This window comes from Perca fluviatilis, chromosome 4 (genome assembly GCF_010015445.1).
Source record: "Perca fluviatilis chromosome 4, GENO_Pfluv_1.0, whole genome shotgun sequence".
In the NCBI taxonomy this organism is placed as follows: domain Eukaryota; kingdom Metazoa; phylum Chordata; class Actinopteri; order Perciformes; family Percidae; genus Perca; species Perca fluviatilis.
Window position 1 is genome coordinate 30,341,466 of NC_053115.1, and position 72,089 is coordinate 30,413,554.

At 40.8% G+C, this 72,089-nt stretch overlaps 2 protein-coding genes and 1 long non-coding RNA gene across 3 annotated transcripts; all 3 read left to right on the forward strand.

Annotated features, from left to right (window-relative positions):
* The first annotated feature begins 13,500 nt into the window (after positions 1–13,500).
* Positions 13,501–36,431, forward strand: LOC120557912 (protein-glutamine gamma-glutamyltransferase 5-like). Its single transcript, XM_039798610.1, has 15 exons — positions 13,501–13,624; positions 21,056–21,226; positions 21,829–22,083; positions 22,819–22,937; positions 23,830–23,958; positions 25,375–25,552; positions 25,872–26,007; positions 26,521–26,630; positions 27,447–27,562; positions 27,731–27,857; positions 27,947–28,185; positions 31,883–32,057; positions 32,267–32,430; positions 33,036–33,169; positions 34,862–36,431. Exons 1-15 carry the CDS (start codon positions 13,588–13,590, stop codon positions 35,007–35,009), a joined length of 2,238 nt encoding a protein of 745 aa, XP_039654544.1. The 5' UTR covers positions 13,501–13,587; the 3' UTR covers positions 35,010–36,431.
* An 11,113-nt stretch (positions 36,432–47,544) lies between these two features.
* LOC120557913 (protein-glutamine gamma-glutamyltransferase 5-like) lies at positions 47,545–66,380 on the forward strand. The gene is made up of 15 exons (XM_039798611.1): positions 47,545–47,635; positions 49,415–49,585; positions 51,026–51,280; positions 52,028–52,146; positions 52,544–52,672; positions 53,649–53,826; positions 54,181–54,316; positions 58,038–58,147; positions 58,663–58,778; positions 58,936–59,062; positions 59,152–59,309; positions 61,939–62,113; positions 62,337–62,500; positions 64,341–64,474; positions 65,568–66,380. Exons 1-15 carry the CDS (start codon positions 47,611–47,613, stop codon positions 65,713–65,715), a joined length of 2,145 nt encoding a protein of 714 aa, XP_039654545.1. The 5' UTR covers positions 47,545–47,610; the 3' UTR covers positions 65,716–66,380.
* A 2,434-nt stretch (positions 66,381–68,814) lies between these two features.
* Positions 68,815–70,935, forward strand: LOC120557914. Its single transcript, XR_005639035.1, has 2 exons — positions 68,815–69,165; positions 70,785–70,935. It is a non-coding gene; the product is annotated as an uncharacterized LOC120557914 (long non-coding RNA).
* Positions 70,936–72,089: the final 1,154 nt, after the last annotated feature.

A 72,089-nucleotide genomic window follows, 5' to 3' on the forward strand; every position in this document is an offset into this window, starting at 1 on the left:
TTGGATCTAGACCTGGTCCAATGTGGTCTACATATGAAAAAAAAACGGTGAAACCTACTTTTATTGTGTTCTCATTAAGACAATAAAGCTTTCACAAATCTAAAATTGTGTTTGAGAGATAATTAATCATTTATCGTAATGACTAACACTCATTCAATACAGTAATAGGTTAAAAAAACGGAGGATCATCAATGTAAATCGTGTTTCCCTGCTGAATCGGACAGTTTTAAGTTTCCCTTAAATTTCCCCTTAACTGCCGAATCGGAAGCTGCGAATCGGATGCCAACTGCAGCGTCGTGTTCTCCTGTCACTGTGTGTTTATCTTTGGCGCCGTGCACCGTTATGGACTAGTCCATTTCAATGTGAAAGTAGGGGGTGTATGGAAAAAAATAGTCTATGTGATATTTTTGACTAAAGTGTTTTTTGGCCAGCCCAGAGTCAATTGAAAAAACAATGGGCCGCCGATCTAGGCCTAACACTTAAATGGCCGGACAAAAAAAATAAAAAGTAATAATAATAATAATAAATTGTCTGGACAATCTGGGGCCCCTGCACACGTGGGGCCCCTAGGCTGCAGCCTAGTAAGCCTGTGCATTAATCCGAGCCTGGCTGTAAGCCTGACGTGCACCTCTCGAAAAATGTATCTACATGCCGTGGCTTGGTAGCATTGCACCCCACCCTGACTCATTTCCTGGTTCTCCTTCCGCATAAACAACATGAAATCAAGGAGAGGGTTAACTTTTCCTGCTAAAGATTTACCACCTTGGTCAGAAAACACATGGGAGACACTTTGTTTCTCTCACTATGACTCTAGAGTAGGTACTCGCTCCGGAGCTAATCGCCGTCACTCTCTCACTTCTCCCTCGCTCTACACACATGCCGGCTCGACACACACACCAGCGCACAAACATAATAGAGTCCGGATCGGGCCGAATTTTTCTGTCCGAGCCCGGCCCGCGTCCGACAGAGCCGTGACCGAACCCGGCCCGAGCCCGACAGGCATTAAGATATTTGTGTCCGAGCCCGACACAAATCTAATTTTTTTCTCATACTAATGACACATGTATGTTTCTTTGTGTGGAAAGCCCGCTTTTATTAAGCAACTGTAGGAAGGCATTCGGAAATGTCAACAGATGAGTGCATCAGCGCACACGGGGCAACAAGCGCACGTTAATAAGCTGTTAACATGGTCAATGTGTTAACCTTTACTGCTTGCTTCGTTTCCGACCGTGGTCAGAAAACCAGGGGAGACTCGTTACCTCCAGGGCCGACGTTATAACATGAATAACGTGGGGGGTAAAATCCCGTTTCTGGTGAGCAAATGAATGAGCTTGGCTTTCAGTCTGGGGTGTATCTCAGACACCACACACACTGTGTACAACACTTAAACTTATTCCACCAACTCTGCTCCGATTGCAGCTACACGTCTGCTTCCTCTTTCTCTATCTCAATGGTGTTCTACTATATATTTTGGCTTATAAAGGTATCCTTTTGTTTCCACAGTGAATGGTATTTCCTAAACTGCTGAAAATCTGCCCCAATCTGCGGCGTAATACAGTGCGCTTATGCATAGGAATACTTTAAGAAAATGTATTGCCAAACGATAAGCTGTCTGACGGACATCGTTCGACAAAGTCAAAATCAAGGTCACACATGAACATGCTCATTAAAACCTCTAAAGCACAACTGAGAAAGCTCTGCTAGAAAAATCAATGCAATATACAGTTGATTCTTCATTTCATTCTTTATTGTTTTACAGATGAGGATAAAAACAATCACTTTTCCTTAAGAAATACAGCCTTTTCCGAACTTTCCTGTTTATCAGCGTTAAGATGTGTAATGACCATAGACTGTAAAAATAATGGACAAAGCATTCGGGCCTGAAAAGTGAAACCAATGCGAAAGAGCCTCAATCCTGCATTCTATCTGATTTTCAGAATTGTTTTTCTATGGAAGTCTCCTGGAAAATGACCGTACTTCTTAACAAGTTTATGGTCTCAATCACTACTTTCAAGTCTCCTTCCATACAGCATGATGTTCATTTTGTTAATTATCATCTCATTTATTTTAAAATCGACGATGAAGCAGTGGATGCTTTAGGGGCGTGGCTACACAATGACCTGTCAATCAGGACAGAGGTTTAGCATGCAAATCGTGGCCCTGTGGACATTGAAATAGAAACTAAACTTGTCCATGCTTTCATGTTAAACTCTCACTGTGTGTTTTCACTTCATCAAAGTAAGGGTTTGGGGTTAGAAAGTTGGAACATTTTTGATCGCCTAATAATGTCAAGTTCATGTTCTGTTCTGTTTTTTGTTCTGCTTAGCACTGCGCTATTGTATCAAAAAACACTGGCTTGGCTGTGTCATCCTCCCCAATTCACAGGCAAAACATTATTCAAACAAATGTACATTTTTTAAATCTCCTGCTTTTGAAGCACAATCAATTCTATCACAGTCTATTTTCAATGAAATGAAACAAAGAGAAGCTTCTCATATCTAAGAAACAAAAGTTATCAGCTCTATAAGGTTCAAAGAGGTGATCTCATTGCCATCTACTGTTGCCAAGAGTCATCATTACGCAAGCATACACAGTATGTTTGTAGTGCTTCACTAAATGCTGCTTACATATTGATGCATCAATATTATGTATATATTATATATTCAATCTAATAATTGTCAGTAGACATTTGCAGCTTTGTTGTCATTGCACCACTGTCTGACAGTATTACATAAAATTACGTTGGTACTCCCTGAGTATTACAAAACACACAACAACACATTACAGTTAACAGATAACAGATAAGGTATTGCACATTACCGATAAGTTAGCAGCCTCAGTAATAAATAGATAAATAACTAAGTTATTGGTTTGATGAAGTGTGATATGAGACTAGGAATGGTAGGAGCCTGAAGAGGTGGTGAGCAGGGTGGGTCGGGTCACAGGCGATGTTAGTGGCCCTGCTTTGGCATCGGGCCTCAGAGATGGCACTGACTGCTGTTAGTTGAACTCCGATGATCTTCTAGGCTGCCTTAATGACCCTCTGCAGTGGCCCCGGGAAACCTCATATAACCTCACTTAAAAAAATCCAAACTATCCCTCTAATTTAACACAGCTCACTCATGGTGCAGCAGTTTGAACAAAATCAATCTCGCACATGCTCAGTAAAATCTCTTCAGCACAACTAAGACAGCACTGCTAGAATTAATACAATATACACTTAATTCTTCATTTCATTCTGTATTGTTTTAGATCAAAACAATCACCTTTTCTTAAGAAATACAGCCATTTCTGAACTTTATTTACCAGCGTTGAGATGTGTGATGACCATGGACTTTAAAAATACCTGAAAAGTGAAGCCAATGCGGAAGTGCCTTAAACCTGCATTCTATCTAATTTCCAACAGGGGGCGACTCCTCTGGTTACAAAAAGAAGTCCGTTTCTATGGGAAAATGACCCTACTCCTCATTTGATTCATTACCTCAAACATTTTAATAATGAGTTTATGGCCTCAATTGCTAGTTTCAAGTCTTCAATACAGCATGATGTTCATTTTGTAAATTATGGTCCCATTTATTTTAAAATAGACGATAAAGCAGGGGATGTTTTAGCGGCTTTGCTAAACACTCAGGCTTAGCAATGCTAACCATGGCACAGTGGATATTACAATAGCTGTGAACTTGTTTTGGGTGTTGTCCGTGTTTTCATCTTAAACTTTGACCCTCTCACTGTGTGTTTTCACTTCTTTAAAGTTAGGGTTAGGAGTTTAAAAGTTGGAACATTGTTGGTCGCTTAAAAATGTCTTGTTCAGCGTTCTGCCAACCATGCTAGCTAGCTACTGCTGGCGTTAGCTGGTTTGCTTTAGGGAAAATTTGCTGATTTTCTCTTCTGCCATATATGCAGATGAATAGCGGCAGTACCCTGAGGTCCGCATTTATTGTCATTACACCACTGTATTAAATGTTGTACTGTATTACAATGAAACTACGTTGGTACTCCCTGAGTATTAAAAAACACACAACAATCAACAAATTTGCTGATTTTCTGTACTGCCGTATATATGCAGATGAATGGTGGCAGTAGCCGGAGGTCCACGTTTACCCACTGGAAAATCTCCACTGGATGACTTGCTTCAGAAGGGTTAAAAATCAGCCAATTTACAGAGACGCGCAGTGCCATTGCAACCATAAACAGCAGTGGCTCATCCTACCCAGTTTCAACCTCTTGTTAAAAATCTGGTTTCAAAAAACCATGATGGTGTCAGCTAAATTGCCAAACTCGAGGCTTGATAACGGTAGTCCAAACACCGATATACATCGGCCAATATATGATTATCTGGTTTTTGTAACTACGGTGGCCGGGAAGTGCAATGCAACATTACAAAGAATGAAACACTTTTACAAAGCTTGAGACAAATTTACATTTTGGAAAACAAATTTACATTTTGGAAAACAAATTTACATTTTAGAAAACAAATTTACATTTTGGAAAACAAATTTACATTTTAGAAAACAAATTTACATTTTGGAAAACAAATTTACATTTTGGAAAACAAATTTACATTTTAGAAAACAAATTTACATTTTGGAAAACAAATTTACATTTTAGAAAACAAATTTACATTTTGGAAAACAAATTTACATTTTGGAAAACAAATTTACATTTTAGAAAACAAATTTACATTTTGGAAAACAAATTTACATTTTAGAAAACAAATTTACATTTTGGAAAACAAATTTACATTTTGGAAAACAAATTTACATTTTGGAAAACAAATTTACATTTTAGAAAACAAATTAACAAGATGCAAAACACTTTTACCAGTCCTGAAACAAATTTACAAATGACAGATTCTTCACGGAAGGGAATGTACCACATACCGGAAGTGATGAGGTGTTGTATACATTCGCCTTGACTAGTATGCATCGGTTAGTCGTCAATAGAGCCGCCATCTTGGAACAGGGGAGGCACTCCCTTATATACTGTCTATGGGCCGTCTTTAATGCATCAAGCGTACAAAGGTCTAACGGAAATAAAATCACTATAAATCGCGCAAAATCTCATGCGATGTTGTAATTTTTAAAAAAAAACAAAATATTTAAGGTGTTAATACAAAGAATATTTATTATAATCAGTTCACAGATATGAGTACAAACGGAAACTTCACCCTTCTGAACTAAGAGGTTCTGCTTCAAAGGGAAGTGTAAACAGACTGAAATGTCGCTCACTCCCCCACTAATGATTCATTTATTTCTGCATGTAGTTATTCATTTAACGAGACTTAAAGTCATGTTCGTCATCCACAGTCCGAGTCCCGCCAGACTCCCTTTAGGAAACCTGTGATTTAAACTTCAGCAGGTTGTGACAGTCCGCTCCGCTCAGTCCTGGATCTGATTCTGCCGGGCTTCCCTTCCCTCCAGCGGGCCCAGCAATACGGCCTGGGTCTCCAGCTGCGTGGTGTCGTTTTGGCTCCCAGGAATGGGCAGTGAGCTCCAGGTCCTGCAGCTGCAGACGGACTCAGCTGCCCCCGCGCAGCTTCCGATCCGGCCGGCTGTCGTCGTCGTCCCCGTTTTTCCAATGTTTCTGTCAGGTCGGCGTCATATAAAAACTCCAAACACCGACCACACGTAAAGTCACCACAAACTTCATTCACGCCATATACTCAACAACACAAATTGACTGCGCTCACCAGCAACACCCGCAACACCTCATCACTTCCGGTATGTGGTACATTCCCTTTCCGTGAAGAATCTGTCATTTGTAAATTTGTTTCGAAGACTGTAAAAGTGTTTTGCATCTTGTTAATTTGTTTTCTAAAATGTAAATTTGTTTTCAAAAATGTTATTTTGTTTTCCAAAATGTAAATTTGTTTTCTAAAATGTAAATTTGTTTTCTAAAATGTAAATTTGTTTTCTAAAATTAATTTTGTTTTCCGAAATGTAAATTTGTTTTCTAAAATGTTATTTTGTTTTCCAAAATGTAAATTTGTTTTCTAAAAATTTAAATTTGTATTTCTAAAATAAATTTTCTAAAATGTAATTTTGTTTTCCGAAATGTAAAATTGTTTTCTAAAATGTTATTTTGTTTTCCAAAATGTAAATTTGTTTTAAAATCTAAATTATTTTTTTTCTAAAATGTAAATTTGTTTTCTAAAATGTAATTTTGTTTTCCGAAATGTAAATTTGGTTTTCTAAAATGTAAATTTGTTTTCTAAAATGTAAATTTTGTTTTCCGAAATGTAAATTTGTTTTCTAAAATGTTATTTTGTTTTCCAAAATGTAAATTTGTTTTCTAAAATGTTATTTTGTTTTCCAAAATGTTAATTTGTTTTCTAAAATGTAAATTTGTTTTCCAAAATGTAAATTTGTCTTGAGCTTTGTAAAAGTGTTTCATTCTTTGTAATGTTGCATTGCACTTCCGGCCACCGTAGGTCTGGGATCCCTAGCTGCTCCTCAGAGTCAATGCAGGGAGGCCTCCAAATTATTGTTATTTTTTGAAAAGTCTTAACATCAATCCAACATATTATTAGCAAACATCAATCCCCACTGCTATAGGCCTATAGGTAAGATAGATGTTTCCATGTAGGGGTAAACATTCTGGTGGTAAAGCCACCTCAGCTATAGTCTGCTGTGGTCTGAGGTGCCCTCTGGTGGTGCAGAGTGGAAGTGCAGCTGGTGCAACACTGCTGCAACACACCTGACACACACACAGATTTGTGCCGAGTCACTTTGGCATTGAGTCATTGAACAGCTGCCACGGAGAGAGAGAGAAAGTTTATCCTTCAGTATCTGGTCTGGGTCATTCTGACTCACCGCAGGGACTGTGTGTGTGTGCGCGTGTGTGTGTGTGTGTGTGTGTGTGTGTTTCCAGTCCCTCACTATCCACCTGTTGCCTGTGAGCATCAGATGACACACACACACACACTGTGAGGAAAAGAAAAGAAAGAGAGGCAGAATATGAAAAAGTCTGAATCGTTGTGGAGGTGATCAAAGAGATAGAGATGGAGAGAGAGATGGTTCATTCATTAAGTCCCTCGCCTGTTGTTGATATTAGATATCTTCAACTTTGACCTCAATCCTGGAGAAAAAATGCACACAATGCATTTACTACTTATAATTATTATTGTGATTTCTGTTCTTATTAATATTATAAGCATGAAAGTCCAGTTCTCAGGATAAATCACAATCATGAGATCATGAATCAAATGTTTTTATTTTCATCACGCATACATTTTTGTTTGTTCTAGTTTGACTTTTCCTGGTAGAAATACATGAAGCAAGGCAAGTTCATTTTTATGGCACCTTCTCATACATAGTGCTTTACTAAAAAGACAGACAAATAAAATACCCAAAACGGATTAAAAGCTGTGGAAAAGTAGAAAAGTCTTTAGTTTTAAAAATGGCTACAGTATGCGCATAACTTAATTCCAGCAGTGGGCAGCATAATGGCTAAAAGCCGTTTAGCCACATTTGAATTAAACTCTGTGCACCACTAACTGAGCAGTCCCTGCAGATCTGAGAGACCTGCATGTATTAGCGGTTTGCAATGTACCCATGGATATACAGACAACTGTCACTGGATCACTTAGATACTGATGAAAACTTTAAAATGGGATGATTTTCAGACAATTCTAAAGTGTTTTAGTTTGATGATTTCAAATCGGATTCATGGGTGTTTATTTGTGGTGGTCAGACATAATGACATCCTCAGGAAGAGTACAGTAAGTCACACTGAATGATGTACATGTGTGTTTGATGTCTCTGTGTTAAGAAACAACCGAGTTATGACTCTGAGAATTATCAGAAGAATTATAACTAATGAATTTAACTAAATCGCTGGCGGTTAGTCTGGTAAAATATAAACGCTGGGTAGGCCGGAGAAGGTGAGAGCTTTTGTCAGAATCACATCAGTGAGTGCAAGGCTGTGGCTATTTCCTGGAAGCAGTAGTCTACATACTGAACTCGAAGATGTATCTGCAGACTGTTTGTTCAGTTTTTGTTAGCACTAACTGTGACGCCTGAGTGTGTGATTTAACACAGCATTTTCAGCAGCATGTGTGTCTCAGATGTGAAATAACTCACTGAGATTATTCATAGGGGACAACACATGACAACAGAGGGAACAAATCACTGCTGCTAACACACACACAAGGTTAAATGCATTCACAAAATAATCCCTGGAGAGTGTGTGTATGTGTGTGTGTGTGTGTGTGTGTGTGTGTATGTGTGTGTGTGTATGTGCGTGCGTTTTGCCCCGCCCTATAACCTACACCCTGAGGGTCATGGGTAATCATAGAGGATGTATGTTAGTCACAGGAGCTGGGTTGGGTAAATGTCATGGGTGGAGCTTTGGCGCACTAAATCAAGGAATTTAAGTCAAGTCAACTTTATGTGTAAAGCTCAATACTGCAAATGTGCCTCAGATGGGTTTACAGTGTGTACAGCATACAACACTTGTGTGTAATGTGTGTAACTAACAATAGGGTGAAACTAATTATTTTCCCCTTGGGGGGGGGGGATCAATAAAGTATGTCTTAATCTTAATCCTCACTCAGACCCTCGATAAGGATAGGAAGAAATGAAAAATGCCCTCCTTAAAAACTTTAATTTAGAGAAAGAACTTGAGGCTATAATCAGTATTTTTAACAATAACAAAAAGATAACCATTTGAAAACAGTGTGTGGTCGCTTGTAGTGATGAACCTACAGAAAATGATCACCTGAATCTGAAGCTCATCTCAGCTTTACAGGTCTTTGTAATGAGTTGTAGGTCAGTGTTAATTTGTCCGTCCACAACTTTACTGTTTGGGTTCCCTCTCACCTCGCCCATAGCATCGTTTATGGTCTCCACAGGCAGTTGTTTTAAGAGTAAAAGCTCTAAAGATCCACAGTACACTACCAGCTCAGCACCAAGACACTAGCTGGTGAACACAGCGGTGCATTTAGCAGCTAAAGAGATATTTTCCTCTGGAGTTGGTGGAGACCAAAAACAGTTCACTAGGCTCCTCCCCCGATACTGCAAGTCACCACAAATCTTTAGAAAATGTTGGCTGTAATTTTCCATAACTTTTGTACAGATTACTCACTTTACAGTTTACAAATGACATATTGTTCTCACACCTGGGTTGAGCTGAATGTGCTCCTGCAGTTGCGTAAAAATGTGGTGGCGTCATATGGAGTCATATACTTACACAGAAAAGGTTCTGGCATGTCAGTTAATATTTATTGTCCCACATGAGGAAAGAGTTTTTGCAAGGCAGCGTAAAAACACAATAAAACACTTTGGAATGTTACACTCACAATACAATAAAAAGTACATTTCTTTTATTCATCAAAAATAAACATTAGCTTTGCCATATATACAAGTTCCTTGTAAAATAGTCAACATTTTATTAATCCTCAAAATGCAATATTTAAATGATGAACAAGGGCAGAACAACACAAGGAAATTAGTTACTTTTATCATTAAAACAATTGAGTTATTTAAAATTGAATTAAACAAAACAATCATTTAGTGTGTCTTTGAGAAGAAAAATAGATTACCATCTCCTGCAAAAGACTAAAGTTTTGTCTCTGTGGTCAGGGCTAAGTTCTCTGTGTGTAGCGTTAGCTGTAACTTCTTGTGTTACATTTAGGTGAAGTCAAAACTAGGGATGCACCGAATCCAGATTTTTGGGGTTCGGCCGAATACTTATCCACTGGTTAAGATTCTGCCGAATCCGAAACCGAATACCGAATCCTACTCCCATTCTCAGTCCATTAACACAGTAAACACATTAATGAAGTAAATAAATGTTAACACAAGTTTTTAGCTGTGACTGTCTTTCCTTAGCCGTACCTGAAGTTGCTGCATTTTGGCTGCTGTCTGTAGATTCCTTCATGCACAACTCGTTGGATGTTTCATACAGAAATGTTTTAGCAGTGGCGATGTTGTGTATTGTTAAAGGAACACGCCAACTTATTGGGAATTTAGCTTATTCACCGTAACCTCTAATATTAACAAGTTTCGATACACCTCTCTTCTTGCGTTGCATAAAGCGACTGACGGCTCCAGCGGCATCAGCCCATCACAGAACAGGCAGGTGAATGGTTCCAGTAATCCTACTGCTCCAAATAAGTGACAAATAACGCTAACATGTGCCTTATTTATTATGTTAGATATCATATTAGCGTTGTACAAAAAATAACGTAACATGAACACTGATCTTCTAACCGGTAACAACGTGGAACTATATTCTTGTAGGGGATATGCTCGCAGCAAGCCTGTCTGAGAATATAGTTCCCGGTTTGTTTACGGATAGAAGATGGCTGTGTCTCATGTTACGTTGTTTTGTACACGCCGTGACTCTACAAATCACAACATGTAAAAAGGAATATGTTGGCGATTTTGTCACCTTTGTCACAATTGGGAGCGGTAAGCTAGTTGGAACCAGTTACCTGCAGGATCTGTGCTGGGCTAAGCTAATGCTGGAGCCGTCAGACAGCGTTACAGCACGCATGGAGATGAGAAGGGTATGTATCGACTTGTCTTACTCTGGGGGTTACGGTGAATAAGTTAAATTCCCAATAAGTCGGCGTGTTCCTTTAAGGGTCCTTGCCACAACAAGACAAATCGGCATTGCAAATTGAACATGTAGCTCGACTTAAATCCCCTTTTTTTGACTGAAAGTACTGCCAAACAACACTTTTTCTGTTCCACTTTCACTTTCTCACAGCCTACTGCATTGAACGGTCCACCAACGTAAACACCTTCCCGTTATCAACGGCGGCGTCATTACGTCGACCAGTGTAGCGCAACCATACGGTTCGGTGGACAAAAATTCTAAGGTTCGGTAGAAACCAAACCCCGTCAAAAAGCCCAATATTCGGCGGATCCGAAGCCGAATCCTGGATTCAGCGCGTAGCCAAAACTCAATCAGGTCACCAAGGTGAGTAAATTCCTTCGGCAGGCTGTTCCTGTCTTATAGAGAACCACTTGGCTCTGATCAAGGCTGTTCACAGTTTTGCTAGTTATGCCAATAGATAGAAAAGTTTTTAATTTTTCAACTGAATATCTTTGTGTTTTGGAATGTTGGTCCGACGAAACGAGCAATCTGAAGCCGTCACCTTCAGAAATTGTGATGAGCAGTGGCGATTCTAGGATCAGACCTAATGAGAATGTGTCCTAATCTGTCAGAGGGAGAGCAGAAGTGCGGTTGTGAAGTTTACCGTTGGTAGTCACCAGAAAAGAAGAAGTTGGTAATTTTATGGCGCAGATTAGAACCCTGCGTAGAAACCTAAACAACTAAAATTGCTGAATGTTACAACATTCAGTTCAATTGGTTGACTTTTCAATACTGTGACTTATAAAGTGTCAGGTTTAGATCCATCATAGTGTTAGTAAGTTTCAAAAAGCGGTAGCTGACGTTGTTGTTCAGTAGCTAGCTCAGAGATTATCGGCTAATGAAATTACTGATTAGGATTAGGGGGGGGGGGCACGGACTTTATCCATGTCAAATTCTCATTAGGTCTGATCCTAGAATTCCCACTGCTCATCACAATTTCTGAAGGTGACGGCTTCAGATTGCTCGTTTCGTCGGACCAACATTCCAAAACACAAAGATATTCATTTGAAAAATTACAAACTTTTTGTACCTCTGACACAACCTCCTCCGATTGGCCAACTCTATGTTTCTGTTAATGGTAATTGTTTGACCTCTGTCACAAGTTCACAAAACGTTTTTTACTATTATAATTTTTAGGGGGGCTCAAGTCTAAAATCGCCTATGGTGATGAGCATTTTTACTTTTTTATTTCAAGTATGCAACTTTGGGGATAGGCCGCTTAAAAGGCACTGAAATTCTTGAGATACATTGAACAACAGCACAACAATGTTTTTCATATTCTCTTAGGTCTCCCACATATGAAACAGATTGTTGTATACAAATATTTTAACAATGCAGAATCATTGTGAGAAATATGTTTATACATAGCTAATTTTAACTACTTTGCATGCTGCTTGGTGGTTTAATCTGTAACAATGCATCATATTTAAGATTTTTGTGTCTTCATGTAAAAAGTAATCAGTTCCTCTCCAGGCAGAGGAGGCTCATCATGGACTCAGGATACCTCAAAACAATTGCTAGGTACAGAAGAGTACTACATTCTACTGCTATAAATACAGGATTACTGTGTGTTACAGTAAGTCCCAAAGACCCTGCAGAATACTTTAGAAAGACCAGAGCGGTGTACCACAGCGTAGAACTACTCTGTTACAAGTTAAAGTCATGCATTCGACAATTTATTTAAATGGAAGCACAAACGTATGAGCATCAAAATATTCTTAAAGCAGGGCCGCCGTGTGTCTTGCTCGTGCACAGGACAAGAGGGTCTCCAGAGGGCCCTTTTGGACCGTCCCTTCATTCAAGGTCTTACTTAAAGTGCAATCAATCACAAAGGGATCGCAGTGCTAAATAAAGGTGGATCGATGAAAACAAAGAGTAAAATTCCTTGGAATCATTAGTGAAAGTGTGTAAAGCTGGATGTCATCAGAGAAAGTTGTTGAGTGTAAGAGGACGTGTAAGAAACATGTGGGTGTTGTGTCTGTAAATCTGACAGGTTGTCATATCAGTTCATCTTCAGTTTGTGTGTGTGTGTGTGTGTGTGTGTGTGTGTGTGTGTGTGTGTGTGTGTGTGTGTGTGTGTGTGTGTGTGTGTGTGTGTGTGTGTGTGTGTGTGTGTGTGTGTTTGTGTGTGTGCCCGCAGAACATGTACAAGTAATGTGGGTTTTTTAGAAGAGTGTCTATGCACGTACAACATAGAAGAATACATAGGAAGGACTTGTGTTTTACATGAACTATTTGTGTGTCAATGGCTTATCTTCACAGTTAATCTACATGTTGACTGCTGGCTAAATACTCGCACAACCTGTTCCTGGAACAGTTGTATTCAATTTGCCAATTTATTTTTTCTCATCATCTTGAGTCGTTGGTCCAGGAAAACAAGCTGAACAGGAAGAAAACAGAAAAGACACAGTTTGCAACTTTGTATATCATACTTTAAGATTTCCCACACAGAGAGTTCAGGGAGAGGTCGCTCGTAGTGATGAACCTACAGAGAATGATCACCAATCTGCCACTCCCCTCGGCTTTACTGAGCTTTATCATGAGTTTCAGCTCATTCTTTAGCTGTCATACAGCAACCTTATTGTTTTATTTCACTTTCACCACTCTCATAGTGAACGATCGAGTGGGTACACATTTGTTATTAACCCCTAGGTTTGTTTTGCGCCAGAATTGTCCTTTAATAATAAGTTTTACACATATGCTTGGAACATTGGTCAACAAACCTCATTCATGTAGGCAGCAGGCAGCATTCAGCAGGCAGCTTATTTCGAAAAGCTGGACAAATGTAACCTTCAGTCTGATCGCAGATACAGCGTTTAAACCTCCAGGAAGAGGTTAAAAATCCAGGATGCAAGACGTAATGCATGTAAATTTGAGATGGGGTTGGGCTTCCCAGGTGTTTTGAAATCAGTCACCTGTCAGAGAGAGAGAGCATGCCAGTGTGTGTTTGACTGTCATTACATCTCCTATTCTAAGAGGCAAACCATGTCTGGAACAATGACAGAGAAAACTAAAGAATCTAGTAAGTACATCTGAATCTTTAACAAAGCTGTCTGGTTTAAGTTTAAGTTTAGTTTAGCTTGCATGCGTTGTATTAATGAAGTCCATAATGTTGTGGGTTGCTTTGTCTATATCCTTGAAGTTCCACTTTCGGGATTGCTCCGGTGCCGCAGGAAATTCCGCCGGATGCATGTATTTTCCGTTTCCTTCCGCTTTCGTTGTGTTGTAATTTTAAAGGTCCGATGACATGGTGCTCTTTGGATGCTTTTATATAGACCTTAGTGGTCCCCTAATACTGTATCTGAAGTCTCTTTTATATAGACCTTAGTGGTCCCCTAATACTGTATCTGAAGTCTCTTTTATATAGACCTTAGTGGTCCCCTAATACTGTATCTGAAGTCTCTTTTATAGAGACCTTAGTGGTCCCCTAATACTGTATCTGAAGTCTCTTTTATAGAGACCTTAGTGGTCCCCTAATACTGTATCTGAAGTCTCTTTTATATAGACCTTAGTGGTCCCCTAATACTGTATCTGAAGTCTCTTTTATATAGACCTTAGTGGTCCCCTAATACTGTATCTGAAGTCTCTTTTATAGAGACCTTAGTGGTCCCCTAATACTGTATCTGAAGTCTCTTTTATATAGACCTTAGTGGTCCCCTAATACTGTATCTGAAGTCTCTTTTATAAAGACCTTAGTGGTCCCCTAATACTGTATCTGAAGTCTCTTTTATAGAGACCTTGAGTGGTCCCCTAATACTGTATCTGAAGTCTCTTTTATATAGACTTTAGTGGTCCCTAATACTGTATCTGAAGTCTCTTTTATATAGACCTTAGTGGTCCCCTAATACTGTATCTGAAGTCTCTTTTATAGAGACCTTAGTGGTCCCCTAATACTGTATCTGAAGTCTCTTTTATATAGACCTTAGTGGTCCCCTAAAACTGTATCTGAAGTCTCTTTTATAAAGACCTTAGTGGTCCCCTAATACTGTATCTGAAGTCTCTTTCCCGAAATTCAGCCTTGGTGCAGAATTACAGCCACTAGAGCCAGTCCCACAATGAGCTTTCCTTAGTATGTGCCATTTCTGTGTCTGTAGCTATTGAGGAGGAGAGAGGGGGGGGGGGCAAGGTGGAGGGTGGGGTGTGGCCTTGACCAACTGCCACTTTGCTCGTTTGAAAGCCATGATGTCTCTCTCTCATGGGTGGGCCAAATTCTCTGGGCGGGCAAAGCAGAGAAAGGGGAGGTAACCTTGCTCCTTATGACCTCATAAGGAGAAGATTCCAGATCGGCCCATCTGAGCTTTCATTTTCTCAAAGGCAGAGCAGGATACCCAGGGCTCGGTTTACACCTATCACCATTTAAAGCCAATTGGGGACCATGTTAAAAAACCTCATAAAGTGAAATTTTCATGCCATGGGACCTTAAACTCTGGTGGATTTATGAGGACTATGGTTAACTTCTCCTCAGATCTCGTGGTAAATTGAGACAGCTAGCTAGACTGTCTGTCTGTTATATTAAAATCATACCTGCAAACTCAGAAGGGCTGAAAAAGGTGGCACATCTCTTCTGTGTTTTTCAGACAATGGTAGCTACAGTGTTACAGTTCTCTCCAGTGAAATACAGACACACTTTAACACTGTTTAGCTGTCAGCATTTTAACTGTATTTACTCTAGCTTCTAGCTAACAGTAGGCTAACGTTACCTGCTGTCGAGTGTAGTGTTGACTAGCGTCCCGTGCGGCGATGTTTCAGTTCCCTCTAACGCCCGTTTTCGGAGCATCTGAAAGAAGCGCAGTCATAAGTGGCACCTAAATAAGGCACCAAAATCAGCGTTGTTATCTACGGTCCGGTAGATAACGGTAGTTAAGGCACCGGTGGCGTATTAGCACCGGGTCAGTGCAGGTGTAATGGATCGCCTATAAACCAATAGGGTGTCGGAATAGCTATGTTTATACTTCTCATCCAACCACAATCAAATTCACTCTATCCGGATGGAGCGATTTGGATAGTTTTTTTTCCGTGTGTGTGTGTTTTTGAACGATGATGAGCCGGAATGAAAACAAGCCGAACTGAAATGGGAGTAACGAGGCTATTTTTAAAATGTAAGGAGTAGAAAGTACAGATAATTGCGTGAAAATGTAAGGAGTAGAGGTAAAAGTCTGCTGTAAAATAATTACTCCAGTAAAGTACAGATACCCAAAATTTCTACTTAAAGGACAATTCCAGCGCAAAACGAACCTAGGGGTTATTAACTGATGTGTACCTACTCTGTCGCTCTCTGGGACATGTTTTCATGCTAATCAAATGAGTTTGGAGCTTTGACGAGGCTACCGCGGACCGCTGGTTAGCTTACAATGCTAGTTATATGGGGCATAGGGACACTCAAATTAAGTCGTTATCTAAGACCACTAAAAAGGCTCGAAATATCACCACACGTTAACGTTAGCATATTTAGGGTCCCTAAATGTGAACCGAAGCATTGACAACATTGTAAGTGTACAGATAGTTTATTAAAAAGATAGATTATAAAGACAGTCGCGTTCATGTTTACTTGCGGGAGCCATCTTGGAAACCAGTCATGACTAGTCGAAAAACGAGCGCCATGTAAATTCCCATACTGTCTATGGAGATTCCACGTTGCACAGCGTTCGACTAGTCATGTTTAATAAACTATCTGTACACTTACAGTGTTGTCAATGCTTCGGTTCACATTTAGGGACCCTCATTATGCTAATGTTAACGTGTGGTGATATTTCGAGCCTTTTTAGTGGTATTAGATAACGACTTAATTTGAGTGTCGCTATGCCCCATATAACTAGCATTGTAAGCTAACCAGCGGTCCGCGGTAGCCTCGTCAAAGCTCCAAACTCATTCGATTAGCATGAAAACATGTGGGTACACATCAGTTAATAACCCCTAGGTTCGTTTTGCGCCGGAATTGTCCTTTAAGTAAGGTAACGAAGTATTTGTACTTTGTTACTTGACACCTCTGATTCAGAGGGCTTAAGGTGGAGGCAGGTTTTTTTTCTTCTCTCATCCTGTCCTGTTGTGTCTTGCCCCATTTGCCCACATGTTTTTGTCACCACATTTATTCCATTTAAGTGACATTTACACTCTGACAAGCATAATGTTTCGTAACCACCCGTCTTGCCGGCCCTGCCCTAGTTTCAGTCACTATTTCATCACAGTCACCTGTAACATGCTGAGCCAGTTTGTGGACCTGGACTCACTGAGCCATCTCAGTCTTTACAGTAAACCATCCCATTGATAATTTTTTTCTATTTTACATTTAAAGGAGCATCATTTGCAGGTCAAAAAAATCTGAGCATCCTGGTTAACCCTTGTGTTGCCTTTGGGTCAAATTGACCCGTTTTCAAAATGGGACGTAGAAATAAGCGCTGAAAATGTGTAGAAGAAAAATTTAACAATTTAAAATGTTGGAAAAAGCAAAAACAAACTGTGAAAAAAAGGTGTCAAAAACGTCGAAAAAAAGACAACACAGGGGTTAAAACTGGAATACATTTGGTCAAAAAGCAAATTGTTTTTCTTCTAAGATAGATATAATAATAGAATATGACTTCATTGTCCACCAGAGAGAAAAATTGTCCTTAGCTCACCAAAACCACGAAAAAAAAGCACAAGTACAAGTAACATATCCACACACAAAAAAAAGAAAAGAAAACACAAGTCTAGAGTACACAATACACCCTCAATAATTACAGATAAATACCTAAAACAAAGCACAACAAACAAAACACAAAATACCGGGCAATATCTGTTGCACAGTTTTGAGTTTAAAATGCTGATTTGAATAAAAGATATCTTAAAGATGCTTTTTGTTGCCACAGCACTCTATATTCTTATCAATGGTGATCTCCTGTGTGTGTGTGTGTGTGTGTGTGTGTGTGTGTGTGTGTGTGTGTGTGTGTGTGTGTGTGTGTGTGTGTGTGTGTGTGTGTGTGTGTGTGTGTGTGTGTGTGTTAAGGCCAAATATTCAGGTTCACTTAAAGTAATGGATATCTGAAGCAGGCCAACTAAGGGCATGTTATCCACACACTTAAACAGACTAACCATGCTCTCTGAGCTCAAATCAATTTGTGTACACATCCTTGAGGAGCTACATTCTCCAATATTTATCTATTTATGCTATTTATATTATTTTATTTTTCTTGGCTTTTATTTTGATATATCTACTTTAACTTTCGGTTCACCTGTCTTGGTTTTCTCTGTGTCCAACCTCAAATGTTTGTAAAAAAAAAAAAAAGACAGGCCTTTTATTAATAACTAGTGTGTTCATTCATTTTTAGTGTCTTCCAGACTCTGACATTGTAACTTTGTTCCCTTGCTGTGTGCGACTTGCAGCTTTTCTTTCTTTGCTTATGTTTTCTGTATCGCCATGGTAGCAGGCTGCTACGCCCTGCTACTACTATAATTATTAGTCGTAGTTCTATTATCTTTATTGTTACTATCATTGCCACTGTTCATGATGTCATTCTATTATTCATGATGTCATTTTCATTATAAGAAGTTATATTTCTTCAACCTGCTGGGTGTGGTCAGAGGCGTGCTCTGTTGCACCTTTAGCCACACCCAGCAGTGATGTCATGGCGTACTGGAGTACCTCAGTGCATCCCTGGAGCAAGTGTAATTTTCTGCCAAATAAATTGCCAATTAAATTATAAAAATTCCATCAGCAAGCCCTTGGAAGCTAGCCTTTGTCTACAATTTTTCACCGCACAAGACCGCTGGAACAATTGTAAGATAGTCATTAGGAACAAATCCTTATTTTTTCCGAATTGGTTTGAAAGAGATTTAAATCACATTCTTAATCTTTTCGATGGTGATATGCTATCCTATGAGCAGTTTATGAATGTACACAGTTTTCCAATTCCTTTCAGAGAATTTAATTCTTTAACTCGTGCAATCCCAAATGCTTTAATTCTACTTATAAAAAATTAATTAACCTATGATGCACACGTTATATCACAGCCTTTACTATCATTGGATGGAATTGAAGTAACGCGCATAAAGTGTAACGATAGCATATTCGCCAAATTTTTCAGAGAAAGAATGCAGTTGTGCCAAGGGGCAAGTTTGTGTGGAGATCCAAAATTGAGAACATAAATTGAAGAAAGGCTTGGCTTCTACCGTATAAGTACTGTGTTTTTAACAAGGCTAAGGAAGTACACCTCAAAATTGTCCATAGCCTATACCCTACTAATCACCTTGTTGCTAGATTTACCGACACTGACTCTTCCTGTACATTTTTTAAACAACATCTCACCTTTTTTTTTATTGTGAAATTTCCAAAAGATTTTGGACAGTTTTGGAGTCTTACTTTTTTGAACCCCCCAACTTTATCTACTCCTTTAACCTTAAAGATATCATCTGTTTTTTACGATAATTCAGGTAATGGTGCTCTTGAGTATCTAATTAATTTTGTTATTCTGTATGAAAAATTATATATTCACAAGCAGAAATTTTCTAACTCATCTCCTGATTTTGTACCTTTTCTCATAGAATTTAAATCTCTACTGAAGTCACTTAGAAAGTGCACTGTAACAAATTTCATGTTAGTTTAACTTGGAAATGCAAGTTCCCTTGCTGCCTTGAAAATCGAAGTTCACTCAACTTAAAGACTGCCTTTGTTTTAACTTAGAAATTAAAGTTAATGAGGTTGATGTAACTACAGTGTTGTTAAAGTTGTTCTTTTAGTTGATTTAACATTGTATTACTTGGTTTAACTTCATACTTTAAGTTCAAACAAATCATTTATTTTCTTTAATAATGCAAGAAACCTTCCTTGCCTAGTATAACAGACATACCTTTCTTCTTTATTTCAACTCAAACTTTCAAGTTAAAACAACATAACCACATTTATAGCGGAGATGCGTGAGTGGGGCCACCCCAGGGCCCTGTGCAAAATAGCGGCCTCTCTGCTGATCTTGTGTCACTTGACATAAAATGGCCGCTAGTGAAGTGACACACCCAGATTAATGGCTGAAGAAAGCCAATTACTGCTCAACATCTAACACCGTTATACTCCAGCTCTTCTTAACAAACGTAACAGTCACTTAACTCATGGTTAGAAATTTAAACCAGCACAACAATGACAATTACCAGGAAACAAAACACTACATTCTAAACACCGTTTAATAAACGTAATTCATAAAGTTACATTTGTATTTCGAACAAACTGCAAACTTTTCAGCCAATTTTAACAAAACTCTATTTACGCATCGCTCATGGGAATTGGCCAGCCAGTTGCAGTCCTGACTGCAATTGGTTGATAACTTAACTTACATACCTAAGTTGAATCAACACATACAGTTTTTTAAATAGTCAACCCAACGAATAAATGCAAGTTTAACTTTCAAAACTCATAAAGTTGAGTTCAAAATCGACAACTTGTATAAGCTCGTTCAGTTAAAAATAAGAAGTAAGTGGACATAACTAAATGGGTCTGTAATATTTTACAGTGTGGATACAAAAAAAGTATTAAAATTATGGAAACTGTAGAGCGTTGTTTTCCTGAAACCTCTGACTACCTGTTGATGTCTTCTTGTACTTTTTTTGATGTTGTTTGTAATGTCTATGTTATTTCTATTTTTTATTTATTGTTATTTCTCGTTTGTATTCGCTCTTACGTTTCTATATATATTTTTTTCCATAAGTTTGTGCACTTGTTGTTCACGTGCTATCATTGCTTACCTGATTTTTTGTAAACTGCATTTTGTCAATAAAAAATAAAACATCACTGCAGCAAGGCCAGATGGTATACCACCAAATATCAGCAAAAACAAGCTTCTCACGTGGTGTTATATTACTGTTTAACTTGCTGTCGTTGTATTTATTTGAAGAATAAAAGAAAACATTTTTTACACAATGCGACGCATGTGCTGTCAGTGGTTTGTGATGTCTTAAGTTGCAGTATGTTGCGATCTCCCACTTTAATTACTGTGTATACTGTAATAAAAAAATGTAATGAAAACTCGGAGTGTAATAACCTAAGTGCCTATAATGTAAGTATAACAATCTTAAGCAACACAACTGTGTTAGGCTAATAACAGTCAAAACTCTAAAGCTTGAGGGCATTATAACACTTACACTAACATCATTATTTTACAGTTCTTTATGACTACTATGGGCAACCATAAAAACTGTACGAATTTGATTTGATACGTTTCCTATGCACCAAAGTTTTGAACATGAAAGAGGTGTTCATGTAAATAAAAAACAAAAATGTATTTGATCAATGCAAATTAATGAAATGAAGTCTTTCGGTTTGTCACGGATGAACGAGATCTGTGCTTTTCCTACTTTTTGCTCTTTTACAAAAAAGTGGATAATAAAGTTAAATATTACCATGGTCATATAAATAAAAGTTGCTGTTATCTTTTTCGGTAGCCTGATGTAGAGAACTTTCTCATGTTTGTATGTTGTTCATTTCTTTCAGTCTTCAAGGGAGTGGATGTCCACCCACAGGCCAACAACGTTAACCACCGCACCAGAGAAATCTCCCTGACTCAGCTGATAGTGAGGCGGGGCCAGCCCTTCAAACTGACCCTTAATCTGAGGCAACCTTTCAACCCTTCTGTTCAGCCGCTCTGCATCTCTGCAGCGACAGGTCGGTCCTTCATTAAAGTATTTGTTTTCAGTAGTTGTTGAAGGTCTATACTTCCCGTAGTAACTAAATATTTAGTCACAATTCAGTTTTGACAGAAACCTTAACTAAAGTTAAATTTACTCACTTTTTATCCCTGTATTTCAAAAAAAAAAACATTTTGATGAACTGACAAATCAGTTTGTTATTCCACATAACTAAATGAGGCATCCAGTCTTGCTAAACTCCCGCTAAAGGCAACTTAATTTAACTTTAGTTAGTTTAGTTTACCCTATTCTGCTTCCTGTTAACATATAACGTTTTGTACAGTTTCCCCTAAAGGTTGTCCAAAGGCAGACATTTTTAGGTCTTCATTATGCTAGCCTGAAAACGTTGCACTATTTCATTCTCAATTTCACTACAAGTATTTTTAGTTTTTGGTCTTTTCAAGGGATTACAGGGTGAAATATCACATCACTGCTTTAACTGGATGGTTAAGTTAGGGAAAACCGATGGACGGATGGATGGATGGATGGGTGGATGGATGGTTGGATGGATGGATGGATGGATGGAGAGTATTAGTACAACAATAAATGGTTGACTCCCTCAGTGGCTCCTCTTTACAGGAAAACTTCCGACTGAGAAACAGGGGACGTTATCATTCTTCGGTGTCCCAGATGTCGTCAAACGATCACCTTCAGCAAAGGCGGTGTGGAAGGTAGAGCTTGACAAGGGTTCCTCCACAACAACAGGCAACCTGATCCTCACCGTCACCCCCCCGGCTGACACCCCCATAGGGGAGTACACCATGACTGTGAAGCACAGAGATCAGGAAATGGTTCTGGCAAAGCCTGTGGTACTCTTCAACCCCTGGTGTCCCAGTAGGTTGTCTGTCTGTCTGTCTGTCTAAAAGTCTTGCATTCAAAATGTTACTTAAGTAAAAGGATGTACTGTAAGTATAATCAGGAAAATGTACTTCAAGTATGAAAGTAAAAGTAATTCATGCAGAAAAATGCCCTCTGTGACCGTTATATTATTATGTATTATATCATTAGATTATTATTACTCTTGCATTAATGTAAAATCCGGATTTTACTGTTGTAGTTGGTTGAGGTAGAGCTACATTTGAACTATTTACTAATTATTATTTAAATTATGGATTTAAACATAAGTTCCATAAGCTTGTATTATCTTTTGTTTGCAAAAATCTGATTTGTAATGTAATTAAAGCTGTTAGAAAAATGTAGTGAAGTAAAAAGTACTAGTAATATTGATTTCCCTCTAAATTGTAGAAGTAGCAAAGTGGCATGAAAAGAAAACACTCAAGTAAAGTACAAGTACCTCAGATTTGTTCTTAAGTACAGTACTTGAGTAAATGTACTTACTGTAGTTACCACTGCAAATCCTTGCTACTACCTTTGATGGGTTAAGTACATCTTGCTGATACTGCTTACTTTTTCTTACTAAGATTTTGAACGCAGGAATTTTACTTTTACTAAAGTTTAGTATTTGAACACTTGCTGGAAACTATCATGTGTCTGTCTGCATGAATTCTCTCTTCTCTCTCTCTCTCTCTCTCTCTCTCTCTCTCTCTCTCTCTCTCTCTCTCTCCGTAGATGACTGGGTGTATCTGAAGGATGAGAACGAGATAAACGAGTATGTGATGAATGAACAAGGAATTATCTACAAAGGAAGTAACAACTACATTGACTCTTGTAACTGGGACTTTGGACAGGTACACACACACACACACACATACACACACACAGAGTCAGGTTTTATGTGGGTGCTCGAGGTTGTGACAATGACAGCCAATTACATTTGCTACTTTCCACTGAAACACAGTCCTCTCCACATCATGACGCACTGACAGCTTGGTGATCATGTGAAGCGTTTCATGGAAGCAAATTTTGGCAATAAAGATTTTAGTCTTAAAAGCAACTGAATGGCATGAAACTTTCACTTTATGAGGTTTTTTAACATTAATATGTGTACCGAGCCCTGGGTATCCTGCTCTGCCTTTGAGAAAATGAAAGCTCAGATGGGCCGATCTGGAATCTTGGTTACCTCCCCTTTCTCTGCTTTGCCCACCCAGAGAATTTGGCCCACCCATGAGAGAGAGAGACATCATGGCTTTCAAACGAGCAAAGTGGCAGTTGGTCAAGGCCACACCCCCACCCTCCACCTTGCCCCCCCTCTCTCCTCCTCAATAGCTACAGACACAGAAATGGCACATCTTAAGGAAAGCTCATTGTGGGACTGGCTCTAGTGGCTGTAATTCTCCACCAAGGCTGAATTTCGGTAAAGAGATTTTAGAGACAGTATTAGGGGACCACTTAGGTTTATATAAAAGCATCCAAAGAGCACCATGTAATGGGACCTTTAACATCCAGGCTTATCCCTAGTATCCTGCATATTCAGTTTTGAATTTCATATTTGGAATTTTAGTGTATGAATTTGACTAGGAGCAAGAAGAATTTGAATACATTCTACTCTGCTGCTTAGAGCATATGATGTATCTTTTAAAGTTTAAATTATATTCCCATCCTCAGTTAAGTAACACTGTATTGGCATGAATAAATTACAATGTAAGAGCAGCTCCTCTCTTTCTGTTTCCTTCTGTACAGTTTGAAGACGACATGGTTGACATTTGTTTGAGGATGTTGGACCTCAACCCCAAATACTTGAAAGACCCCGGTGACGATGTCTCTGCTCGCTGTAACCCCATCTATGTCAGCCGCGTGGTCAGCGCCATGGTAGGACATGCTCTCTGTGTTTTTTTTTGTCTCCAAGCTGTCGACAGCCATGGCCGGAGGGACTATGTTTTCATCCCTTGTCCCTCAGCACTTAGGTTGTCCATCTGTCCCATTCTTCTGAACGCGATATCTCAGAAACCCCTGGAAGGAATCTCATCAGATTTGGGACAAACATCCACTTGGACTCAATGATGAACGGATTAAATTTAAATTTTTGGCCATAACTCAAGAATTTCTACGCTAATTATAAAATTTCACACAAATGTCAAATAGAATAAAATGATGAAGTGATGACATTTAATATCCAAAATCAAAGGTGAACTTCACTGTGAGATCATAATATTCTGGCCGTCATTCAACGCCTTCGACTAAAATTTAGGAACAGTAGTGGTACATGTCTAAACTACATCAATGTCTAAACTGCAGCCACTCCACTGGTTGGCGGATGCATACAACCGCAATGTGATAATTCTAGTTTAAAGATAACTTCACAAAGCTTTCATGGCAGCAAAGCATTTATGGGCTGACATTTTGAATGTTATGTACCAAAATCCAGCAATGATGGGATGCAGAGTGATACCATTTTGTGCTGGGGACGGAGTGTTAAATATTATTTTATGATTGATGCTTTATTGCGTAGGCATCTCTAATGTTGGAGCTGGTAAAAATGGAGCTAATTGTAACTACTTTATGTACTGCCGGCTGGTTTCACCTGTTAAAACACATCATAATCTATTAGTTAATTTATATTTTGTATTAATAATCTGACTCTGCAACGTGACTAAAGTTGTCAAAATAAACGTAGAGGAGTAAAAAGTGTAATGTTTCCCTCTGAAATGTAGTGGAGTAGTAGAAAGTAACATAAAATGGAAAGATTCAAGTAAAGTACAGGTACCTCAACATTGCATTTAAGTACAGTTTTTTGTGAACATGGGAAACCTTTTCTTTGGCCTATTATAAAGGTAGAAACTTTACACAGACTTGCAGACACGCAGAATGGCTTTTTAGAAAGTGCAAAAATTGTTAATAAAGGGTTTCTCACTTTATAATTAACCATCAGACCTACACTTATACATGTTTTTAAAGAATTCATACCTTTTTTCAATAAGCTTGAAGTTTAACTTTGAAATCAAATAGTCAGTCAAACGTTTTCTGTTTGGAGTAGAAAACTCTATGACATCTTTCAATTTCATGCAGTTCCACATATTGGCAGTTGGGTTAACTCACTGTAATAGTTCTGTAAACATTAGTGAAAATAAAGAGCTAAACAAGAAGACAGCAGATGTAGCGGAAATATACTGTATAAAGACTTGGGAATTGTGTCTTATGTGACAAAGTCTTTAATAAAGTTGTAATTTTGAAAAACAAAAACACACGTCACATTAAAATAATGAGAATGTCCTTGTTTTCTTCCAGATCAACGCTGATGATGACCGTGGTATCCTGGAGGGGCGCTGGGGATGTTCATTTATAGGTGGGGTCTTACCCTCTCGCTGGACCGGCAGTTACGCCATCCTTAAGCGCTGGTTCGTCATCGGCTCCTACCCGGTCAAGTATGGCCAGTGCTGGGTGTTCGCCGGTGTGATGTGTTCAGGTAACGTCTGAGGCTACATTTGCACTACTAGAGTATGTTTTGTTTTGAAAACTAATATCTTTTAATACGTTTACGCCACACGTACACACTACTCTGAGCCCTTTAAACATTTGAAAGACATTTGGAAACACTGGTGCTCCCTGTTTTGGTTTGAAAACTTCAGGGTTGCGTTGTAGTCTGGACGGGCACAAACGGAGACCTGGAAACAACGATGGTTTTACTTTTCACCATTGTTGTTCTTTCTCCAAAGTATTTTCTGTATTTTCAAGTTAACGTTTAGCTGCTAATTCTAAATCAGATCTTTTATGTTCGGTTCCAGTGTTGCGCCTGCTGGGCATCCCCTGCCGCGTGGTCACTAACTACGAATCAGCCCACGACAACGACAGGAGTCTGACCATCGACGTGTACTACGCCGACTACGGAGTCAGAGAGAAACCAACCCAAGACAGTGTTTGGTGAGATACAGAGGCTACCATATCTTACACACAGGACTTCAACGCATGTCCATCAAAATTAAAATCTGTAGCACAGCTTTTATCAAGTTCACCATGCTTTATTCACCAAATGTTTTTGTCCATATTGCCTTCATCCGGGGGGTGTCTGAGGTCACTTCCGGTATATACATATATACAAAACATTACAATCATCCTTTTCTTCAAAAATACGTGACAGTCCTACAGTCCTCATTCTGAAGCTAATACAAAACTTTACAGTCTCTATGGAGAAGAAAAGCAATTACATTGTACATGTGACATGTGTATTGCATTAAGATATTACTACAAAAAAATCAAAAACTTTTAATATCACAGTTCATATGTAAGAATCTTTGACTTTATATGTGTCTTTTTTGGACACCGGTTAGCAAAAACAAACTAACCCTAAAATATTATTGTTGAATATAATTATCCAGTGTTGTATTTCTGATCTACTGCACTGTTGCATAATCTGAATGTTGTTTTGTGTTTTAGGAACTACCACGTGTGGGTGGAGGCGTGGATGAGGCGGCCAGACCTGGCAAAAGACGGCAAATATGACGGTTGGCAAGTTCTGGATCCAACACCACAGGAGAAGAGCGAAGGTAGAGACTCTCTTTTTTAGCTCCATAACTTTAGCAGAGATACACTTTCTTCCCTTCTCTGATGACCTTGTTTCTTGAACTCTTTTACAGTTCATGCTGACCCGCTGCTACGAGATTTTATTATGCAACATAAAAAAAAGTTCATCTTCTGGGGTTTATAATTGTTTCATATTTCTTGTACTCGAGCGGAAATTTTGACCTGAAGGTTCTATTAAGATCAAGGATCATAAAAAAACATTAAGAAGAATCCTCTGTGGGCCATGAAATCACTTGTACTGTATATCTGCCTTCTGTGGTATGAGGGGCCGTTTAGGCCATATTTCAAGAAAGCATGCACATACTCCACTTTTACCTCACACAAAGTTGTCTGTGTGCAGGCTAAAGTTGTCTGTGTGCAAGCTATAAAGTTGTCTGTGTGCAAACTAAAATGTTATCTGTGTGCAAGCTATTAAGTTGTCTGTGTGCAAACTTTAAAGTTGTCTGTGTGCAAGCTAAAAAGTTGTCTGTGTGCAAGCTATAAAGGTGTTTCGAGGTGTCCTGGCAGCAGTTTTACAGACGTATCTTTTCCAATGGTGGCCTATGAGGAAAATCTTTTCTGGGTCGCCGGGGGATTTTCCGTTGTAATACCACGAGTGGCCACCAGATAAAATTGGCTATAAGGCTGAGCACTTTTCCTAGGGGCCTGGTTCAGGCACAAACCCATTACTTGAAGCCTTACAAGATAGATTTTTATGTGATATGTGATCCTGAAACTTAGTTGTCAGTTGCAAAGGCTGTTACTTTATTTCCTGATTTGTCCTGTCTCTCCTCCTGTAGGTGTTTACTGCTGCGGTCCAGCCCCCGTCGTAGCCATCCTGAACGGAGAAACAGACCTCAAATATGACACCCCATTTGTATATGCTGAGGTCAATGCCGACTGCATCGACTGGCTGGTCAGTGAGCAGAGCTTGAGCCTAATCTCATCAATGCCACATTTAGTGAATCTAGTGTAGAACAAAGAAAGAAAGAATAAGAGACAGCCATTAAGAGTGCCAGTCACAATCAAATGCAACTTTGGTATTTTTGTTGTTTCTATAGTTTGTGTTTGTGTGTCCTGTCAGGTGAAAGCTGACGGTTCAAAAGTGAATATCTTCTCTGACACGGCGAAAGTCGGTCAGAATATCTCTACCAAGTCTGTCGGCTCCAATAAGAGGATGAACATCACCGACAGCTACAAATACAGAGAGGGTGGGTTCACCTGACAAACAGGTCACACAAGCAGCTGCACATGATTACAATAGTGGCTCTGAATATTGACTGAATCACTACATTTACAGGAACAGAGAAGGAGAGGTCTGTCTTTCACTACGCCACCACCAGAGACCTCTCCAAAGTTGATGAGGTTGAGGAGAGAGAGGAGGAGAAGGAGGAGAGGGAAAAGACAGAGGAGGCGGTCCAGAATGGAGAGATGAAAGGAAACAAGGCAGGAAATGAGACCACAGGAAGTACGGATGTAGTAACCCCTGTCATCGCCCCTCAACCTCCGTCACCACCAATGTCCATGCAATTTGAAGAGGTGCGTCACAGAAACTTTTTTTTGTGTGGCTATTATAAATTTCATTTTGAAACAAACTTATGGGGCGTCCTGATGGGGTTTAGGATTGAGCACAAATCGCAACGACCACAGTTCAAATCCCATTGGCGGGCCTTTGTTGCCGTTTCCAATTCTAATGAAAGCAAAAATGTCCAACAAACCTTCGAAATATCAACTTATTTCTGCTTTACTGTAAATATTTCACAACTCATCTTTCACATGTCAAGAGTCACAAAATGAAAGAAGATCGCAGCATCTACACGATAATCAAAACTTATATTAATTTACCACTGGCACACTGAATCTTGGTTTCTATCAAACCAGATCCAACAATTGGCTCACTCTTAGGGTTCCTTGCGCGCGCTCGGATCTTGGTAAAACGGCCTTTTTCTTCGATGCCCCTAGCACATGGAACGCTCTGCAACAAACTCTGAGGTTAGAGGCACTCCCATCTGCTACTGTTTTTAAACATTTGGTGTTTAAGCTCTGCTCTTTAAATTGCAACTATTTTAGATTTGGTTATGTTTATTTGTCATTGCAAGTTTTTTGTGTATGACTCTTGATGTAAACTCGTCATCATTGAATAATGAGGGAAACCTCAATGCCGTTCGAGTATAAATAAAGGTTCAATAAAATAAAATAAAAACATACAATTGCATTTTAAACAAGGCAGCGCCATTTCTCAAGTTTGAGACATAAAGAGGCCAACAGACATACTACATAGTCTAGCAACAAACATATTTTTATCTTTCAAGATCTTATGCATCCTCACTTGAGTAATATAAAATTAATGAATAGATTTAAAAATTAGATGAGATAAATTTATCCAGAGTGAAGTTACTGTGCTGCAGTTGCAATTTCAAGTAGGAAGAGTGCAAATATATTAGCCTCATGAGACCGTCCTGATCTCGCGAGCTCCAGTTTTCTACTCGCAGATCAGTCTGGCATCTTGAGATGGAGAAAATTTGGAGCCGTTTGCTAAACGACCGACCAATCAGCGTTGGTTTTTGAGGCGGGTATAGGTGTGACACAACGAGAAGCGACTGTTAAGTCTAAACAACATGGCAGCTTCCACTGATGAGATGAGCGTAGCTATCGCGCAAGTTTTATCCGATATTAGAGAGTATTCCTTCATTGAAAGAAGAGCAGAAAACGGCACTGGAGGCTTTTCTGAAAAAGATGTTTTTGCTCTTCTTCCAACTGGTTTCGGCAAGAGTTTAATCTGATTGGTTGAGTTGGCCCGTCTATCACCAACATAGGTGGTGATAGACAGATGGTTTATCCAATCAGCTAACCAGGATTTTCACCCCTTCCCAAAAGTTCTCCAACGGAAAGTTCCCAGATGGATATGCAGAGCAAATGCGAAGCAATCCATCTGTCGGAGTCAGGTTACAAATATAATGGTCTAAGATAACAATAAGGTGAAATACATCAAGTTGCACATCCAATATAATAATACAATATATACAATATATATATATATATATATATATATATATATATATATATATATATATACAGTATATTAAAGTGCTCATATTATGGTTTTTGGCTTTTTCCCTTTCCTTTATTGTGTTATATATCTTTTTTCTGCACGTTATAGGTTTACAAAGTGAAAAAGCCAAAACTCCACACCAAAGGGACTTACCATCTCCAACAGGAAACACACAAACTTTCACAAACTGCTCCAAACAGCTCTATTGTAGTCCAGCCTTTACTTCCGTGACAAACGTGCGTCACTTAGTAACACATGTTATAATGCTCGCCTAGCTGCTATAATGGCACGCCCTCATACTCTGCTTCTGACTGGCTAGTTGTCCTTACCAAGCTACTGCATATGTGTGACTCCCAACAAAGATGGAACAGAAGTGAGATGTCTCACTCAGTAGCTAAAACAGAGAGCTCAACACACAGGGGGAAAAGAGGAGCTGCAGCAATGTGCAGTACAACAAAAATACGAAAATTAAACCATGTAAACCTATTCTGGTACAACCTTTAAATACAATTATGAACCTGAAAATGAGCATAATATGGGCACTTTAAACTACAAAAATACCACATTTTAAAATATTGAATATCTGTACATAAAAACAACAACATTAGTAATGACCAGGGTATCCTTCAACAACCCAGTCAAGTCAATTTTATTTATACAGCCTAGTATCATGCAGTTCCAGGGTACCGAAGGGCCAGAAGGGCTGCAGCATCTGTCATGAAAGAGGGAAACAGGGATCTATCCAAGCTGTGTACAGTAAGGATGGAACACTGTTGACCTCAACTGAGGAGGTAATTGGGCGGTGGAAGGAGCACTTTGAGGAACTCCTGAATCCAACTAACACGCCCTCTATGTTAGAGGCAGAGCTGGAGGATAATGGGGGATTGTTGTCATTTTCCCTGGTGTTAGTCACTGAAGTAGTCAAACAACTCCACAGTGGCAAAGCCCTGGGGATTGATGAGATCCGTTCCGAAATTCTGAAAGCTCCGGGTGTGGAGGGGCTGTGTTGGATGACACATTGCGTGGAAGTTTGGGACAGTGCCTAAGGAGTGGCAGACCGGGGTAGTTGTTCCACCGTTCAAAAAGGTACAACCAAAGCGAGAGCTGTGTTCGGGTTCTCGGCAGTATGTTGGACTCGTTCCAGGTTAGGATTGGCCTCCGCCAGGGCTGCATTTTATCACCAATCCTGTTTGTGATATTCATGGACAGGTTATCGAGGCGTAGTCAAGGTGGGAGAGGTTGCAGTTCGGTGGGCTGGGGATCATATTGCTGCTTTTTGCAGATGACGTGGTCCTGATGGCATCATCGGTCCGTGACCTTCGGCACTCGGTGGATCGGTTCACAGCCGAGTGTGAAGTGGCTGGGAGGATCAGCACCTCTAAATCTGAGGCCATGGTTCTCAGCAGGAACAGATGGAGTGCCTACTCTGGGGGGGGGGGGGAATGAGTCCTTACCCCAAGGGAAGGAGTTCAAGTACTTTGGGGTCTTGTTTGCGAGTGAGGGGACAGTGGAGCGGGAGATTGGCTGCAGAATCGGTGCAGAGGGGGCGGTATTACATTCACTTTACCGCACCGTTACATAGAACTGTGCCAGAAGGCAAAGCTCTAGATCTACTGGTTAATTTTCGTTCCTACCCTCATCTATGGTCATGAAGGCTGGGTCATGACCGAAAGAACGAGATCCAGGGTAGAAGCGGCCAAAATGGGTTTCCTCAGGAGGGTGGCTGGCTTAGAGATAGGGTGAGAAGCTCAGTCATCCGTGAGGAACTCGGAGTAGAGTCTCTCCTCCTTTGCGTCGAAAGGAGTAAGTTGAGGTGGTTTGGGCATCTGGTAAGGATGCCCCCTGGGCGCCTCCCTTGGGAGGTGTTCCAGTCAACAAATTTGCACCTTCAGTAGCTCATCTTCCCAGATCTTTTAAACCAAAACAAACACATTTTGTAACAGCTGTTACCTGTAACCATGGATAGGGGATTGGTGCTTATGTAGTAGCAGCAACGTATCCAAGATGTTTATGTTACCAGGGTAACGCATTGAGGAAGTAATATCTGCATTGATGAATCTGGTCAGGGGAAGTTTCCTAAACTGACATTCCCTGAACAGGGAGCATGGAGCAGGGAGTAGTGTTTGTGTACACTGGAACAGAACAAGGCTAATGTCTCGATCCTCTCACTGTGTGCTGTTGCAGGTGACCCCACCAAAGTACTGTAAGGATGTGAGATTGATGCTGGTGCTACAGAGTAAGAGCAGTGCTGCCATGCGACTGTCCATCAACATCAGCGTCCAAGCCATGACGTACAACGGCTCACCAGCTGGGACCATCCAGACCGAGGTGAAGGAGGAGACACTGCAGCCTGGGAAAGGTGAATCTTCTTCTGTGGTGCTTTTCTGGACAGAGATGTTGCTGTTGAATTTTGAAGGCAGATATCTCAAAGACAGATATCTCAAAGGGTGGGCAAATAAAACCAACACTATCTGTGTGTCTAGATACCAGAAGGGTTAGGTGAGGAAACACTGTATACTTCTTGGAATTTTACTTTAAATCTCTCTTCTCTTTCTTTGTCTCTTGAAGATCTCTCTGTCCCTATCCAGGTCCCGTTCGCAGCCTACCACAAACTCATGATAGAGTGTGACAACATGAAGGTTTCAGCCATGGTCACGGACAAAGAGAAGCCAGATAACACATACTTGGCTGTGCATGACGTCGTGCTGCTTGATCCTCCTATCACCATCACGGTCAGTAAAAAACCTCTGCCTCTAAAATCAAGTTATCTAGCTTTGTAACAAAATAATAATATCAGTTCAGTGTCCATAACAAGACTATATCTACAGCTACGCTTTCGCCATACTCATAATGAGTTCAATGCTAACCTCAGAATGCTAAGATGCTCACAAGTAATGTCAATTTTAACATGCTGATGTTAAGCAGGTAAAATATTTACCATGTTCACCATCTCTGTCCAGTGTCTTAGCATGCTAACATTTCCTAATTAGCACTAATATACAAATAATGCTGATAGCATTGTCATTCATTTTGCAGGTATTTGGTAATAATATGAAGTATTGGACTAATTGAAATGAAACAGATGTGGTGCTTCAGTTATTGAATATCACAGAGTGGTATTATTAGTACTTTTACTTACATAAAGGATAATACTTCCACCGCTGCCTATATGTGGGATATTATTATGTTAGCCATTATCATGCCATTACATGGTTATAGTTTGGGCTGTTTTTCTCTCTCGTCTAGATGCATGATGGGTATCGCTGTTTCAACAGGTTGCGGTTCAGTTGCTTGACTGAGTGTACATGAATAATCTGTTAAAATGTGTGTGTTCCAGGTTTCTGGTACAACCAGACTGAACAGAGAGGCAGAAGGGGAGGTGGTTTTCATGAACCCGGTCACCGAGACGCTGAAGGAGTGTACTCTGACTATCTCTGGAAGTGGCCTGTTGAAAGAGGACATTGAAGTCAAGTGTGTGTGTGTGTGTGTGTGTGTGTGTGTGTGTGTGTGTGTGTGTGTGTGTGTGTGTGTGTGTGTGTGTGTGTGTGTGTGTGTGTGTGTGTGTGAGAGTGAACATGCAGCTGTAGCGAATTTGCGCTTGTTTGATTCAGTCAGTTGACCAGTCATTCATTTCAGTGATAATTGTGTGTTTGTGTGTTTTCTGTACGTGTATAGGGGTTGTGTGATAAGGGCTGTGTTGAAATGTTTTACATACTCATGCACTTCTGATGTACACTCACCAAGGATTATTAGGAACACCTGTAAGATATCTCGTTAATGCAATTATCTAATCAACCAATCACACGGCAGCTGCTTCAATGCATTTAGGGGTGTCGTCCAGGTTTAGACAATCTCCTGAACTCCAAACTGAATGACAGAATGGGAACGAAAAGGGATCTAAGCAACTTTAAGTGTGGCATGGTTGTTGGTGCCAGATGGGCTAGTTTGAGTATTTCACAATCTGCTCAGTGGCTCGGATTTTCACGCACAACCATTTCTAGGGTTTACAAAGAATGGTCTGACATCCAGTATGCAGCAGTCCTCTGGGCAAAAAATGCCTTGTTGATGCTAGAGGTCAGAGGAGAATGGGCCGACTGATTCCAGCTGATAGAAGATCAACTTTGACTCAAATAACCACTCGATACAACCGAGGTATGCAGCAAAGCATTTGTGAAGCCACAACACGAACAACCTTGAGGTGGATGGGCTACACCAGCAGAAGACCCCACTGGGTACCACTCATCTCCACTAAAAATAGGAAAAAGGGGCTACAATTTGCACAAGCTCACCAAAAGTGGACAGTTGAAGACTGCCTGGTCTGATGAGTTTCAATTTCTGTTGAGACATTCAGATGGTAGAGTCAGAATTTGGCGTAAACAGAATGAGAACATGGATCTGTCATGCCTTTTTAACACTGTGCATGCTGGTGGTGGTGGTGTTATGTATGTGTGGGGAATGTTTTCTTGGCACCTTTAGTACCAATTGGGCATCGTTTAAATGCCACAGCCTACCTGAGCATTGTTTCTGACCATGTCCATCCCTTTATGACCACCATGTACCATCCTCTGATGGCTACTTCCAGCAGGATAATGCACCATGTCACAAAGCTCAAATCATTTCAAATTGGTTTCTTGAACATGACAATGAGTTCACTGTACTAAAATGGCACCCACAATCACCAGATCTCAACCCAATAGAATATCTTTGGGATGTGATGGAACAGGAGCTTCGTGCCCTGGATGTGCATCCCACAAATCTCCATCAACTGCAAGATGCTATCCTATCAATATGGGCCAACATTTCTAAAGAATGCTTCCAGCACCTTGTTGAATCAAAGCTAACGAAGAATTAAGGCAGTTCTGAAGGCGAAAGGGGGTCAAACATGGTATTAGTAGGGTGTTCCAAATAATCCTTTAGGTGAGTGTATATGCCGACACTAAAACTTTTTTGGATACCTTACTTTGAGAAATGTACAAAAATCCTTTTTTTATTTAACAAAAGAATTCAAACGTGTCATATGTTGAAACACAAGCTGCTGAATAACAACTTTACCTAATAAACTAGTGACATTTTGACTTAAAACCAGAACTCTCTGATCAAAGAATAAGCAAATAAGATTATGAATCTGATGTTTGTTTATTTTAAATCTTTGTGTTACCACAGGATTCCAGATTTGAAGAGAAACAACCGAATATGTGTCAAGTTCCCCTTTGTTCCCTACAAGCCCGGAAAGAAGACGGTCGTGGCCAACTTTGACTGCTCCACCTTCAGAGACATCAAGGGCAGCTGCACTGTCGATGTAAAGCTGTAAATTCTCTGTATCGCTGAGTAAGAGTCCCACACGTTGTAGGTTCAAGTTTGTATCTTTATCCTTTACAGAGAAAGGTAGCTGCAGTCAGTTTGGATTTACAATGGTGACTTACAAAGAAAAACCCATAAACCATTGAAACGTCCAGCAGAGCTCTACTTACTGTAGTTGTGTTCACAGCTTTCCTGTGCAATGAGGGATTAATACCAACATTTTAGGTGCACTTACTTTCAGTTTAACCTGTAAATAAAGTGCTTTAGATCATCTGGATTACATGTGGATATACTTGGACTGCTCTGGTACTGTATGTTGCCCTGTTGGACTTTGCTTTAGTGATGTTGCTTTGTTCCCAGATCTCAGAAATTGCCCAGTTGAGTATAATGTTACTATAATCTCGCATTGCCAGACCTCTCTCCACAGCGCTGGGTAGGAAGGTCTGGCTCCTCCACACATTTCTTTAAACCAATCACAATCAGCATTTTAATTGTGTAGCTTGCTAGCTCAAAGTTTGTTGTTGTTCCCTGAGTGAAGGGATTTTGAGAACAGCAACACACAGAGAGCAGAAGGTGAGTTTCAAAGCCTGACCTGGCATGTCAGGCTTTATCCTGGAAATGTACTTCTGTTGATCCAGACTAAGGTTACCATAACCAAAGGAAAAGTTGCATAAGGATGAGAAAACCAACCCCCAAGTTGTTATAAACCAGAGTCGTCCTTTAAATCTAGAAATGTTGGTATAGCCCACATACACTTAAATATAACACAATTAATGATATTTGCTCCAATAAATACGTTTTTATTTTACATATTGAGGCACAGATTGGATCTTATTGAGGCTGTTAATAAGTGTGGCTGTCTCTTAAAGGTCTGAGTTAGAGCCCAACTGACACTGAATGGTGGAGGTGGTATACTGATAACTTTCTTACCAAAGATATGCAGTGGAAACAGTATTTTACGCTTGAACAAAATATATATTCTTAAAAGACTCGTCACCAATAGATCTACTCAGTTATGACACTGCAGTGATTTTGGAATCTGCTGGAGAAACAGTGTAGAGCTGATGCTGTCTATAAATGACTTTACACACACTTTAGCCACACATACACTGATATAAAAATGTGATGAACCAGTAGCCTGCAGTACATTTAGACTGGTGGTGCCACTTCAGGTACAACATTTTATCAGGAAATCATGTCAAGGTAAAGTTTACGTAACTATAGAATGCACTGACATTCAACAGAGGAGTATACTCACTCCACTGTTGTCTCAATTTGTTATGTTCAGGGTCAAATTTAAACTGCAGTTTATCTGCACCAAAAAAATGAATGCGCATGCTTGGTCTTGTGAGCTTGTGGCTAATGGACTGGATAAAAAAAAATGGTTTTATTGAATATGTTGGCAACACGCACAAATAAAATTTTATTGAAAGCCATGTGCCCTTTGTCTTTATTAGTGGCGTTATAGATCTTTCTGTAATTACACTGCTGTTATGATAAAATGAAATGTGTTGATGCATACATCTGAGGGATCACCAGGGGCCAGTTGTTCAAAAGTAAACTGATCGGATTTTGGTTATCGGATTGGATCAAATCTTGAAAATGGGTTGTTCAAAAGGGAAAGAAGGAATCTGAAATCTGATTAGATCACGGAATCCAATCCTAGTTTTAATCTGGATCAAACCTTCAGTTTATGTTGTTCAAAACTTGTCAGTAGGATTTCGATAACTTTGATCCAAACAAACAGGATTATCCTGATCCCAACAGGGGGTAGGATTTCAAGGTGGATTCCAGGAAGAAAATGTAGTAAAACTTTAAAATTGGTCAAATAATACACTTGTATCATGTAGTGTATATACTTTTATTTATATTTTGCACTTGACTTGTGTAACCGTTGTAACAGTGATAAAGTAGATAAAGTAGACATAGGCTACCAATTAAGCTATTCAGTATAGTAAAATTAAAGTAAAAATAAAAATGATCTTGTCCCCATGTCTAAACGAGAAAGTGAAAGAGCAGAAGCACAGATCGTCCTGGCAGAGGAACAAATCAAGCTGACCAAACTGCAGCAAACCAAAGCCAAACTTCAGCTCCGCCTCCTAAAAGCAGGGCTTGGAAATGCTGGTCTCTCCTCCTCAGATGAAGAAGAACCCTGAACATTCTTTATTTTGTTAACTATTGGACATTTAGCCTTTTGTTTTGTTTTGAAGACGTTTTCAAAATATCCCCATTGTATTTGTTAATGTCTATTTGTTTTTATTTGTTGTGGCTCAGATAATTGCTTTTTTATTAATAAGGGAAACAATTCCACTAATTAACCCTGACAAAGCACACCTGTGAAGTGAAAACCATTTCAGGTGACTACCTCATGAAGCTCATTGAGAGAACACCAAGGGTTTGCAGAGTTATCAAAAAAAGCAAATGGTGGCTACTTTGAGGAATCTAAAATATAAGACATGTTTTCAGTTATTTCACACTTTTTTGTTAAGTACATAATTCCATATGTGTTCATTCATAGTTTTGATGCCTTCAGTGAGAATCTACGATGCAAATAGTCATGAAAATAAAGAAACACATTGAATGAGAAGGTGTGTCCAAGGTGTGGCCTGTACTGTATATATATATATATATATATATATATATATATATATATATAGATAGATAGATGGAAGAATGTGTGGTAAAGGACCTATTTTGCCACTTGCTCTTAAGACATCCATTGCACATTCTTCAATGTTACATCCAATTTGGCCACCAGAGGGCAGATTACGCTCATCTAAAGTTTTACAATCTCCAAAGGACTTTAAGTGTAACTCTCGTCAAAATGCAACCTAGTGTCTTTTTGTGAATATACCCGAGTCAAACTTTCGTTTAAAAGCATAATTAGGACGGAAATGTCACTTTTAAGATTTACCGTATTCTCGTTTTCGATCAAATGGCCTTTTCGATGGGAGTGCTGGGGTCACTACTATGATAGCATCAAAATCGCTACTTTTAAAAGACTAAGAAGGCTCGACACAACATGAAACTTTGCTCGAAGTATCACCAGGGGCTCTGCACATGAACTCCAGCATTGAGAACATTGTTTGTGTACACAGAGTTTACTAAAAAAGGTTTTGAACAACTCACTTTAGCAGTTGTTGTTTACGCTCTCTGCCATCTTGCCAGTCAAAAAGAGCCGATCTCCGAATGCAAATGAACGGACTCCATAGGAGGAAATGTCAATCTTATATGAGGCTCCTTTTTCAACTACAAGGTGTTGGGTTTTAAAACGTTAAAACAATGCTTATGTTATGAAAACAATGTACTTTTGGATTAAATGTACTGTATGTACTCTGCAGCTAAATCTTATCAACTAACTAGCCTTAATCAGCATTTGTCTGCCTCAAACCTTCCCAACTTTCTAAAGAATTAATTAGGTCATGTCTGTCAATTAACATATAGACAGAAAACATTTTTCCCACAGCAGGAAGCAAACTTTTGGCTCCGGCTTGAAACCATCCCCTGCTGTGTTCAGACTTGATTAGAAATGCATATCTCTGTAAACTTGAATAGAATTGGCACTACCATGATAAATGACCTTTGTCTGTGACCTGGAGTAAATCTGAATTCAGAGGTGTGTCCTTATCCTGGGAGAGTTTTCATTCAAGGAAACACCCACAATTCCAAAGGAATATAATTCTAAAACTTACAATGATTCAGGGCTGCAAACTGTGACCCAACAGGGAAGCATGTTCTGTAGGCGCTGCTTGCAGTGTATTGTTTTGTCAAGTCACGGGACTGGTTCTTATGTGACTCCATCAGGGAGAAACATAGATCATTTCATCATTCTGTTTTATTAAATTTTTTGCTTAATCTTCAATTGGACCGAGCCTCTTCTTCTTCCTCAGAAATCAAACAATCACGTCTTTGAGATATTCTTAACAAAGGTCAATATTGTTTTTCACTAACGACAAAACAACAAATTATCCGTGCATTTATATGGTAATAAGCTTTAGGAGCTTTCCATCTTTACTCTTCTCCCTGTTACGTTGCGTTCGGAGATATATATGTCAATGATCGACACTATTTGACTGACAAGATGGAGGATAGCTTAAACAACAACTGCTGAAGTGAGTTGTTCAAAACCTTTCTTTTTAGTAAACTCTGTACACAAACAATGTTCTCAATGCTGGAGTTCATGTTTAGAGCCCCTGGTGATACTTCAAGCAAAGTTTCATGTTGTGTCGAGCCTTCTTAGCAGTGACGGACTGGGAACAAAAAACGGCCCTGGCATTTCCACCCACCAGCGGCCCACCGGTGGGGAGGCACGGAAAGAACACGCACTTTTGATAGCCCCAGTGATGGTGAACATAAACTCCCATGCTATAAACAACTGCACCAAAACATAGACTTATAAAAAAAAATTAATAAATCATCAGAGCCAGCCGCTCCATAATAATATAATATTCTGAAGTAGTCAAACTCCAAGTTTGTCAGCTCGGCTGCGGTTACTGTAAAACAAGCTTTACTGTGCCTACACTCCCTCCTGCAGCATTGGTCTCCATCTCTGTTGCTTCTGGTAATCCACATTCAGACCCACAGCATGCTTGTTGTTCTGTGTTGGTTAGTTCCAATGGTTAGTTACATAGATTCGTTATCCATGTCTATCTCTTCATCCTCCTCTTGCTGGTTTTGTTCTTCCTCTTCCTCATATTCCTCACTGTCCTGTCTTTCTCCCTGGTGTGCTGGCTCAGCTGTGTCGCTAACATGCTAGCTGTGTTAGCGCTAATGCTAGCTGAAGCTGCACTTGAGTTTAAAAACAAATCAGTCAGTTTGCAGCATTTTTCAACGTCAGCCAACAGTGCTCTCTTATATTTCTCTCTCTTTTTCTCTGGCCCCCTCACCCCCTCTTGTGTCGCACAACTTCCAACCACCACACTGACGCAGACCATAGACACATAAAGACGCAGACTAGTGATGACGAACTGACCGAAGAGCTGGTTATTAACCCGATTCGTGTCACTGAGCCGGGAGAATCGAGTGCCATACGTCAATGAACCGACTCACTCCTGTTTTTTACCTCATTAGCGCCTCCACTGGAGTGGTGGTAGAATCAATCAGGAAATGGGCTACCTCGAGCAGCACGATTCATTGGACCGAAAGAGTTGTTAAGAGAGTTGTAGAGCCGTGCACCCCGACTACTGCCGGAGTCTGCACTGCCGAGAGTCGAGACCGAATGTAACCGTTAACAACCGCTCGAGTATATAAGCAAACGGTTTGTCTAACGGTTCTCGGCAAGTTTGAGTTATTAACCAAGCCTTGTTTCTGATGCATCTTAGGGGATTGTGTTCGGAAATTCACACATTGATTGGGAAGTGCATCACATACAAATACACGTTATCTTAGTTATGTTAAGTTAAATGTTAGAGAAGTGAATGTTACAGGCTGCCAACCCACAACCGTCCGGTTGAACCGACTCGCGTAAAAGAGCCTGTTGTCACATCACTAACGCAGACGCGGTCCACTCGGCTCTACTTGATTCTGTCTTGAAATTCCCAGAAGGCATTGCTTCATTTTAACTTTTGCAAACAAATATTCAAATAAAAGAAATTCAGGTAGATTTGTTTATTTAAAACCATGCACATTTACGGTTTTGAACATCTGATCTGAATAAATAATTTTGCTACAAAACAATACAGACTGATGTAAAAGTTTGTGACTGTAGAGGGTAACCATGACTGATATCGAGAGACTCATATGTGGCATAAATACAAATCAGATTATGTAACTAGTAGGTGTGAAGGATTTGGATACATTTGGCTATCATTTAGCAAAAGAACTTTGTTATTGATGCTTGGAAGGGGTCCGAGAGAAATTATATGGGCCGCAGTTTACAATTAGGTGGCCGCATGGCTGTGACAATCATGCGGCTCTCTGATAGGCCAGCCGGCCCAAACGGCCCACGAGGTCCCGCGGCCCCTCTGGCATCTGCCCAAATGCCAGATTGCCAGTCCGTCACTGCTTCTTAGTGTTTCAAAAATAGCGATTTTGACTTTAGGGTTAGGGGTAGTAGTAGGCAATAGACACGCTGCTGTTAATGCTGACTCGCCTTTAGCATACTACATTTATTACAAATTTAACATGTGTTTAAACTTCACCTGTGGAAACTGACTTCACCTATAGAGGCTCTGGGTGTCATGGATGACCAGGAGACAGACTGGAGTAGTGAAGCAGATCTTTATTTGGCAATGATCCAACAACGAGCAGTGTGGAAACGAGACTAGACAAGGAGTGTGTGTGGTAGTGCTGCTTATGTAGGTGGTGGCTGATTAGTTGCAGGTGGTGGGTGCAGGTGGTGGACTGAGGATGAGGCTTGATGAGGTGCAGGTGTGTGTAATTAGGACTGAGGGGACTGGGAGCGTCTGATCTGCGTGAGTGACGAGGAGTATGAATCAGTGGGAGGAGTGTGCGCGGGAGAATGAGAAAGAGGGAGTGCTGGTGACAGTGAATGGGGAAACAAACAGTCAATGAACACCAACTAAAAGTCCAAGACACCCTGACATTAGCCCCCCACCCACAAGGCGCGACCCGCGCCGTAAAGGCAAAACACGGGAGGGGAGGGCAAGCCCGGAGACCGGAACAGGAGGGGGACAGGGCGAAGGCGGACGGACTCCCGGCCCTCCCCCAAGACCTGGGCAGAGCTGGCTGGAAGCGTGACCACAGCGGAGCCGGCTGGGGGCGTGGCCACGGCAGAGCTGGCTGGCCCACTGGCGGCCGTGGTGGAGCTGACTCCGCTGGAGGCCGTGGCGGAGCTGACTCCGCTGGAGGCCGTGGCGGAGCTGACTTCTCCGGAGGCCATGGCGGAGCTGACTTCTCCGGAGGCCATGGCGGAGCAGACTTCTCTGGAGGCCATGGCAGGGCTGATCCCTCTGGAGGCCATGGTGGAGCAGACTTCTCTGGAGGCCGTGGCAGGGCTGATCCCTCTGGCGGCCGTGGTGGAGCAGACTTATCTGGAGGCCATGGCGGAGCAGACTTATCTGGAGGCCATGGCGGGGCTGATCCCTCTGGAGGCCATGGCGGAGCAGACTTCTCTGGAGGCCATGGCAGGGCTGATCCCTCTGGCGGCCGTGGTGGAGCAGACTTCTCTGGAGGCCGTGGCGGAGCTGATCCCTCTGGAGGCCATGGCGGAACTGACCCCTCTGGAGGCCATGGCGGAACTGACCCCTCTGGAGGCCGTGGTGGAGCAGACTTCTCTGGAGGCCGTGGCGGAGCAGACCTCTCTGGAGGCCGTGGCGGAGCAGACTTCTCTGGAGGCCATGGCGGAGCTGATCCCTCTGGAGGCCATGGCGGAGCAGACTTCTCTGGAGGCCATGGCAGGGCTGATCCGTCTGGAGGCCATGGCGGAGCAGACTTCTCTGGAGGCCATGGCGGAGCAGACTCCTCTGGAGGCCATGGTGGAGCAGACTCCCCGAGCGGCCAAGGGAACCATGTAGGCGGGACCGTGGAGGTCCCCATAGGAGGCGCACCGCCCCTCCCCAAAACACTCTTGGGGAGGCTCCCCGGGACCATGTCCAGGACTGGCAATGAGGGCTTCGAGCCGGACGAAACCGGCGATGAGGACTTCGAGCCGGGCTGTACCGGGCGACGAGGGCCCGAGACGGGCCGGAGGGCGGCTTCGAACGGGACGGGACCGGCGACGAGGGCCTCCCGACGGGCCGGGACGGCGACGAGGGGCCTCGAGCGGGGAGCCGGCGGCGGGCCCCGGCGGGCAGCCGGCGGCAGGTCTCGAGCGGGCGACGGCGGCGAGGGCTTCGAGCGGACGGGACGGGCGAGGGCTTCGAGCGGGCGGCACCGGCAATGAGGGCCTGAGCGGGCGGCACCGGCGATGAGGGCTTAGGAATGTGCTAGCTAGCTGGGGTTCAGGAAGGATGCCAGCTAGCCTGGACGGGAAATCCAGCTGCCAGACTCAGGAAATGCAGTGGCCTGGACTCAGAATGCCAGCTGGACTCAGGGGAAATGCCAGCTGGCCTAGACTCAGGGAATGCCAGCTGGCCTAGACTCAGGGAAAGCCAGCTGGCTGGGCTCAGGGGAAATGCCAGCTGGCCTAGACTCGGGGAAATGCCAGCTGGCCTAGACTCAGGGAAATGCCAGCTGGCCTCGACGCTGGCCTGACTCAGGGGAAATGCCAGCTGGCTAGACTCGGGAAATGCCGTGGGCTGGGCTCAGGGGAAATGCCAGCTGGCCTAGACTCAGGGGAAATGCCAGCTGGCCTAGACTCAGGGGAAATGCCAGCTGGCCTAGACTCAGGGGAAATGCCAGCTGGCCTAGACTCAGGGGAAATGCCAGCTGGCCTAGACTCAGGGGAAATGCCAGCTGGCCTAGACTCAGGGGGGCCGCTACACGGCCGGGACTCTAGGGCACTCGAGAGCACAGGGACACTAGAGAGCTCGGGGACCCTAGAGGACTCTGGGGCACTAGAGGACTCTGGGACACTAGAGACAATAGAGGACTCGGGGACACTAGGGACAATAGAGGACTCGGGGACACTAGAGGCAAGGGAACTGCTACCTAGCCTAGAGTCAGGGGGAACGTAAACTAGCCTAGAGTCAGGGGGAATGCAAACCAACCTAGAGTCAGGGGGCATGCTAGCTAGCTGGGACTCAGGAAAGCTACTAGCTAGCTGGGACTCAGGAAAGCTACTAGCTAGCTGGGACTCAGGAAAGCTACTAGCTAGCTCAGGGTAAGGAGAGCCGCACATCAGCTCGGGAACAGAAGGGTTGCAAGTCTCTGCAGGGCAGTTGCTGTGAGCAGTCTCGGCTGAGCAGTCGCGGTGAGCCGTCTCGTCTGGGCAGTCGCGGTGAGCAGTCTCTGGCTTCTGGTCGACTGGGCAGACGAATGGCTCCCTACTGAAGTGCGCCTGAAGTGAGGACTTTGGCATCGGATCGGCTGGCTCTGGACCGGCAAGCGCTACCGTGAGGGAGGAACCACAAACCCAAAGGGCTCGGTCCAGAAACTCTCTAAAAGGCAGGTTGAGGTCCTTGAGCAGCAGCATCTGAGCAAGTGGGTCATCCAAACCCGACCAGAACTGCTGCTTTAAAAAGTCCTCCTCCCAGCTCTCGTTCTGATAGTAATGGAGGTACACCGCAACGAAATCCTCCAGAGTGTCTCCATTCTGGTTGAACAGGAAATCTTCCATGGCATCCTCATCCATTTTCGTTGTCATTGGTCTAGTCTTCTGTCACGGATGACCAGGAGACAGACTGGAGTAGTGAAGCAGATCTTTATTTGGCAATGATCCAACAACGAGCAGGAAGCAACAGGCAGGAAATCTGGTAGCTGGGTAGGCAGGTTTCAGAGCAGCAGCAGACAACATGATCCAAAGTACAGGTAAGGCAAACTTGGAATGACTAGGCTTAACGTGAGTGGTCAAAGCGTTGTGTGGAAACGAGACTAGACAAGGAGTGTGTGTGGTAGTGCTGCTTATGTAGGTGGTGGCTGATTAGTTGCAGGTGGTGGGTGCAGGTGGTGGACTGAGGATGAGGCTTGATGAGGTGCAGGTGTGTGTAATTAGGACAGAGGGGACTGGGAGCGTCTGATCTGCGTGAGTGACGAGGAGTATGAATCAGTGGGAGGAGTGTGCGCGGGAGAATGAGAGAGAGTGAGTGCTGGTGACAGTGAATGGGGAAACAAACAGTCAATGAACACCAACTAAAAGTCCAAGATACCCTGACCCTGGGGCAGCTCAGTCGCTCCAGTCTTTGCCGGGATGCAGGGCCACCACATCACAGCAGACTCACTGTGTGCGAGCCAGACTGTGCGAACGCCGCTCTACACGTTTGATGCAGGGACGTAGCTAAGTATTAGAGGGGCAGGGGGCTAAGATTACATCTACAATTATTATTTATTATTAATTAATATAAATGAATTGTTTGTTTCAATGTTTTAAGAAGCTTATGGACATAGTAGCAGTTTGTTTTTACAAGCACAGTTTTTTTGAACACCAAAGTTAGGGGGGACAGCTGGGGGGGGGCAAAGCCCTACAATGGGGGGTAAGCTGCACCCCTGTAGATCCGCCCCTGCTCCCAACTCATAAAATACGGATGTTTGGGCAGAAACAATGCAAAAAGTACCCTTCAGCGTGTGTGTAGAACGCACCGGGGAGAGCAGCAGCCACACAGCGTTTGAAGATGACGTAGCACTAAGAGCGACTACGGTAGCAAGTAGGATGAAAGCCCAAAAATCTGCATAGGGAGGTTGGTTGGGGTGGTGGATGGGTCAAACAGCACAGGACTTTCACCCAGGAGACCAGGGATTGTGTCCCACATGTGACATTTCCTAAACCCAACCATTGCTTTCTTCTTAATAATGTGACGGTTGGGTTTAGTAACTTTTCCTGAACTGTCCCGTTCTTCTTTTGGGCCAAAATTCGAGCAAACTATTGTAGAAAGCTTGTGGAAGGATACCCAAAACGTTTGGCCCAAGTGAAACAGTTTCAGGGCAATTCTACCAAATACTAAGGAAGTGTATGTATACTTCTGACTTTGATGAAAGTGATAAACAAAATACATAAAAATTCTCCCTCGCTTGATTCTGACATTTAACAAATGCAAAAAATATGTTAATATGTATTTATCTAAAACAGAAAAAGTTTACTCTGATTTAATGTATGACAGTAAAGAAATAAATGTTTTGTGTTTTTTTTTTAAGTGTATGTAAATATCTGGTTTCAACTGTAAGTGTATGCACCCTCACTCCTACCATAACACGTGGGAAGGTAGTCTTCCCACTTATGGCTGCTGTCAAAGGCTCTATGACTAAACAAAAGAACAAAGGAGAAAGTGGTGAGCCCTGTCTTGTTCCCCTTCCAAGAGCAAAAAGCCTTCTTCAAGGTGTAGGCCCCTTTAGTAAAAATAAAAAATAAGAAAAACATTGGTGTGCAAAACAGAAACAATTGTAGATTTACTGATTATGAAAATTAGTTTTTTTCTTCAAGTTGTGAGCACTGATTATTTCCCCCTGATCAGTCATTTAGTATACAGCTGCATTACAGCACCACTTTCCTGATACAATGTCCACATTGTTTTAAAGTGACTATTTCTTTCTGTAGGAGGTCAGTCTGAACAGGTCAGGTTGCGTCTGTTAAACAATATTAAGTGATTGTGCCAGCTTATGAGTTTGATCTTATCAGTTTCAACAGAAACATTTGTAAATTGTGCAACTTCACTGTAATGGGATAGGCTGGTGAGAAGGCACTGAAAAACTTAAGATAGTCTCTTAGGTCACATAAGGATTCTTGTATAAAAATATTTTTAAAATGCAGAATCATTGTGAGAATTTTACAGTATATAGTAGGGGTGGGAATCACCAGAGGTCTCACGATATCATCACAATACTTATGTCACGATACAATATTATTGCGATTTTAAACATGCTTTACTACCTTTTTTCCAACTTCCCAATTTCAAATTATTTTCCCAAAAGGAAACTTTGTCAACATCTGTTTTATCTAAAAGGATACATTTCTCTGTTTGTTCATCTCACTTCCACATCACAATGGGATTGTCATGCAGACAAACTGACCACAACATATATAATAATAGATCAATACTTTGCGTCTGTGTATCGATACAGTATTGCCACGGAAAATATTGCGATACTATGTTGTATCGATTGGGTCTTTTTTTTAAAGCTAATTTTACCATGGTGCTTGGTGGTTTGCTTTGTAACAATGCATCATACGTATTCAATCTGCAAATTTATTTTCTCATCATCTTGAATTGTTGGTCGAGGAAGACAAACTGAACAGCAACAAAATTTGCAACTTTGTATATCATGCCGTAAGATTTCCCACAAAGAGTGTTCAGGGAGAGGTCGCTCGTAGAAATGAACCTACAGAGAATGATCACCAATCTGCCACTCCCCTCGGCTTTACTGAGCTTTATCATGAGTTTCAGCTCATTGTTTAGCTGTCCGACAGCAATCTTACTGTTTGTTTCACTCTCACCACTCTCATGGAGTCGCTCTACTCACAGCAGGCAGCTTATTTCAAAAAGCCGTAAAAAGCCACTTTAAACAGCACACTCTGAACATAGTGGAGCAATTAGCAGCTAAAGAGCCAGATAATTTCCTCTAATACAGAGCTGAAAGAGAGAGAAAATTAGACTTACTCTTACATTCATTAGATGGACAGAAATATGACCCCAAATGAACTATAAGGTTGCTCCGTAACTGCTTGATGTGTAGGCATCTGTTCAAAATATCAACTTAAAAGTTGATATATAATGTTGTATGTTGTGTTCACAACTTGTTTTAAAGTGCAAACAAAATCTGTTATTGCAGGTTTAAAGTTACCTGGAAATGCAAAAAAAATCGGTACAATAAGCTTCTGCATTAAAATAGTTTAGACTGAAGCAATGATAAATGCATATGTATATGAATATGTAACCTTCAGTCTGATCACAGATACAGCGTTTAAACCTCCTAGACGTAATGTATGTAAATTTGAGATGGGGTTGGGCTTCCCAGGTATTTTGAAGTCAATAAAAACTTAGTCACCTGTCAGAGACAGATCATGCCAGTGTGTGCTTTACTGTCATTACATCGTCATCTCCTATTCTAAGAGGCAAACCATGTCTGGAACAATGAAAGAATCTGGTAAGTACATCGTAGTTTTTAACATAGCTATCTGGTTTAAGTTTAGTTTGTTTGCATGCATTGTACAAATAAAGTCCTTAAAGTTGCAGGGTTATGCATACAACTCAATATGGACTTCACATTTTATTAAAATTATACGAATCTCTTTAGCTGCTAGATTCTTCACCATGTTCATCAGCTTGTAACTGCGTCTGTTGTTTAGTGCTGAGCCGGAAAATGTACAGCAGGTTAATTAAATACTGTTAGCTAAAAAAAGCTGTAAGTCTGATGGCAGTGAGACTAAAAGCCCCAAAAAAGACCAATGAGCTGAGGTTAAAATGCTCTGTAGAGCTGAGGATAACTGAAACGTTAAGGTAATAATTCCCTGTGGGTTCATCTCTACAAGCAACATCATGTTAGTCATTTAATCCATTATCCGTTAATATAAAAATATTGATGTCAAAGTGCAACTTTAAGGTTTAAAACAAGTTGGTTAAAAAGGAACAATGAAAAACTACACTTTGTCAGGAATTGTCTCATCATTTCGGGTGCAGGTGATCTTCCCAATGCTATTTCAGACTTCCTGTGTCATGTTCATTTCGTCATCTCAAACATGTCTCCTATCGAGCACACAGCTTTGAATACATTTGCCTCTTACAGCTTAAACTGCTTTTATTATTATCAGGAGCTCAGAGGGGCACATCAGTGAGTGTGTGAATGTGACATTACCGCGTGCTGTCAAGGGTTGACACTTTCCCAGGCTGTCATTCAGAGGGCTTAAGGTGGAGGCAGGTTTTTTTCTTCTCTCTTCCCGTCCTGTTGCGTCCCATCTTCACACATTTTTCACCACATTTATTCCACATCAGTGACATTTTACGCTCTGCCAAGCATATTGTTTCCTAACCACCCGTCCACCCGGCCCTGCCCTAGTTTCAGTCACTATTTCATCACAGTTACCTGTAACATGCTGAGCCAGTTTGTTGACCTGGACTCACTGAGCCATCTCAGACAAACTTATCGTCTTTTGTAGCTGCCAGCGTCTATTTTTCATTATAATCCTATCAAGTAATCCGTGTTTTTCGGAACTCTGTATCGGCACATATTCAATATTTTAAAAATCGGATCCAGGGGGGTCTAAAATGCTGATCGGACATCCCTAATAATTATTATATAAAAAAAATTAATTAAAAAAACAGTTTAATAATTATTATCTCTCTCTCTCTCTCTCTCTCTCTCTCTCTCTCTCTCTCTTTCTCACATTTGCCCCCAACCGGCAGCGACAGATGGCCCCCCTCTTAGAGTCAGGTTCTGTATGAGGTTAAAAGGAAGTTTTTCCTCGCCGCTGTCGCAACAAATACTTGCCCTTGTGGGAATTGTTGGGTCTCCGTAAATTAGTGTGTGGTCTAGACCTACTCTATCTGTAAAGTGTCCTGACAACTCCTTGTTACGCTTTGGCACTATAAATAATATTGAATTGAATTGTATTGGTGGTGCGTTTATGTTACGTGGATGTGTTTAACTGTTTCGCTGTTTCTTAAATTCAAAAATTGCAACATCTTTCCAAAAGTCGAGTAATCGTGTGAAATAATCGTGATTTCAATATTGACCAAAATAATCGTTAACATGATTTTTTTCCATGATTCACATATGAATGAGATCTTTGCCTTCATTATAAAAAGTGAATAATACAGTTAAATATTACCACGGTCAAATAAATGAAAGTTGCTGTTATCTTTTTCGGTAGCCTGATGCAGAGAGATTATATGAATTTTCTCATGTTTGTATGTTAATTTCTTTCAGCCTTCAAGGGAGTGGATCTCCACCCACAGACCAACAACGTTAACCACCGCACCAGAGAAATCTCCCTGACTCAGCTGATAGTGAGGCGGGGCCAGCCCTTCAAACTGACCCTTAATCTGAGGCAACCTTTCAACCCTTCTGTTCAGCCGCTCTGCATCTCTGCAGCGACAGGTTGGCCCTTCATTAAGTAATTAGTTTTGAGTAGTTGTTAAAGGTCTATGCTTCCCTACATAGCCAAAACGCAATAACTAAATATTTAGTCACAATTGAGTTATGACAATCTCTGTGTTTGGCAAAAACTGCCATCTCAGCTCCAATGGAATTCATGTGATATAGGGGTTAAGTACAATGAAATCTCATTTAAATGTACAACATTTTTAATTTCAGTATACTGTGGGCTAAATATTAATTGTACACACCTAACAAAACAAAGATTTATTTAATCTACTGTATATGATTGAATGGTTGCAAATGTACAGAACTGCATTCACAAAAGAACAACACTGTCTCATAATTACAAGAACCTGATCTTGTAATTTTGAGATCTTTTCTCATAATTATGGGATAACGTGGCCAATTCTTTTTTTTTCTTTTGTGAATGCAATGCGCTTCCATATAAATGTCCCAAAATGAAACCGTTCAAATGGAAGAACAGTGAAACGACACATTGACAGTGAAGGTTATAACACACGGCTGCAGCTAGTTAAGGGAGGCTGGCAATAAGGTGCCAATTTGAAGATCTGAATCAACACATATTTTAAAACTTCTATAAAACAAGCTTTTTTTTCTTGTCTGGTTCTATCTCAATTATGTTTTTTTCTTGAATTTTTTTTTTTTTATATATCTCACAATGATTCTGCTTTCTGTTAACATATAACACATTTGGTACAATTTCCCTTGAAGCTTGTCCAAAGGCAGACTCTACATTTCTAGGTCTTCTTTATGCTAGCCTGAAAACTTTGCACTATTTTTTTTTCAATTTGACTTCAAGTACTCTTGGTTTTTGGTCTATTCAGGGGGTTTCATTAACAATACATGATCTATCACATCACTGCTTTAATTAGATGGTTTAGTCAGTAAAAAACAATTGATGGATGGATGGATGGATGGATGGATGGACGGTTGGTTAGATGGATGGATGATGGATGGATGGATGGATGGATGGATGGATGGATGGACAGTTGGTTTGATGGATGGATGGATGATGGATGGATGGATGCATGGACGGTTGGTTGTTTGGATGGATGGATGGATGGATGGATGGATGGTTGGTTGGGTGGGTGGATGGTTGGTTGGGTGGATGGATGGATGGATGGATGGATGATGGATGGATGGATGGATGCATGGACGGTTGCTGTTTGGATGGATGGATGGATGGATGGATGGATGGATGGATGGATGGATGGTTGGTTGGGTGGATGGATGGTTGGTTGGGTGGATGGATGGATGGATGGATGGATGATGGATGGATGGATGGATGCATGGACGGTTGGCTGTTTGGATGGATGGATGGATGGATGGATGGATGGACGGTTGGTTGGGTGGATGGATGGATGGAGAGTATTAGTACAACAATAAATGGTTGACTCCCTCAGTGGCCCCTCTCTACAGGCAAACTTCCGACTGAGAAACAGGGGACGCTATCATTCTTCGGTGTCCCAGATGTCGTCAAACGATCACCGTTAGCAAAGGCGGTGTGGAAGGTAGAGCTTGACAAGGGTTCCTCCACAACAACAGGCAACCTGATCCTCACCGTCACCCCCCCGGCTGACACCCCTATAGGGGAGTACACCATGACTGTGAAGCACAGAGATCAGGAAATGGTTCTGGCAAAGCCTGTGGTACTCTTCAACCCCTGGTGTCCCGGTAGGTTGTCTGTCTGTTGTCTGTCTGTCTGTCTGTCTGTCTGTCTGTCTGTCTGTCTGTCTAGTATGAATACCGCACTGTAAAAATACCTACAAGTTACAAGTGAAAGTCCTGCATTCAAAATGTTACTTACTGTAGGTAAAAGTATGTACTGTAAGTATAATCAGGAAATTCTTAAAGTATAAAAGTAAAAGTAATCAATGCAGAAAAATGTTCCCTGTGACTGTTAGATTACTATGTATTATATCATCAGATCATTATTGATCTGATGATTGACGGACTTTACTGTTGTAGTTGGTTGAGGTAGAGCTAAATTTGAACTATTAACTGATGATTATTTTAATTATGGATTGATCTGCTGATTATTTACCCCATTAATCGATTGATTGTTTGTAAGAATCTTCACAATGCTTTTGTTTAATTTATTTTCTGTCAATCAACTAATTGATTATTTAACTTGACTAATCGTTTCAGCTCTACTTGTGTAAACTGTTGGGTACTTTAATTTAGACTTTGTTTGTAATGTAACTGAAGCTGTAGTGAAGTAAGTTTCCTTCTTAATTGTTAAAGTAGCAAAGTGGCATGAAAGGAAACACTCAGGTAAAGTATACGAGTAGTGAGTATTTGTAATTAATTACAGTACTTATGTTTTTTTTACCATTACTAAATTAAAGTATTTGAATACTTCTAGACTAAATACCATAATTTGTCTGTCTGTCTGCATTAATTCTCTCTCTCTCTCTGTAGATGACTGGGTGTATCTGAAGGATGAGAACGAGATAAACGAGTATGTAATGAATGAACAAGGAATTATCTACAGAGGTAGTAGCAACTACATCGGTTCTTGTAACTGGGACTTTGGACAGGTACACACACTCACACACACAGTCAAGGCTTATGGAGTTCTCGAGGTTGTGACAGTGGCAGCCAATCACATTTGCTACTTTCCCCCAAAACACTATACACTAAACTGAATACCTAATTGTGAAATATAATCACTACTGAATACTTAATGTTAACATTTGAATAACACTGATTTTATAGCACTGAATCATTTTATTTTTTTAAACCATTCCTACTGAATTTGGCCGGTCTGAATTCCCTTTACTACTTTAATACTTTCAGTACATGTATGATATCCAATATTCAACATCCAGGCTTATCCCTGGTATCTCAGATATTCCATATCTGGAATTTTAGTGTCTGTATTTTGCCAGGAGTAAGGAGTAGGGGCAATTTGAATATATTCATCCTTCTGTCCAGTTTGAAGACGACATGGTGGACATTTGTTTGAGGATGTTGGACCTCAACCCCAAGTACATGAAAGACCCCGGTGACGATGTCTCTGCTCGCTGTAACCCCATCTATGTCAGCCGCGTGGTCAGCGCCATGGTAGGACATGCTCTCTATGTTCTTATCCATGTTGGCGGCAGCCGTGGTGGGAGGGACTATGTTTTCATCCCTTGTCAGCACTTGACGGACAAGTGAAATAATAAATAATATTTTTTATATATATATATATATATATATATATATATATATATATATATATATATAATTTTATTGGATTACGATTATTAACGCTTTATTGTGTAGGCATCTCTAATGTTGCAGCTGCTTTTATTGTCTATGCACATTGTGAAGCACTTTGTGACCTTGTCTGTGAAAAGCACTGTACAAATAAATTTTACTTACTTACTAAAAGTGGAGCTAATTGCTAGCTGGTTTCACCTGTTAAAACACATCTATTAGTTCATTTATATTTCAAGTAAAGTACAGGTACCTCAACACTGTATTTAAGTACAGTACATGAATAAATGTACTTCAATGTACCATCATTAGATGGTGAACATGGAAAAGATCATACCTGTTTTTAGTTTGCTTTTGAAAAATCTTTTTGGGCTTATTATGAAGTTTGAAACTAATAACCCTTTATGACCTACTCACATTCACAACTTTACGTAGACTTAATGGGATTTAATAAAGGGTTTCTCACTTTATAATTAACCATCAGACCTACACTTATTCATGTTTGTAAATAATTCATACTTTTTTTCAATAAGCTTGAAGTTTAACTTTGAAATCAAATAGTCGGTCAGTCAAAGGTTTTCTGTTTGCAGTAGAGAAACTATGGCATCTTTCAATTTCATGCAGTTCCACGTATTGGCAGTTGGTTTAACTCACTGTAATAGTTCTATAAACATCAGTGCCAATAAAGAGCTAAAGAAGAAGATGTAGATGCTATAGTTTTCAAGATATAGAAAGACTTGGCAATGGCGTCTTATGTGACAAAGTCTTTAATTAAGTTGTAATTTTGAAGAAAAAAAAGTTAAATTATAAGAATGCAAATGTCCTTGTTTTCTTCCAGGTCAACTCTCTAGATGACCGTGGTGTCCTGGATGGAAACTGGTCAGGTTCATATCCAAATGGCGTCTCACCCTCTCGCTGGACCGGCAGTTACACCATCCTTAAGCGCTGGTTTGTCACCGGCTCCCAGCCGGTCAAGTACGGGCAGTGCTGGGTGTACGCCGGTGTGATGTGTTCAGGTAACGTCAGAGGCTACATTTACAGTACTGTTGTATGTGAAGTTTTGGTTTCAAAACGAATATCTTTTGCCATGTTTGCGCCTCACGTTTGCACTACTCTGGTGTTTCCAAGCCCCTAAAACGGGGACATTTTAAAACACTGCTGTCGCCATTTTGGTTTGCAAATTTCAGGGTTGCGTTGTAGTCTGGACAACACAAACTTGATTTTCAACCGCTTTGTTATTGCGGTAACATTAAGTAGTACTCCCGGCACACAAACACGTGTTTCCACCATGGCAGCTTAGCAAAGAGGATAACAACATGCAAAAACAACAAGCTAACTATTCTGACTCAGATCTTTGTGTTTGGTTCCAGTGATGCGCCTGCTGGGCTTCCCCTGCCGCGTGGTCACCAACTTCGAGTCAGCCCACGACAACGACAGGAATCTGACCATCGACGTGTACCACGCCGACTACGGAGTCAGAGAGAAACAAACCCAAGACAGTGTTTGGTGAGAGACAGAGGCTATTATTTTACTGAAGTATCGCTTTCTGACATGGCAGTCCTACAATCCTCGTTCTGAAGCTGATACAAGGCTTCTCTGTCAGTATGGAGAAGAAACACGATTACAGCTACAAATTACTCTTTCATCGTACATATGACGTGTGTATTGTATTAAGATACATAAGATATACTTCAGATAAAAATCTGAATCTATCATTTTAACATTGTGACTTGTTAGTGTGTGGGATTTTGGTGTTTGGTGAAATGCTCAATCTTGACATAGAGATAGAAGTAGCTGTCTGAGGGCCAAATAAAACGTATTCCCACTCAAAACCTTAACCTGAATATCGCAGTTCATATGTAAGAATCTTTGACTTAAAACTTGTCTTTTTTGAATACCGGTTAGCGAAAACAAACTGTCAACACATATTTATACATCCAGCAGTCACAGAGCAACATTAGCATTCTATGGAGATGTGTTTGTGTCCACCTAATGAATGTAAGTTCAATATTCACTCTCTGGTTTGGTCTCCACCAATAATGGAGTACTCTAGTCTCCATTACTCACGCACTGATGACTTGGACTGGAGTTTTCATAAAGTCAGATTTGTTAGTCTGTAACTGTTTCCTATACGAGTCCTGGACTCATGTCGCTATTCTCTGGACTCTTGACTCGACTTGGACTTTAACTCAGGTACTGGTGACTCAACTAGGACTCGGATCGCACTTTTTGGTGACTCGGACTTGGACTCAGACTTTACAGTTAGTGACTCGACTATAAACACTGGTCTCCACAAACTAAACTTAAATACGTAAATATTTTCATCCCCAACTAATCTCTAACTTTGTCTGTCTGTTGTTTGGTGCAGTTAGGGAACAGTGCTTTTTTAGAGTTTTTTTTCTCTGAAAATGGAAACAAAGCTATAAGAGCGGTGAAAGTAAACTAAAACAATAAACTAGGCGCTAATGCCGCGTTCTATTTACCTCGGAACTCGGAAGCCGGAACTGGGAATGTCCCGAGTTGAATGCGTTCTATTTAAAAGTCGGATTTTCATTGTTTTCATTAGCTCTAGCCCTGTTAGCTATTGTTAGCAACCAGTTGATAACGCATTACGCCATTTTTTGTGCATGCAAACAGCGTAACAACATGTCCACAGATAGAAGTTGGACATGCCTGTGTGAACGACTGATTTAGTGTCACAAATAAGACAGAAGTGCTTGTTGGATTTTGAACTCAGGCTACTGCGAGGTTGTACAAGTTCCAAGCTCGTAAATCCGAGGTCAGGGGATGTGTTTCCGACTTTGACCTCATAAAAAACGAGTTCCGAGGTAAATTGGCATAAGTATGCCATTAAATTGTCAGGTTAATAAGGTTTAAGGCATGAATAATTTTTCTGGAAAAGTGTTGGCAGTTTTTATAGACCACATCAAAGTAAAGAGGTGTGACACATTCTCAGGGCTATTATCATGTCAACATGACACACACTACTGACATCTCTGTGGTCACTCAAGCTTTTAATTAGCTGATTGAGGCTATGTTCACACTTGGCATCTTTTTTGACAAGAAAAAGTTGACTAGAGCGCTTTTATAGTAAAAAAAAAAAAAAAGAAGCTGGCAGCGTTTTGGTTCCAAAAAGCTTTAAAGTGCTCATATTATGCTTTTTGGCTTTTTCCCCTTTCCTTTATTGTGTTATATATCGTTTTGTGCATGTTATAGTTTTACAAAATGAAAAAGCCCAAAGTCCATCCCAAAGGGACTTACTGTTCCAGAGAAAACACAGTTCACAAACTGCTCCAAACAGCTCTATTGTAGTCCAGCCTTTACTTCCGTAACGAAAGTTATAATGCTCGCCTAGCTGCTAGCATGGCACGACCTCATGGCGGTAAAAATGTAATTAACAATGGAAGAGAGAGAGACCATCATAACATTTAAGAATGTTGGTCTTTCCTACAGAGATATTGCGAAGAAAGTCAAAGTGTCAGTGAGTACAATATTCTTCACCATCAAAAGGCACTTTTTGATGGTGGTCAGGGGAATCTGACAGGATGAGGTCTGGCAGACCCAAAGCCACAACAGAATCAGAAGACAAGTTTCTGAGAGTCAACAGCTTCAAGCACAGCTTAATAGTGGTCGTAATAAGCAAGTCTGTTTCAACTGTAAAGAGAAGACTTGGAGCTGCAGGTTTGATAGGTCGAGTTGCAGCAAGAAAGCCATTGCTAAGATGTCAGAATAAGAAAAAGAGGCTTGCCTGGGCCAAGAAACATCGTTAATGGACTACTGAAGACTGGAAGAAGGTGCTATGGACTGATGAATCAACATTTGAAATCTTTGGTTCATCATGCAGGAATTTTGTCTCCGTCGAGTAGGCGAAAGGATGTTTCCTCAGTGTGTGACATCAACTGTCAAACATGGAGGAGGAAGCGTGATGGTCTGGGGCTGTTTTGCTGGATCCAGGGTCGGTGATTTGTACAGAGGGAAAGGCACCCTGAACCAAAACGCTACCACAGCATTTTGCAGCGCCATGCAGTACTCTCTGGTATGCGCCTAGTTGGTCAGGGGTTCATCCTACAGCAAGATAATGACCCAAAACATAAGTCCAAGTTATGCCAGAACTACCTTAGCAAAAAAGAAAAAGATGGTAAGCTTAAAAACATGGAGTGGCCAGCAGTCACCAGACTTAAACCCCATTGAGCTGGTTTGGGATGAACTGGACAGAAAAGTGAAAGCAAAGCAACCTACAAGTGCCACACATTTATGGGAACTTCTGCAACAGAGGTGGGAAGAACTTCCTGAAGAATATTTGATGTCCATTGTAGAAAGAATGCCACGAGTGTGTTCAGCTGTTATATCTGCCAAAGGGGGCAACTTTGATGAGTCAAACATTTAGAATACATTTTGGTTTATAAATTGATTCCATGATTTATTTTTTAACTTAAATTGTTCATTTGTTCTATTCTTTCATTTTAGAGTACAATAAGAAATTGAACTGCATGAATTTCAATAAAAACCTGGAAAAATGTATGTGTTCTAAAACTTTTGACCGGTAGTGTATATTTGAGACTTCACGTCAAATGTGCAGCACAAAATAACATAATACTCCGATACCAGATAACAATATTAGTAATACTTTGTGTGCTGGACCTTTACGGACCTTTTTGGAAGATGTTCTTCTAAACAAGAATAACACACTGTGGTCCATTGAGACTAAAAATATGAACATGGAGAACTTCATCTTTTGACAAAGAACAAAACAAAAAGTCCAGTGCTGAAGAATTCCAGTGTTCTAGTTTGGATGGTTTATGTTGTGCTTTATTCCAGGAAGAACTTGATTTTTGAGTTTTTTGTTTGCCTTCCACATTTTAGAATTAACCTGTTAAACTTAAAGCCTACAGGTCACAGACACTGTGCATGGACTTTTCAGTGAAGTAGGACAAATCTTGTGTCCAGCAGTTTAACTTTTGAACTGAAAAATATTTGCATATTTATATGCTCTAGGTTTTTTCAGTGAGGAAAGAGTATAAATCTTTTTGAAAACATTTTAAACTAGGTAATATAACTTTTTTTTGTGGAAGAAAAAGACATCAGAAGCAAATTATTTCATATGTCTTAAAACGTGTAAAAAGGGCGTCTTAATATTCTAAAATATTAATGTTAAATATAATTTTCCAGTGTTGTATTTCACATCTACTGCACTGTTGCAGAATCTGAAAGTTGTTTTGTGTTTTAGGAACTTTCACGTGTGGGTGGAGGCGTGGATGAGGCGGCCAGACCTGGCAAAAGATGGCAAATATGACGGTTGGCAAGTTCTGGATCCAACACCACAGGAGAAGAGCCAAGGTATAGACTCTCTTGTTTATCTCCATAACTTTAAAGAGCCCCATATTATACTCATTTTCAGTGTCACATTTGTACTCTTGAGGTCTACTAGCAAAATAAAACATTTTATTTTTCTCATACTGCCCATTGCTGCAGCTCCTCTGCCTCTTTCTACTCATAAATGTGCTCAGAAGGATGTTCATATTTCCTGTGCTCAAGTGGGCATTTTGACCTGAAGGTTCTTGGATTTATTTGCGGTAGTGCTCTTGTATTGAAAGTCCCTTTAAAGTTACAATGTGTATAATTTGTATGTTATTGCAGGAAATTATGATGGCACATGTAAGTTATTGTTTGTTGGAGAAAAAAAAAGACACCCCCAGTTGCTTTTATCACAGTGTCATTCTTAACACGACCAGATAGCACCAAAGGGAGGAATTTTTAAATCCTTCAGAGACACAAAAATGAGTCAAAATTATTCAGTCATTTGCAAAGGTTGTTACTTTATTTCCTGATTTGTCCTGTCTCTCCTCCTGTAGGTGTTTACTGCTGCGGTCCAGCCCCCGTCGTAGCCATCCTGAACGGAGAAACAGACCTCAAATATGACACCCCATTTGTCTTTGCTGAGGTCAATGCCGACTGCATTGACTGGCTGGTCAGTGAGCAAAGCTTGAGCCTAATCTCATCAATGCCACATTTAGTGAATTTAGTGTAAAAAAATAAAAAAGAAAAAAGACAGAAAAAGTCAAACAACCAAATGCAACTTTGGTCTTTTTGTTGTTTCTATAGTTTGTGTTTGTGTGTCCTGTCAGGTGAAAGCTGACGGTTCAAAAGTGAATATCTTCTCTGACACAGCGAGAGTCGGTCAGAATATCTCTACCAAGTCTGTCGGCTCTAATAAGAGGATGAACATCACCGACAGCTACAAATACAGAGAGGGTGGGTTCACCTGACAAACAGGTCACACAAGCAGCTGCACATGATTACAATGGTGGCTCTGAATATTGACTGAGTCACTACATTTACAGGAACAGAGAAGGAGAGGTCTGTCTTTCACTACGCCACCACCAGAGACCTCTCTAAGGCTGATGTGATTGAAGAGAAGGGGAGAGGAAGTCCGGATGTAGTAACCCCAGTCATCCCCCCTCAACCTCCGTCACAGCCAATGTCCATGTATTTTGAAGAGGTGCGTCACAGAAACTCCCTGAGGTTTCTCTTTAGAGCTATTGAACAGGATGTTTTTTATGTTATATTCAGACTTTTTCTGTTTTTGTGGCTATAATATATTATTTTAAACCAGCACTTATGGGGCATCTTGGTGGGGTTTAGGATCAAGCTCAAATCACAACGACTACGGTTTGAATACCATTGGGGACCTTTGTTGCTTTGTTGTTTCCAATCTCTCTCCCCTCCAGCCACATATATTGTCTCTAATGAAAGCAAAAATATCCACAAAAAAAACTAACCTTTGAAATATCAACTTGTATTGACTTGCATACAATGACATTTCAAAAATCAAAACCAAAGCAGCTCCATTCTTCAAGTTTGACAAACTATTAGTTCCTAAATAGTCTAGGAACTAAATAGTCTATCAGATTTTTACTTTTTGAGATCCTATCCATCCTCACTGGAGTAAAATAATATTAATAATTAAGATAAAACTATATTTATCCAGGGGGAAGTTGCTGTGCAGCAGTTGCAATACAAAGTGGGAAGAGTGAAAATATAAAGGTCTAAGATAAGATACAAATGAGTTGCAAATCCATATTTAAAACAATATATAGGCTAAAAACCAGGTTAACAGTGTGGGTCAAAAAACTATAAACTTAGCCTCTTTGATTTGTTACTCCTAAATGCAAAATGCATCCTGTTGCTTATACACGACCATGTGTCTTTATCTAAAGCCATGACGAGGTCACTGCCCCAGATTTTTAAGAGAAGAAGAGAAGAAGTGCAACAATTAGATAGAATACCATAACGTTCTTTGCTTTTACCTTTGATTAGTGGCAGTCTTTATCATCTAATTCTGGTGCTCAAACCACAATTTATTTTCTTTTATTAGAGAATGCCCAAAACTCAAAATGACCACATTTCAAAGTCATCAGTAATGACCAGGGTATCCTATCTCCATCAAGTCAGTTTTATTAATATAGCCCATCCATCCAGCCTGAAAAACCTCCCTAAGGAGGAGCTCGGGGGCATCGTTACCAGATGCCCAAACCACCTCAACTGGCTCCTTTCCACGCAAAGGAGCAGCGGCTCTACTCCGAGTTCCTCACGGATGACTGAGCTTCTCACCCTATCTCTAAGGGAGACGCCAGCCACCCTCCTGAGGAAACCCATTTCGGCCGCTTGTACCCTGGATCTTTCGGTCATGACCCAGCCTTCGTGACCATAGGTGAGGGTAGGAACGAAAATCGACCGCCAGATCAAAAGCTTTGCCTTCTGGCTCAGCTCTCCTTTCGTCACAACGGTACGATAAAGTGTATGCAATACCGCCCCTGCTGCACCGATTCTCTCGAATCTCCCGCTACATTGTCCCTTCACTTGGAAACAAGACCCCAAGGTACTTGAACTCCTTCACTTGGGGTAAGGACTCTTTCCCCACCTGAAGTAGGCACTCCCTCGGTTTCCTGCTGAGAACCATGGCCTCAGATTTAGAGGTGCTGATCCTCATCCCAGCCGCTTCACACTCGGCTGCGAACTGATCCACCGAGTGCTGAAGGTCACGGACCGATGATGCCATCAGGAACACGTCATCTGCAAAAAGCAGCAATATGATCGCCAGCCCACGGAGCTGCAACCCCTCCCCACCACGACTACACCTTGATATCCTGTCCATGAATATCACTAACAGGATTGGTGACAAAGCACTGCCCTGGCGAAGGCCAACCCTCACCTGGTCCAACGTCCAACGTACTGCTGAGAAACCTGGACACAGCTCTCGCTTCGGGCGCACAGGAATTGGACGTCCACAAATTTGCCTCAGGGGACATTCAGTATCTTCCCAGATAATTTCAACTGAAACAAACAAACGTTTTGTAATAGTTGTTACCTGTAATTATGGATAGGGGGGTGGTTCTTGTTAGGTATGAAGCACACCCAAAACAAGAAATGCTTTTGTGGCACTGTGGTGTAGCCTCCCCAGGCATAAACACTTTCACTATCTCATGGTACATCACAAGCTGGAATGGCCTTTACGTAACATTTTAAACATCAACCGCATCAAAGACAAAAAATTTGATTTGTTTTAATTGGTGTAATCTTCATCAATAGGTGCGTTTGTTACGATCGCCTATAGTTCCCTGCGAAGTGGACTGCACAGGGTATTCAGACATGTTAAATAAGATTCCAAACTGTAGGGAGCAAACATGCTCAGTTAAAAGGGAACTATGAAATGTGTAGGGAAGTACTGATCACTTCACAGGAAGTTCACAAGCACTATTACCCATCAGTCATTGCGCCTCGCTGAAATGACACCGTATATCTTAATTGTACATTAATCAATTTATTCACAAGTTACAGACTTTTCAATAGAATAAGTTTTGTAATGGTATCAGTTTTCGTTTGAATATTTCAGTGCAGTAGTGTAAAATGTCCACAGTAGCAGCAACGTATCCAAGATGTTTACGTTACCAGGGTGACGCATTACCAGTAAGCGATATCTGCGTTGGTGACGTTGCACGTTGTTCCGAATGAAGGAATCGTGTCGAGGAAAGTTTCCTTAACCGACATTTCCTTAACAGGGAGCAGGAAGTACACTGTGGAACAGAACACAGCTAATGTCTCAGTCCTCTCATTGTGTGCTGTTGCAGGTGACCCCACCAAAGTACTGTGAGGATGTGAGATTGATGCTGGTGCTGCAGAGTAAGAGCAGTGCTGCCATGCCCCTGTCCATCAACATCAGCGTCCAAGCCATGAGGTACAACGGCGCACCAGCTGGGACCATCCAGACCGAGGTGAAGGAGGAGACACTGCAGCCTGGGAAAGGTGAATCTTCTTCTGTGGGTGCTTTTCTGGACAGAGATGTTGCTGTTGAATTTTGGGGGCAGATATCAAGACAGAAAAACAGACATATATCTCAAAGGGTGGGCAAATAAAACACTAAAACACTATCTGTGTGTCTAGGGTTAGGTGAGAAAACACTGTATGCTTCTTGGAATTTGTTGTGAATCGACTTTAAATCTCTCTTCTCTTTCTTTGTCTCTTGAAGAGCTCTCTGTCCCTATCCAGGTCCCGTTCTCGGCCTACTATAAACCCATGATGGAGTGTGACATCATGAAGGTTTCAGCCTTGGTCGCGGGCAAAGAGAAGCCCGATAACACATACCTGGCTGTGCATGACGTCGTGCTGCTTGACCCTCCTATCACCATCACGGTCAGTAAAAAACCTCTGCCTCTAAAATCAAGTTATCTAGCTTAGTAACAAAATAATATCAGCTCAGTGTACATAACAATATAGTCTCCAGACCTTCCTCCACAGCGCTGCGGAGGAGGGTCCACACAGCATTCCGGGATGGGAGAAAAACGTGCTCTGGTTTTTTGGCATTTCTTTAAACCGATCACAATCGTCTTGGGTGGCGCTAAGCGCCAGACGGAGCAACGGCGCCGCTGCAAAATAGCCTCGGGAAGGAACTTGTTTTGGTGGTGAACGTGCTCGTTCAAAGGTTGTTTAAGTCGTGCAACAGAAAACTCAGATTGGACAGATAGTCTAGCTAGCTGTCTGGATTTACCTGCAGAGATCTGAGGAGCAGTTAACCATAGTCCTCATAAATCCTCCAGATTTTAGAACGCCAACTCAAAGAAAGAGGAAGGTGACGGACATCCGGCAGAATTTCAGGCGACAACTGAACAATCCGGGAAATAAAACGTCGTCAATATAGACTAATAACAAGACTAAGTCTACAGCCGCGCTTTCGGCTCTGTGACGTCATACTAAATGAGTTAAATGCTAACCTCAGTATGCTAACATGCTCATAAGTAATGTCTAGTGTCTTAGCATGCTAACATTTCCTAATTAGCACTAAACTACAAATGATGCTGATGGGATTGTCATTCGTTTTGCAGGTATTTGGTAATAATATGAAGTATTGGACTAATTGAAATTCAATAATTTGTCCTGAGGGGGGCATTAATGTGTGCACAAATTTAATGGAATCCATCCAATAGTTGTTCAGACATTTCATTCAAAACCACAAATGTGGAAGTTGGGAGATCATTCAAATGATTATGTTGAATCCTCTGGAAACCATGAATGTCTGTGTTAAATTGAGATATTTCACATGATGAGATAAACCTTTTACCGACCAGTGGCACTAAAGATCAGGAGTCACCTATTTTATATAAAAAAATGTATATCTGTGTTATATTCTTCCCTCTTTCATGTTACTAGATATGACAATGATAACCCGGACGACGATGGACTATTAACTGTTTATTAATACAACAGCATGGCTAACACCAACAACCGAGGCCAAAGTTACCCACAATCCATCAGGTGTATCTCAACTATTGATCTAATAGTAGACCAAAATACACAACAACCTAGTCTTGCATTGCTAGACCTATCTCTACAGCGCTGTGTCAGCACTGCAGTATGGTCTGGCTGCAACACCTATCTATTCTGGGGTAGGGGACAAAACCGCTCTGGCTTGTTTTTATTTCTTTAAACCACTCATAGCCATCCTGGGTCGCACTAAGCCCCAGATGCAGCAACGGTGCCCTTGCAAAAGAAATAGCAGAGATATCAGAAGGGGAGGGACATCATGTCAGGCTTTATCCAAGCAATGTACATCCACTGAGCCAGAATAGGGATCACCAGTCTCGGATTGTGTTAAGTTTCGTGGCAATCCATCCAAAAGTTGTTTAGATATTTCAGTCTGGACCATAGACAATAGAAAGATAGAAACAATAAGTAAATTTGTTCCTTTTTTTTTTTTTTATTTCTCTGACAGCTTTAGTTACTTTTCAGATGACCGTTTTTCATCCCCTTCCTGTTCAGTGAAACCCATGTATATCCAGATGTGTTGATGTTGAATGTTTGTGATGAAGTGAAGGATGGAGGGTTCCTTTATGTGTTGAGAACATTCTCCTCTTTCTTAAGCTAAATAAAGTCTTTAAAAAGCCTCTTGATTCAGCTGGTAAATGCATCGTCACAAAGCTGAAGACAGGTCTGTTTTTCTAACACCATATAATCTGTTAAAATGTGTGTGTTCCAGGTTTCTGGTACAACCAGACTGAACAGAGAGGCAGAAGGGGAGGTGGTTTTCATGAACCCGGTCACCGAGACGCTGAAGGAGTGTACTCTGACTATCTCTGGAAGTGGCCTGTTGAAAGAGGACATTGAAGTCAAGTGAGTGTGTGTGTGTATGTGTGTGTGTAGTTTTTTTTTCTTTCTTTACAATGTATTAGTCTGTGGGTTAACTCTAGTTGGTAATATGTTAATGTTGCAGTATACACAAGATACAAAAGCACAAAGTAATGACTTGCACTTTTTTATTAGGGCTGGGCAATTGAGTAAACACTTTCTTGGCTCAAAATGACTCACCGTTAGTCGGCTACGGCCGCTGAACAGGCTTCACGTAAACAGTCTTGCCTGGTCCTCCGGTAACGTTAGCAGTTATCGCGTGTTAGAATGGTGGCGTTAGCCAGGACCAGTCAGGATCACTTTACTGGCTGTGTCTCAATTGTTTTTGCGAGTAACCAACTTGAGTACTCTATATAATTCAATGTGATTTTCACACAAATGTTGAAATGACTGAAAATGCCCGTCCCTTGTAGCTGTGATAAATTACCCTGAAGGTTGTTGGTTTGCGTTTTTACAGGTATATTTGGCAATCTGGCCTGGCTGTCAAAATGGGAAGTTGATACCAACACACAGGCCAAAACACAAACAGACATTCCGTCACGGAACATAAATTTCAAAGGAGAAAATACTGGCTTTAACATTGTTGTCAGAAAAGATGACATATTGTGGTCATTTTTGGATTTAATACAGTAAATACATTACATATTGCACCTTTAATGATATGAAACAAGTTAAAGCTGCAACCAAAAAATGTTTTCAGGCATTTTTATTGATAGATGTCTAAAATAATTAAGTTCGAAATATATTTATACGCTGCGGTCAGCAGCTCTACAGCTCGCTCGGTCAGTCGGTTCACAACAATTTCCCCACCCTTTGGCTTCGCAGTTTTCGCCCCAGGAGGCTGATATTTACCTAGAAGGTCAAGTGTTTGTGCACTTATATTGATTAGGGCTGGTTTGAAATGTTTTAAAAACTTGTGCCAATGTTATATACCGACACTCAAACTTTTTTCAATTCCTTACTTTAAGAAATGTAGACATGTTTTTCTACAAAATCCTTTTTTTTTATTTAACAAAAGATTTCAAACATTCAAAGATTATGAATCTGATCTGATTTTTTTTGTGTGTGTTACTCGCAGGATTCCAGATTTGAAGAAAAACAACCGAATATGTGTCAAGTTCCCCTTTGTTCCCTACAAGCCCGGTAAGAAGACTCTCGTGGCCAACTTTGACTGCTCCACCTTCAGAGACATCAAGGGCAGCTGCACTGTCGATGTAAAGCTGTAAATTCTCTGTATCGCTGAGTAAGAGTCACACACGTTATAGGTTCAAGTTCGTATCTTGCTATCCATATATATATATATATACATATACATATCTATATACATGGAAGAGCAAGTTATAAAGGATCTATTTTGCCACTTGCTCTTAAAAGACATCAAATGCTACATTCTACAATGTTACATCCAATTTGAGACCTACACACAAGGCATTGAATACCAGCTTTTGAAAGCCGCAAACATACCGGTAGGCCTACATACTGTACCGACTCCACACACTGGCCCCTGGAAACGTCCCTGGTATGATTTTATATTGTTGGGATAATCCTGAAATGTCAGAAAGTCAAAACATGTGATTTCCTGGAAATGCTAATTCATCAAGTTTATTCAATTATATTTGATCAGACATGCATGTCTTGTTTGAGATAAAATCACAGTCATGCTCTAAGTAGTTCAACTATTGTCAATTCATGTCATTGTCAAGATCCCTGTTTGAACTTGTGTACTTACAAAAAAAAAGAAGGAAAAAAATGTATTATATTGCTTAATAATAAGAAAACACTGCTCCCACACGGCACAAAGGCAGCAATGGGAGGCAGTGGCACTGGCCCCGCCCAGCCAAGTTTGATCAAAATATTTTTTTTTATCAATAAATATTAAAAACAATATAAACACAAGGAAATAAAGAAATATAAACTTGTTGAGTTGTTGTGTGTGTTGAATTTCTGATTAAAAAGGAACTGTTGAAAGGAGTCCTGGGAGGCCCCGGAATGTAATTGGTAACAGGCGACAACCTTTATTTGAAGGGGTGTGCATAAGACTGACATGACACCGTCATTATTATGACATCTGTCATGAACATGGAGTCATTTTGAGTATTCATGACTGTCATTAAGTGTCATTCGGCAAATTATGACACTTTTAATGCAAAGGTAGCATTGTCCGAGATGTCTTTGTCATGACATCTTGACATTAAGGAAGACAACAATCTCTGTGTTATGAGAACTTGACATTAAACTAGACAATACAACCTGTCGATGTCTTTGTAATGACAACTTTACATTAACCTAGACAACGTAACCTGTCATATATATGTTATGACAGTCCCAATGATCCAACTTTAATAAACTATTTAGTTTTATGTGTTAACGTTACATTAAACTGTCATTAAGAGGTTGTTTTTTACATTGGCTGTCATGAGAGCATTATAATTGTGGCATGAATATTTCCCCTTGACCTCAAGTAAAGCAAAACTATTTGGACCTGTCATGAAGTTTGATTTCATCATCAAATGCTTATATGACGGGTAAAAAAAACAACAACGTAGAACTATCATGTACATACAAAAATGAAATTCCCCACTTGCTCCATACAGGGGGGTCTTTTTCTTCCTCCAAGCTCGGATCCTCTACTAGTGGCCTGGTAGCCTGAGGGCTCTGTGCAGTATCAGCTGTTCCTAGGACTGCACTCTTCTGGACGGCGATCTCAGATGTTGTTCCTGGAATTTGCTGGAGCCACTGTCCCAGTTTGGGAGTAACTGCCCCGAGTGCTCCGATTACCACTGGGACAACTGTTGCTGCCTTCACTTTCCTCATCTTTTCTAGCTCCTCTCTAAGCCCTTGATATTTTCCAAGCTTCTCGTATTCATTCTTCTTGGTCTTGCTGTCTATCACAACTTCCTTCTTCTGCTGTTTGTCGACCACCACGATGTCCAATTGGTTAGCAATCAGCATTTGTATCAGTCTGGATCTGGAAGTCCCACAGGATCTTAGCTCTGTCATTCTCAGCCAACTTTGGAGACGCCTCCCACTTTGACCATGGGACTTTCTGCCCATACTCTGTTCAGATGTTCCTGTGTGGGCCTAACTATGCCTGTCACTTATAGGCTATATATATAGGCTATATGGAAGAGAAAGTTTAGGGAGTTCGGTATTTATGGAATGGACCACCGGAGGAAAATAGGGGAGGGTCATTTCTTTTTATTCTTTGTTGAGGGGAGGGTCATCCAACATTTTTAGTCCGGGGGGGGGTTACCCAACTTTTGTACTCATAGAAACAGCAAAATTTCAAAGTGGCTTGTTTGGTGCATGTTTTTCCATGTAGCTCTCAGTCTCGGCCCTCCTTCGCTACCAGATGGGTCTGACCCTTGAGTTTGCTGGTGGCTGATACGGGTAATTGCATTTGTTTAAAAAAAATTGTGGAAAAATTACTTCTGGCATGACCAGATATTTTATAAATATCTCAGCTAAATAACACAAAACAACTAAATGGTGGTAGGTAATACATCTGATTTGATATACTGCTTTAGTAAAAAACATATTAGCCTACCTGGCTGACGATGGGAGCAGCAGGACGTAAAAAACGAAAATGACTGTTGCTAGTCTGGACATCTTACCGTGCCAAAGTTGCAATAAAGGTTCCCTAAATGCCACATTTGATGTCAGCTTACTAACTGATTGCGGGTTTTGTGTAGATTTGGACTTACGTTTATTCCACTTTATTTTAAAGGCGAAGTGGAGAAAGCCTAGTGACGAGTCCATAGCAACCAGTTAGTGTGTTGAATGTTACCCAGAGTGCTTTGCTGAATGATCTCAATGTTTTATTGTTTTATTTCATGTGAATACTAGTCTACTAGAGGAGTAACTTAGTATTTGAAGTAATGCAGGAAGTGTGCATTTAGTTTCCATGCTTATTGTGTTTCCACAACAATGTTAGTGAGTAAATCTACTGAAATGGCCACCACACCATAACAGAGGAGTGGGATGCGTCAGATGAGAATGCAGAGGTTTAATCACATATGTTATTGCTGTAAAACAATTGTAATCTGTATATCTTTGCCAAGTGCAAACCAATGCAGAAAGTGTTGATACATTGTTTAGGGGTGGGGGTGTCATGTCTTTTGCCCAAATCGTTTTGGAGTGTCATAGAAAATTAACCCTGGCGAGGGGAGGGTCATGTCTATTTTGACCCATGATTTTGACTAAAGGTCCCAAAACTCCTCCGGTGGTCCCTGAAATAAATAACCAACAGTCCCTTACTGTTTGCTCTCAAAGCCACCAATTGCTACATCCAATTTGGCCACCAGAGGGCGCACAACGCTCATCCAAAGTCCTACAATTTCCAAAGGACTTGAACGCAGCGTCAACAAGGAAACGAAACGTTACTGCGGCCCCCCAACAAGCATCAAACTGAAGAAGTTAGCATTACTACAGTCAGCTGCCCGGTGAGTTCCTTGGTACAGCACCCCTCCGCACAAAACCCCCGCAAAGGCAGAGGAAAGCCGCGTGGCTCCAAACGACCAGGAGAAAATAAGTATTATTAACTTCCACAGAGTAATGTCAGTATTAACAACGTTACAGATAGTTTCAGGTAGTCGCTAGTCGTTTCGACCAAGTCATCTGTGTCGTGACGAGGAGGGCTTCCTCGCTGTGTTGATTTCTTTCAGAACCGGCAGCCGGTAAGAAGTGTGCGAGCTTCCTTGTGTTAGCATAGCTAGCTGTGGGAGTGTGGTTAGCTTGCTAAGTTAGCTATGCTATATTAAAACGCCACTCGATTTAGCATAACTTAGCTAGCGAGCTAGCTAACTTAGCAGTTAAGCAACAACAGAGTGAAATTAATGCTAGTTAGTTAAAACAGGATAACTCTGGAACATAACCAGGTGTGTCTTCTTTTGAAGTAAACTTTTAAGTGCTAGTTTCGACACCGTGTCGTTCTGCTTGAGCAGCTATTAGCAGCTAACGTTAGGTACCAGGCTACAACACAACCAGTTAGTTAACCTGGCACGTCGGTAACGTTGCAGTGTGTACGTAAACTGGGCTCAATTGATTTAAGACAAATGTTAAATTACTGTTTGGACGTCATTGTCTAACATTAGCTACGTCTCTATTTTTATACCGAGGGTTTCTAGTTTAACGTTATTTGTCCACCGAGCTATAACTACGCAGTTTAGTAACACAACAGCCCTGCAATACATTCTTAGGTTACCTTCAGGAATGCAGTTTTGTTTCGTATGTAAACGTATAACGTTAAGTGACTGTAAAATATATGCTGTTCCCAACTTTATTGTTTATGTAAGCTTTTTAATGAAGGATAACAAAAATGTAGGGTAACAAATGTGAAGGGTATAACAATTATGACAATATGTTTTAAATATGAACTAGGCTAACAATACGGTATGTATTGACACAAAGTATACAAAATAGGTGTTTATTCATTTATATCAAGGGGTATATTCTTAATATTAGAAACACCTCTCACCCAATGCAATTGAATGGTATAGCTACACCCTTCAAAATGACCAAAAGGTGAAATTAACGGCTCAATAAAACCGGAACTGAACCTTGTGCCTAATAACCTAAGCGCTAAGTGGATCAAAAGTGTGCAATGATATTTGCATATTTTTTATCAGGTTTTTCTCAACCACCTAATGCCTAGTGCCACCTCATAAAGCAAGTAAAGTGTTTTAAGGTCTGACACATGAATATGTTTTTTAGATTTCTTTTAATTTTACAGCACCAATAGACTTTGGATGTTTAGGATTTGTCTGACGTTTACTAGGGATGCACAGATCGAATACAGTAAGTTTGCGTTAGCTCTAAAATAATGTATGACCATCTAATATAACCTCTTAAAATGTTGTCTGGAGCGAAAAAGTCAAATTGATGCTTGACCTAGTAGAAATTCTTTCAGCACAGTTTGGTTCTGTGTATGGAAGCGAATGGAGGATATCAAATTCCTCAGTGAGACTGAATCTTTAACCAATACATTTAGAGAATACCCAAGATCCTACTTGCTGGGAGCCATAACAAATCTGTTCACCTCTGTCATTGTATAATTGTTGTAGAGACACTGAGTACTTAAACAATACCACAGTAAACATAGATACATGTTCTACATTGCAATAACACTTTACATACAGTGAAAAGATGCGTGTGAGCCATGAAGTACATCACTTCTTTAGTTTAGAGGAGGTATATGAGGTTTCCCCTGTTCAATGTCTGGATCCATTTGCCACTGTGATCAGTTGACCGAGATTGTTTTCATGCACAGATGGTAACCAGTGTTTCATCTTTTCAGATAACGGTTAAACAAGTGGAGATGCCTCAAAAACAGAGGTCCAAGACCTGGACGGAGCTGAAACAAGCTGGAAATGAATGTTTCAAGACGGGCCAGTATGGAGAGGCCACCAATATTTACAGCCAGGCAATCAAAGAGCTGGAGAAGTCCAGTAAGTGCTGCTTAGATATTACCTGTGTGGATACAAACAGTGTAGTATTATATATATATATATATTAGTACAGGCCAAAAGTTTGGACACACCTTCTCATTCAATGTGTTTCTTTATTTTCATGACTATTTACATTGTAGATTCGCTGAAGGCACAAAACTATGAATGAACACATATGGAATTTTGTACTTAACAAAAAGTGTGAAATAAGTGAAAACATGTCTTATATTTTAGATTCCTCAAAGTAGCCACCCTTTGCTTTTTGGTAACTCTGAAAACCCTTGGTGTTCTCTCAATGAGCTTCATGAGGTAGTCACCTGAAATGGTTTTCACTTCCCAGGGTATGCCTTGTCAGGGTTAATTAGTGGAATTTTTTCCTTATTAATAAAAAAGCAAAGGGTGGCTACTTTGAAGAATCTAAAATATAAGACACGTTTTCAGTTATTTCACACTTTTTTGTTAAGTACATAATTCCATATGTGTTCATTCATAGTTTTGATGCCTTCAGTGAGAATCTACAATGTAAATCGTCATGAAAATGAAAAGGAAACTCATTGAATGAGGTGTGTCCAAACTTTTGGCCTGTACTGTATGTATGTGTTTTGAACAACGTCATCAATGATAAAGCCATATCTGCAGCCAAAATTCAATTGAACACCTAACTGTAAATTGAGGAGTCTTTGCGCGTGTCTCCCTCATGCGCAGTACAGCAGCGCAGGCGGGGAGATTCTACATTCCTAGAAGGCTCATTTATTGCGGTTCACAGGGTGTCGTGCCAAAAAGTGGCCATCTGCCAAAAACTGATTGCTGTCTATCCTACATGCAAATGATGAAATTAATCGTATTACACAAACACACATGGAAGTTGAATGCCCAGGCTCTTGGGGTCCATTTCCACTCCTTCCCCTCCCCTGCTCCGTGTCCTTTCCTGTCCTTTCCATCTCCTTTCCACTGTTTCCCTCATTTCCTCCATCCATCCTTCATTCCATTCCATTCCATCCATTCCATTTCCATTCCTTCCTTCCTCCTTCCACTTTCAATTCCTTCTAATCCATTCCTCCCCATTTCCTTTCCATTATTCCTTCCATTCTATTCCATTCTATCCACTACTTTCCTATCTCATTCCTCTTCATTCCTTCCATTATATTCCACTT

Bases quoted from the DNA above. Each gene is read 5' to 3' on its own strand.
- LOC120557912 (XM_039798610.1), top strand. From the start codon at position 13,588: ATGTCTGGAACAATGACAGAGAAAACTAAAGAATCTA. The intron at 25,553-25,871 runs GTAACGTCTGAG...GTTCGGTTCCAG, and splicing joins CGCCGGTGTGATGTGTTCAG to TGTTGCGCCTGCTGGGCATC. The intron at 32,058-32,266 runs GTGAATCTTCTT...TGTCTCTTGAAG, and splicing joins GACACTGCAGCCTGGGAAAG to ATCTCTCTGTCCCTATCCAG.
- LOC120557913 (XM_039798611.1), top strand. From the start codon at position 47,611: ATGTCTGGAACAATGAAAGAATCTG. The intron at 54,317-58,037 runs GTGAGAGACAGA...TTTGTGTTTTAG, and splicing joins CAAACCCAAGACAGTGTTTG to GAACTTTCACGTGTGGGTGG. The intron at 58,148-58,662 runs GTATAGACTCTC...CTCCTCCTGTAG, and splicing joins ACCACAGGAGAAGAGCCAAG to GTGTTTACTGCTGCGGTCCA.